General features: G+C 40.3%; 1 protein-coding gene across 1 annotated transcript; it reads right to left on the bottom strand.

Annotated features, from left to right (window-relative positions):
• Nucleotides 1–14,005: 14,005 nt before the first annotated feature.
• SMAD5 (SMAD family member 5) lies at nucleotides 14,006–51,458 on the bottom strand. The gene is made up of 7 exons (XM_054977340.1): nucleotides 51,374–51,458; nucleotides 29,150–29,644; nucleotides 27,462–27,713; nucleotides 23,233–23,352; nucleotides 21,285–21,506; nucleotides 19,920–20,176; nucleotides 14,006–19,206 (listed from the first exon to the last, which is right to left on the bottom strand). The coding sequence occupies exons 2-7, from the start codon at nucleotides 29,550–29,552 to the stop codon at nucleotides 19,063–19,065; spliced, it is 1,398 nt and encodes a 465-aa protein (XP_054833315.1). The 5' UTR covers nucleotides 29,553–29,644; nucleotides 51,374–51,458; the 3' UTR covers nucleotides 14,006–19,062.
• Between the last annotated feature and the right edge of the window lie 20,631 nt (nucleotides 51,459–72,089).

Below are 72,089 nucleotides of genomic sequence, written 5' to 3'. Positions count from 1 at the left end.
AGCCCTTCCCGGGGTTTTTTTTCTGGTGAAAGAGGTGTTGGAACTCAATGAATTGCCAGCACAGGGAGGTGGTGCCCCTGATACCACATGTGTGCGCACAAAGTGTGCACATGCTACCAGGGCCAATGACATCACTTTGGGTCAGCTGAAACAAGGGGGGAGTTTTTAAAAGTTTAAATCACCCTCCGCAAAAATGGTCACATGGGAGCGGGGCCACCAGCCATGTGACCATTTTCAAGAGGTTCCGGAACTCCGTTCCACCACATTCCAGCTGAAAAAAAGCCATGGCCCCTTCTATCTGGCAGTTGTGGAACATTAAGCACTTTTCTCACCTATAGTTCCTCCCAGATATTCTCAACCAAACCTTCCCCAAAGTATTGTCTATCTCCGTAGAGAGCCATTAAGTTATTGTTCTTTTACCCCAAGACACGTTTTGCTTTATAATTGAGCTATCCAGCCATGTGCTCTGTGTGTAAGTGTTCTGGACCCACCCACGCACCCTCAGATTATATCTGAGCCCTCCCTTCTCTTCCATGAAGCACTGGTCATTAAGCTGCTCCTCCACAGATGACATCTTCAAAACTGGTAACTCTAGCTCTCTCTGAAAATGCTTTCCCATATCCTCACTGTTTGCCAAGTTAGCCTTGTGTGTATGTTGCGTATTTGCTCCTTTTGCTCTGTTAATAAAGAAACTGTACCTGTTGAATATCTGCCTGTTTCCTTGAGAGTTCTTTAAGGGAATAATCCTGGTATATATGATGGAATTCTTCCAGTTACCCACACCCATGTCTCCTTGAATGCTAATTCCCCCAACTCATGAGATCCCCACCCCCCATCCTCCACACTACCTTTTTGTTTAGGAAAAAAAAACATGAAATTTCAAGGGGGAATAAATATATGCAACACTTACTTCCCTGTCAAATCTAAACATGTTTTACTGATTTAACAACATCTAATATATCATTTATAACTTGGTATATAAAATGGTACTATTTAGCATGTTTATGAAATTCATTAATATGTAAGTATAACTATGTTCATTTTCCATACCAAAAAAGGCAAGTATAGAAAATACTTGACAAAGAGTTGCTAATTTCTGCACTTTTTGCTACTATATATTTAATTTTTGTCTTTGGAGAAGCATGAAAAATAAAAGGTGAAGGCAGAAAATTTTTATAGCAAACACATGAAGGTATTATTCATACAGAAACTCTCATAGAGACACAATAGGTAGGACTGCCAGCATGGTTGGAAATTAAGCTAAACATTATAACATTGAAAACACTCAACTCTCTATTATCATTAAAAATATTATAAGGACATATTGTTGCCAAAGTTGTTTACATTTAAACAACATTTGTAAGATTTTTTTGTATACGACTATAGTATTAATGGTTATTTTTTTCAGTGATCCTGTTTTTTCATTAGAAAACTTGAGAATATCCTCAGACTTTTCATGCAGAGTGAAATGTAAGATAAGAGTTTTCGTACTCATATTTCATAGGAGGTTTTCTCAGTACTTACCCAAATTTTCCATCAGAAAAACTGAAAAATGTCCTTGGGGGAAAAAGGCATTTTTGTTCCCACGTTTTCCCAGGCCTTCACATCTCTAGTGACTATACGTAAGTCTAGTGATTATACATAAGACAACCTTTGATGAGCAGTTAAGGCAGACCAACAATATCCATGAAGGCAGGACGTTACCTAAATGATTCTTGTACAGTTTCTCTATAGCTACTATACACTTTTGTGATCTGGATACTAGGATGCATCATATATATATATAGACATTCAGCAGATTTCTACAACTGGTAAATGGTTCTACACAAACAACATTTAGCAAAAGTACTCAAATGCTGTGAGTCTTTATGCGCAAGACCACAGGCTACCATGAAACCACATACAGTGGAATCCCATAGACAGGGAATATGATTCAGTAATAGTATTTTGCATGCACTGCACCTCAAGGTCAAGCTCTGACATCCCCACTAGGTAAATAATCACAGGTATCTCAAAAGACATTTCTCTGAGACCCTAGGCTGCCACTACGTCAGAAGAAGCAACACTGAGCTAGATAGACTAGAGGTGTAACTCAGTGTAAGGCAGCTTCATGGCTGTTCAATCCATCATTATCTGTATTTACCTAACCACTTCAGTTATTAATTGAACTAGAGATTTCATACCGGATCAGATTTGTTGCTCACCATGGCAGTCAGTAGTACAGTTATTATGAGGTCTATAGCAGAAGCCCACGTGGTTTACTCAGACTCTAGATGATGCATCAGGAGGTTAAGCAAAATATGACCCACAGAAGCAGAGGGCAATAGATACTCAAGCTCCCTTTTCCCCAGGGGCTAGGAGAGGAGGGGAATCACCAAAAGTTCACTCCTGATTCTTACTTGATCAGAATTGCATGGATGGCCCCATGGCTTTGTTGTTTCATCTTACATTTTCTTCTTTGGATTCATTCCTATAGGGATCCTCACACCATGATGGGAAAAAACAATTTCATTCCACTCACCACTGCAAGAGAGGATGCACGTACTACTTGATGCCTATCAGCAGATTTGCATGCACTCACCACAATATTTCTTAAACCTTATATCTTAAAGGGCAATTAAGGAGTAAAACTGAGAGGTTTATCCCATGTCCTGGATCATTTTAGGAAATTTAACCAGAATCCCACTTTTCTAAAATTTGTTGTTCAATCCAGTGTACCAGTTATTAGTTCTCAAACTTTTAAATTGTGAAGGCATCTAATAGAAAATATTTTTTCACTGATAACTAGAATTGTATGAATCTTTTAACAGATGCGGGAAATGTCTGGATATGTTACAATATGAACAGTTTTATTACTTCCAAGACACAGCAAAACCTACAGTATTGTCATACATAAATGTCTAATGCACACAATATTCATTCCTGCATGTATATAAAATCACATGGGAATTCTGCTTAAACAGCTTGAGGAATTTTTAGGATTCTATTTTTGGTGATCAGCACAGAAGACACCATGTATAGCATCACAAAATTAGATGAACTTGAATTTTTATTTCCTACTTAAATTATAGCACAAAGCTATAAGTAGCATAGTGTGTGAGCATTACTCATGTCAACACTATCTGAAGAATACATGCCAAGACATTTCTTCTCCAAATAAACATGCTATTTTTGAAACAGAATACTTCATGTTTTTGCAAGCAAGCAGACTAGCCTCAGGAATCCTCCCAAAGATCACAATCAAAGCTGTCCTGAACACATTACTTGAAAGTAATGGCTGATACTTTCATAGTGGTCAGTGACTGACAACACCATGAAGCAATGCATTGTGAATGGGCTGTCACAAGTAGAGATGGGCACGAACAGCAACATGAACTAAAAAAAAGCCTCGAACAGCCCAATCAGCTGTTCGCGATCAAGCTGTTCATGAGGCCCCCATTCTAAACGAACAGATAGCCATTGCAAGCGTTCGTTGCTGTTCATCAAGCCAGACAGTCTGGTGCCTGCAATCAATTCCCTGAGCAACCGGAGGCAGGGACTGCCTGAACTCTGTCTGAACTCTTGCTGTTGCCCTGGAAACCCCAATCAAAGCCCAACTTAGCTTGATAGGCAGGTCTTCCTTTCAACTGTGGAGCTCCAAATTTGTTACAAGGAAGCAAAGACCAGGGGGAGGGGACTCCCAGCTCTGGTTTTGCAGACAGTGAAGAGGGAGAGACATTTGTGGTTGGCATTTTGAGAGAGAGACAGGGAGAGTGCATTGGAGCTTGAATTTTCTTTGTGTGTGGTGGGATAGAGATCTACCTCTTCAAATTCCAGGGCTGCTGCTAGGCTCTGGGCCAAGCTATTATTTATTACTGGTACCTTTCCTGCTGCCTGGGAGTGGTGTGGTAGGGATCTACCCCTTCAGGTTCCAGGGCTGCTACCAGGCTCTGGGGGCAAGCTATTATTTATTATTGGTACATTTCCTGCTGCCTGCTCAGGTAGGGTTTCTGGGAGTGGTGTGGTAGGGATCTTGATGGCTGGAGGAGAGCCTGCTGGCCCCCATGAACAACGAACAACGAACATGTTCATGAACAGGTAATATTTGTCAATGTTCATTGTTTGTTGTTCATGGACGGCAACGAATAACGAACTCCATGTTCATTTTTTTTTGTTCGTGCCCATGTCTAGTCACAAGTAGGATATCCAAATGCAATGCATTTTTCAAAGCCCACTCACATTCAGCTGTCAGCCATCAAGGGCTAGTTTATCCATGCCTCTACATCACATGATAACTGTACACCTGAGGATTGGCAAATTACTGGCAATGATTATGAGCTGACTTCATAAAAAGCATGATATAGGATATAACACTGCCACAGTCAGAGAGTGCATATTCATGATAGCCGATTCACACGTGCAAGTAACAATTAAGGATGCAGAGGAATTCACAGTGAATGTGTTTAGCTGGCAAACATACTGTCAGCTGCAACCTCCTGTGAGCCAAGTATTAGATCTCTATCTCACTCCTGTTCAGCTTGAGCAGTTTGCCAAACACCTTTCCAGCTGTGCCATAGCTGCAGTTTCATTCCCTACCCACATTTTGCAGTTGCACAGTAAGCAAAGTTGTCAGTTCTCGTGTGGGGATGGGGGGATTACAAGCCTGCGATGGATGTAGAAAAATTGCATGCAGGAAGTAAGTCCATAAAGCAGACTTCATGAATATCAAATGGTAAGGAGTTTCTGTTTAAAAAACAAAGCAGTGTTGCTGAATTTTCTGTTCACCCTTTAGTGAAACAACTGGTGGCAGATCAGTGTGCAATGACAACAGGTCTCTGTGGGAGAGGGAGCTAGGACTTCAGTTGGGTTATATGAGAGCACACACATGCATGAAATACTGTTGATCGCATTATATGTACTGTTCAAATAGGTAGAAAGTTAACATGACACACCAAACAAGCTTGAACTGCTTACAAACAGACAAACTGCCCAACAACAAAAGGCTCCTTGTTCACCACTGAGTAGAATGTGAGCCTAACTTGTGAATGCTCAAGTATCCCTAATCAGATGCTATACTTGATTTTACACGCGCACGTGCGAGCACCAATAATTAATTTTAACAGAGATTTAGCTTCCAACCTATATACCTTACAGCAAAAATTCAACTTCAGGATCAAATCGAAACTTCTCTTTGATAGTGTGAAGTCCACTGTATGCTCCTTATACTTTGATGCTATAGTTGGCAGAGATATACCTCTTCCAGCAGCTTCTTAAGACAAATGGTATTCGGACATGTTGGTCTTGTTTTTAAGAGAGAGAATATAAATATATCTCAATATAAAAGAGTACTCCCAGCTGGAAAAGCTTCCAATCATATAAATGCTTTAAGTTCTTAGCTTTGTTCATACCACTCCGCACTGCCAATTAGGATAAATGCTGCATTTGAAACAAAAATTAGCACAAAGCAAAGCAGTGTTGAAATGAACTGAACATGTTCAATGATTCAAGAATCCAATTAAATTGATTAGCTTAGTAGGCAAGTCTCATTGACAAGCTACATGCTTTAACTGTTTTATATGCAGGCTGTAGACTGAGCTGAATAAGCAGCACTGTAAATATTTTGTCAATTCAGTAGACTTATTGATGGGAGTTTGTTAAAGAAGGAAGTTCAGGATTTCCAGCATACCTCTCTTCCTGTGGAAACAATTCTAACTTTAAATTACTATGCTGAATCAAACTGCACAGAGTACCTGCGATTGATGGCACAGTGATTGGGTCAGATGTTTTACCTAATTTAAAATTGCTGTCAAACAAATAAAATTAGCCTAAATTACTCATCACTCTTTAAAACAATGGCTTCTCTTGGATACATCTGACGGAACTGGGAAAATTGGGAAGGGGGCACAGGTGGGCATGAATCAAACAGTAAACCCAATAACCTTTGCTTACTTTTGCCTTATGGGGCAACATTTCCATAGTCACAGTCTGTATGCATCTGCAGGCAATAAAATAGTCCTAACTCCAGCTATGCTAAAGGCAAAAGGCTTCTCTGTCTTTGATAGGTGATATTGCCAACTAGAGTAACACTATGATGTTCAACTCCCCTTCAACAACAAATACTCATTTGGTTTTCATATATATAGCAGACATGGTAGAGGTAGTATAGTGTACAATACTCTGTAATGTAGGAGGGAGCAGGAGAAAGAAATGCTCCCCTGTGTAAAAACAGAGAACTCCTGCAAATAGAAAACTATCACTGACAGGAATATAAACTAGCTGGACTATTACCTGTCTCCAATATGACAATTTCTGAAGAAGTGGGCTGTGACTCACAAAAGCTCATATCCTACCACAAATTTTGTTAATCTTATAGGTGCTACTGGACTCTCTCTCTTTTCTACATCTACAAACACGGCTACCCATCTTCATCTGTCTCCAATATGACAGTTTACTTGCAGCAAGATTATTGCATGGGCAGTGGCGTGAGGGTGGGAATTCAAAAGTGGCACACACACACACAAGTAACAAAGCCCATGGGCTCTAGAAAGGGGAGAGTGGACATGTTAGGCTGTGGCCCCTGTTGCAAAAGCTGCTTATGAGCCTATCTGTCTGATGTATTTCATGTCACAGCACAACTTGACCAGCTGGACTAGAGCAAATGGAATGAAGAGCAATCAAGCTTATTGCACTCTGCCTTCCCAAGCCTCACAACTGCATCTCTGTGGCAAAAAAGGTCCTGGGATAATGACACCCCATCATATCCCTTCCCCTTTCATCCCTGTTTGGTGCAACTCTGTCCAATGAATCCTGAGTCCCTATCACCTCTGATAGCTTTATTTCCTCCTAGAAGACTTAATTAAAACTCTGTAACACTTTACCAGTCTTTAGAGATATTGGGTGAATAATTGTTTTATTGGGCACCTGAAAAAGCAACTGCCCCTTCTAGTCCCAGGAATTGTTTTATTGGCAGGAAACTAAAACAAACAATTGCATCCCTTGTCTCCAGCCAGAATGTTGATCAAAATACATAAAAGTCCCTTTCACTCACATCATCAAAGTCTTTAGTGCCTGGGAACATTCAGCTACAAGGTCCTTTCCACCCTATAAATATGCAACCTCTGATCCAGTCAGTGTATACATACTCATCTGGATCCAAGTATGTCATCCTCAGAGCCCTCTCCAAGCCCTTCGCCAAGAAAGCTGGCCATTGGTTCTTTCTTCCATGGACCTCTGATAGGTAAATATGTTTTCTCTTAACATCTGCTATTCCCCATTCCGATCTGTAAACCTAGGCTGTTGTATGCTATTGGTTTGTCTGTCTGTGTGTGATAGCCTTCCTCCTTAATAAAAGCTACCTTTGTTTTTTGGAAAAAGCACCCACCTTCTTGGTGGCAACCCCGTGAGAAGAACTTCATAAAGTTGGCAGCAGATCCCTACATCTTGCTAAGCTTGCTCATTGCTTTTCTAATTTCCCTTTTCCCAGGAACCCTCCTCTACGTAACAGGCAGGCGTGACTGATCCCAGCCGGGTGAAGGCGGGGGCAGACATTGCTACCTGCTCTGTTCCTGATCTTGGTTGGGTGAAGGGGGAATGGGTCATTGTCACCTGATTCCAGCTGGGTGAAGGCAGGGGGCAGGCACTGCCACCTGCTCCACTCCTGATCCCAGGTGGGTTAAGGTGGAGGCAGGCATTGCCTCCTGCTCTGTGCCTGATCCCAGCCTGAACTTTCCGCCACGGCGAGCTCTCAGGATGGGCTGCCTCTTCTGGGCTTCCCTCTATGGCAGTGCCCTCTGGAGATGCACCAGGGTAGGAAGTGAGTTGTCTGGAACATGGTTAGTCTTTTATATAGTAGGATGTGTGTGTGTGTGTGCATGCGTGCAAGGGCCTTCAAGGCAGTGATAACAAATTAAAACATACATACTAAAATCACACTTAAAACCATTAAAATAAATCAAAAAGAACTCCACATCATTCAGACAATTAAAACCAGAGCTAAAACACATACAGAGACATTTAAAACTATAGTTAAAACACTGGGCAGGAAGGAGGAATCACTGAGGAAATGCCGCCTGCTGAGGGAAGAGAGCAAGAGAAGAGGACAGATGATTCTTCCTGGAGGGGGAGGGGAGAAATATCACCCACATGCTAATGTCCAGAGGCAATAATGTAATTGCAGCCTTATATTCCTGACTAAAGCCTCAACATCTTCTTGTTAAACAAGCAGTTTAAGGATTTACCTTGCATGATAAAGACATGTATCTTGTTGCAAAGATTTCCTATTATGGTTTACAGATTGCAATCTTAATAAGCCAAACAGCCATCAAAAGATGTTAAGATGAACCTATCCTTCCCATATATAACTTCCTTAAAAATGCTAAGTGTGAAAATTCAGCTGGAAATTAAGAGAGAACTTACAAAAAGAGCAGAATGATTATTGTTGCCACCTTGCTGCATGTTCTTTTGTTACAGTTGCAGGTCAGTGCAGACCAAAAACTCCTCAGACATCTCTCACTTCCCCTTCCCCAACATATTGGTAAATTAGCAAATACTTCCTCTTACTAGAAATGCTCAGAGAGCACTCAGTCAAAAAAAATTAGTTTAGATAACTGTTATTAAAAGATATGAGAGGAGGCAGAAGAGAGGTCTTATTTATAACATATATTAACTTGTTAAGTACCTGCTGGAAAAACCATAGTTTCCAACACATTAGATAATGTGCTTTTTGTGTGCTGAGAAGTGTGTCATGTGCTCTCTTAGGCACAGATGATGGAATACAACCAAGAAACCATGCTTCACCCTCAGACAGAGTAAAACTAAACATAAAATAAGAATTCTGAAAGACATATTATAAAAACTCCACAGGCAAAAACATGGTTAAAATACACAATTCAAAAAACATTTATTGTGAAACGGACTTGAATATTTACAAAGTAACCCAATGAGTGGGGAGGACAGTTTTAATGTTTAAGTTTTAATTTAATGCTTCTGAGTTTGATAAAATCTATTCCCTATAAAAGAATGGACCTTCATCCATTCAACACAACTGAAAACTGACATTCCCAGTAGTAATTCTATTACTGTCCACTTGATCAAGATATCTGGGTTTTATTGTTCAAGTACTGGTCCAATGATTGAAAGAGCTCAGTTTCATTTGAGTTTTCTGGAAACACCAAGAACTAAAAAAAGATACTTGGTTTTCTTTCCCTCAGATTCCAATGATTATCTGAGCTAGTTTTCATCAACATGTATAAACAGATGCATAAAAATAGGGTCTCCAATTGGAAGGTTTCAGATGGTGCTCTCCTGTTCTCTCCAGCAAAATGCAGGCGTAACTAGAGGTGGTTTAACTGCTATGCTACCAACTTCTGGCATTTTTGTAAATGGTTGGAACAGTCACAGTAGGTCCAAGAGAGGTGGGGGGGGGACCTCAGGATGGCAGCTGTCTGTCCACAAGCCACTGTGGCTTTGCCAGTTGTTGCAGGATGAAAGGGCATCAAAACAATGCTGCACAATGCTGCAAAGAGCAGCCACATTAGAGATACAGGACCTGAGTAGACTGATAACAAATAGTTTGAAGACAGAATGGTTCCAGAGAATTTTACAAGAAGTAGTGAAAAATAGAGCAGAGCAGAGCAGGAATGCATTTAATGTCCATACAAGTTCTCACACTGACAAGGTCAAGGGCAGGCTTTTAACATTCTAGCATTTATGAAACCTAAATTACCATGTTGTTCAGCAACATTAGCTGTTGATCTCTCTGGCAAGGGAAGCTAGAATAGTAATTTGTCATTAGGGACCCTGATATCCTTAGTCTGGAGCTTTAACAGGATAAGGGCAATCAAGCTTTAATTTTTTTTTCACTCTTTGGAAAATGTTACAGCTTATATAAAATTTGCTTAGTTAACAGCCTGACATTCAGGCCCTATGTTTTTTTTTAAAAATTGTTTACTATTGTGCACACCACATAATAGATATTTGTTTGGATTATATTTTATCTGTTGGAGCTTGACCCTTGCAGCATCTTCAGTATATTTTGGGTTGTTTTGGTTTCTTCTTTTTTTTCTTGGTTTGTTGAGAATTCTAAATGAACAGATGGGTTGTATGGTCTTAAAACATATTTTTAGGGGGGGTATGTAAAACCATGCCAAGGGAATAATGATTGTAGTGGAGAGGCCATAAGATCCAATAATTTCTGGATACACAAAACAGATTGAAACCATTTCCTGGAAAGAAATGTAATGAGATTTTAAAACTCAAATGGAAATGCTCATGCTAATGTAGAATGTAACACAGTACCAATAAACCAAATACATTTGAGTGGGGCATAATATGGATTTGTTCCAATCAACAACTAACCCCTAGTCTCTGGGCAGTGTCCCAGTTTTAAGTTCAGATTCTGCAAATGCTACAGTGAGCCAGTTGTCTAAATAGGAACAACTCTTAGTTCATCAAAAGGCTACTAAATAAGCCGTGTACTTTGTAAAAACTTGTGAAGCTATGACAAAATCAAAAGGCAAAACATATTGAAAAAACAAATTACCACAAAGAAAACGAGCCATTTCCTGTAACTTGGAGATTGAAAGTATGCCTTCTGTAGGTCAAGAACAGCAAATCATGTACATATTTCTAACAGTTGGACAACTACAGATAAACTATTTGAAATGTATTAACTTAGATGACATAAATCTAGAACAGGTCTGCTTCCACCATCTAGGAAATACCTAGAGTAAAAATGATAGTGGGGGTGAACCAAAAGAACAGCTTTTAGAAGAGCATCGTGTAAACCCTGCTGTAACTCAGTCGGAGAACCAAGAACAGCTGCATTAGGAGGTTATGTGGGGAAAGGGTTTGGAACTCTAAATGATAACCATATTGGATGGTAAGACCCAACTACTAGAAGTGACAGATTGCCAGAATCAAAGATAAGGAAGTAGCCTGCTAGAAAAAGGACAGAATAAGGATTTCTGGCTGTTGGTGTTCTTTTGGAAAATGAAGGCCTGGATGTAGGCCCCCTCTTCCTAATCTGTGATTGAGGTTAAACTAGGGTTGTCAGAGATCTTAGGGGCCCAAGCCAGGGTGCAAGGGGCTGTGGGGCACTTAGCTCTCGTGAGCACACAATACATATGCATACTCCTGCACTCCTCCTCCGCAAAGGAATCCCAGAGCATGCCGAGTGCACACACACACTGTAGCTCCTTATCCCATTTCCACATCCTCAAAAGGTAAGAACTCAACCTTGCTATTAGTCTCAATGGTCAAGGCTGTAGAGATAAGCCAATGGCATCTGTTAACTTCAGGAGAGGCTGTAGAACAAGCAGAACAATCTGCCACATGCCTGCCAGCATTTATTTGCTGCTTTGAAAGCCAAATGGCACGAAATTGCAAAACTTTGGCGAATAATCTTGTCACCTGGAATAAGGTCTAGGTAAGCAGATAAGTCTTTTCCAGAAAAAAAGCTGGTAGCTGGCCATACCAGTTGGCAATACAAAAATTCAGTGCTGACAACACACACTTTTTACTCAAAGGCATCTAAATTTGCAGCTTTCCCTTTCCACTGGGGAGGAATGTGCCCCATCTATGTTCAGCCAACATTTCATCAGCTACCAAAGATGATGGGGTGGAGTGTGTGAATAAGAAGGTGCAACCATTCTGCCAAATTTATGTTTTCTGTTTTTTGTGAAATTGTAGGGATGGATACAGGGTTTTTCCAGACGGAATCAGAAATATCCAAGTATCATTCCAACATAGGAAACACCAGAGTTACGAGCATCAGAATATAAACCTCTAAGGATCCTATCTTTAGGATATGGATTAGGAAATTATGTCTCTTTCCAAAGATTTAACCATTCCTAACAACTGTTTCTAATATAGTCTTAGATCTTTACTGGGGTATATAGTAGTGGGATCCCACATTCTTATCAAGTGGTGGTCCCAAAGGAAACTCAAAACTATGTTTGGATCAGAGGCCATCATTCGCTTCCAAGTACGAAATACTTTAACAGAATCACCTGAAGGTTCTTTAGAACAGCTCAAAGATAATAGTAAAATTTCTAGTCTTAAAGGTAGACCCAATCTAACACCCAACTTTATAATATTTACAAATAATTTCCAATACTTCATTGCTAGTGGGCATTTCCACATCATATTAGGGCTCTTACAAAACCAACACTAACCAGAGCCTGATTTATAAATTTGCACTATTTTTCTTGGGTTTAGATGTCACTGATGAATCATCACTATGATGGGGTGAAAATGATGAATGAGATATTCTTACAAACCTCCTTGGGAATCACATATCCAAGGGCATTATTTCATTTTTCTTCAAAGGATAGTTTAGGGTTAGAGTGACCTTAATCAAGATACAATACTAGCCAGATAGCATTTGCTTCCCATCATCATTTGTCAACAGTTTTTAAAAATCATGTATTTTCTTAACATTTTTCCTCTTGCAATTTGACTGGACAAATCAAATATTTGTTTTTGATGATAAAATCTTTATTACAAAAAGGCAGAAATGTAAAAAAATCTTGAACAAATACGGTCTTCAATTAAATATACAGATCAAGTTTTTGTAAAGTTTAAAGTATAGATGTATTACATTGTAGAATTTAAAGCAAAAACATTAAAAGGGGGGGTTGGGAGGGGACCCCCAATTAATTTCATGTGCTTTTTGGGTCAAGGGGGCAAGGGGAAGGGCATAGTCAACTTATAGTGATCCCATAGGGTTTTCAGGACAAGAGAATGTTCAGAAGCGGTTTGCCACTGCCTGCTGTGCACAATGACCTTGGACTTCCTTGACAGCCATCCAAGTACTAACCAGGGCTGACCCTGCTTAGCTTCTGAGATCAGGCTAGCCTGAGCCATCCATATGCTGGAGAGGGAAAATATGGGTAAGGCACTAGTAGGAAAAGTGCTGGCTAAGGAGCCCCATACCTCGGTAGTTCCAAAGAACAGGCCTACTTAGCTGTTGTTGGGTGAAAAGCAGTATCCTCCCCTTTTGGGGGGAGAGATTCTTATGCACTCTGTAAGAGGCAACTGGAATTGATGACTGGATCAGTGCTGAGGCAGATCCAAGGCCAGAACTGATGGAAGAGAAGCAAGGGATCCAGCCCAAGAAGTACACCATCACAGCAGATTCCTTTGCTACCAGGGGGTCAGAGTCAGACAATGCCTTCACCTACAATGCTGCCGTAAGTTTAGAGGCTCTATTGTTTAGAGGTTTAAAGGTGAATTATGGCCAAAGGTACCAAGCATAAATGTTGGGAGACTCACCGTTGCAAAGACATAGAGAGTGTCCATCTGTCTTGAGTCATTTTTTTACTGCAATGATACATTTTTAAATAACTTCTGCAATATTTTTAAAGTTTTTTTTTTAAAAAAACCAGTATCCTGACCTTTCTCAACAGTTATAAAGAATAAGAACAGAACAAGATATTAGGAGGAGGATCTTCTTTCAATGATGGCAAAGAGAACAGAGAAAAGGAGATCCACCTTCACAGCATATGACTGTTTTGGTGGTAAAACATAGTCACGCACACTGTTGGGAAGAAGTACCCTTCTAGTTTTCTTCTGTTAGAAAATTCTTTTCCTCAGCTGGCCTGCACAGTCCCAGTGTGGGACTACATAGAATAAAGACGAACAATGTAAGCCAGTAGGGAGAAATGTAAATAACCAAACCAAAAGAAAAAATCACAGGCATTCCATTTTCTAAAAAATGCTGTGAAATACATAAACCAAAGTAAGTTTCTGTGATTATTTTTTTAAAATATTAAACTGATGCAAAATGTGTATCTCTCTATGACCCCCATGAAAGCAGGAGTCAACAAATATGACTCCAACAATTAGAATAAGAAATTAAAATTTGATGCAATACATCCTTAATGGAAAGGAGTCCAGTAGCACCTTTAAGACTAACCAATTTTATTGTAGCATAAGCTTTCGAGAATCAAGTTCTCTTCGTCAGATGCATGATCATGCATCTGACGAAGAGAACTTGATTCTCGAAAGCTTATGCTACAATAAAATTGGTTAGTCTTAAAGGTGTTAATGGAAAGGAAATCTGTTCTTCATTACTGAAAAAAATAGTTACCTGGATGAAATATACTTGGTAAAAATACTTTTATTAGACCTAAACACCTATACTGGGATTTATACCAAACTAGAAAATTCACTCTGAAATTTTTTTTATTTAGATTGCAAAAGTATGGAAAATTACTTCAACACATTAAGACAGCTAAAATCTTATACAGTACAGAAGCTGAAATTCTGTTGCTAGATCCAGAGACCTCTTGCTGTATAAAATGAAGGTCAAAGGTTATGACAAGCAATATGCACTCACACGCCAGCTGTTGAAGAGTACATGATAAACACACTTAGGGTATACGCCACTGCTTCAATTTGTGGTACTGAACTCAACTTGACTTTTCCAAAGAGATATACAACTCTACATATAGTCTTGGTATGCCCATTCACATAGTACATTGAAAAGATTTTATTTTAAAGAATATTGCTACTTAGCAGCAGTTCAATCAGCAAAAACATTAACTTTATTATTTTTCCAAGATAGAGGAAGATCTTAACACATTTAAATGTTTTTCCAGCCTACCCATATAAACTTAATACTGTGAAATTGATCTATGGTCTAAAAAAATATTTAAAATCATGGCACAGAACTGTTATAGTTATTTTTACCAATAAGTATCTTACATATTTAATTACCTGAACAGACAAAAAGGGTAATGCTATGGAGAGTAGAACTTTTGGATGTGGGAGGTTCAAAATTCAAATTTCACACTACAGAGTGTGATCTATCTAATTGGATTTTTAAAAAAAAATGACATAGAAGCAATATAAAGTTTTAACAATGTTAAATAAAACGTATGAGACTCTTTGGTCCTTCAACTGATTTCCAATCTAATCCGATGCAATATCTTGCACAGTTTAGGTTACTCACATATGTAACATATTTAATTTAATTGTAATCTATACAGAAAGTGAATTTGTCTGGTACCTTTAAATGGCTAGAGGAATTATAGAGAACAAATTAAAGCCACTCTGCATACACACATGCTTAGGTTTGCAACAAGCGTCCTTCCCTCATTTAACCGAAGCTGATGAACAGCATAAAAAATGCACAGCACAACGTGTGAAATTATCTACTCATTTTATACAGGCTAATAATACCTATGACAATGGGAATACCATGACTGATATCAATTTGAAAAGTCTACTCTCATTTTAAATAAAATGTAGTGTAAACTTATCAGCTTATTGTTTTACTGCAAAAGAAAACTACTTTCTCACTGTTGTGAAACTAAACCAAGTAATATTAAGCACAGACTAACTAGTCTTCTGATGTATACTTGTCTATACAGTAATTAAAGCAAATCTAAATGAACAGGAAATATAAATATGCATGTATAAAAAAATTAAAGAGGAGAAAATCATAGGGCTGGTTCCCATGGAAGGATCTGGCAAAGCAGGTCTGTCTCCACCTTTCCATTTCTCCCAGCAGTCTGCTGCTTTCCCCAGAAACCCTCTCTGAGGATTATGGAACCCTTATGAATAAAATGCAGCACAGTACAGTGGGCTGTAGTGAGGAGGGGACAGTCAATCAAAATCATTCCCTCTTCTCTCAAGCGCAGAAGACTCAGGAAATGAGAATTTCACCTAATTCCCCTACTCACTGCAGCCACTGATACAATGGTACATTTTGTTCACAAGGGTCTACCAACTCTCAAGACCTTTACAACAAGCAGCAGGCTGCTGGGAGAAGGCAGGGAAAGATCTACTCCATTGTCTTCTATGATATCTTAACAATATTACGTATTCCTTGACTGTAGACATATTGCAACATGATCGAAACTGCACATTCAACTCTCCTGCCCACAATACAGTACACACCAAGATGTCTGGTAAATATTGGTACCTGCAAATATTTTTAAGCCTATACATCATAAGGAAATCAGTTACACAGGCCTTTGGTGAAGTAGAAGAACCGGTAGACTAAATTCAAATGAGTTGAAACACGTTAAGAACAATTATATCTTGGTGTTAAACACAGGTAGAGGCAAAGATATTGAGTGTAAGCACAGAACATCTAGGACCATTATGACACAGCCCACTAGATGCTTTTGTGAAGCTCTCATTCATTTCAGGGACGCTGCACAGGAACACTGTCAGCAATTCTGCCTTTAGCTTGCAATATATTCAGCAACGGCAATCTTTGGCTGTAGTTCTAAAGTATAAGAAGGGGTCTAAGAGATGAGATGACAAAACAATACTATCTCATATTTTTGCAATGTGTTTTTGAATGAAAAATGGAGAAAGTTCTTTTTCTTCAAATCAAGTAAAATTAGTAATGCGTACACATTTGTCGAAGTTAACACAATGTTTTCCCCCTTTAAGACAATTCTAAAACAATACATTTTTCATGACATGTAAACAATTTTACTCCTTGAAAACACTCTACCATGTGCTGACAGCACTACCATGTAAACACAAAGAAGAGATTTTGTAATTTACCCCCTAATTTTTGCCTAAATTTGCCAACTACAAAATAAACTTTTTGTACTATATGTCACACAGTGTATAAGTAGGGGCATTTCAAATGACCAGCATCATGGCTTCAGTCAATTCTTTATCTACCATCACTACTAAGCAGCTGTTACTTCCTTCACTGTTTAGCCAGAGGCTACAAATAGCTAGCTTTCAGCATAGTTAAAGATGCTATTCCATGTGGTTTTTAAATGGCTGAAACCTTAAATTAGGAACGAGTTCAATATTACGTTGTCTATTTCTTTCTATTAGCATCCCTGTGGCACACCAATGAGTTTTAACTTTCTATAGCAAAAATGCATACAAGAGGACACTTGGCATAGATCAGTCATGCTTTATCTTCTGAGAGAGCCTGAGTACATTGTTTTTTAAAAACTGGTTGTATCCAATTATTTTCATGCAGACTGGAACTTCCCTGCTTCCTACAGCAATGTCCCACAATACTCCCCAGGAGTTCAGCAGACATCTCCCTCTCCCTGCCAGGAACTGTACTGAGCACAATATTTTGGTGTGCTGTAGGAAGGGGGAAATCAACACACTTCCTGGCAGCAGACACATGCTGGATACAACAAAATATCTTGCTGCATCAGAGCAAGGCCAATATCCTTCAATACCCTCTGCAAGGTTCATTGCACTAATACTCCAGTGTACCATAATCTACCTTCTGTCCTTCTTAAACCCATTCTCCCTGCTTTTGCTATGAAATTATATGAACGATTTTTACAAATACTCTCACCATCAGCTTCAGCCATAATTTAACTATATATCATATTATGCTATGTTGGTTCTGTATCAAACAAACAATAGTTGCTTTTTTGCATAATTATTTTTGCTAGTCAGCAAGAAGGAGGGTGCCAAAACTTCAATCCTGACCACTAGAAATCTTGCTGAACCTATTTTACAAGCCATGGCTTCACAGCCATGAGGATTATAAATTTGCTGTAACCTCCACCCCATTTCCGATTAAATAAAATGTTCTTAGAGTTCTGGAGGCTTCACTCAGATTTAATATTGCAATTTTCTGGATATGTATGGAATCCACAGAGGACTATAAAAAAGGAAAGTTGTCATTTATAACTGCCAACACTAGAAAAATATCACTAAGAGCTATCCTTGGTATGCTTTTTCCTTACCAAAAGTAGCTTTAGCTAATTTACTGTTAAAATCACTTTTAAAGCAATTGTAACAAGATGGCAGTAGTGCTCAAGTCTTCTGGAGGAAAAGAAGGGTAACCACCCTGATGTATGAGGGAGATTAGGCGATTTAAGGCTAAATGTTGGTAAAGCTATTGTTTGCCTAGAGCAGCTGACAGACATGCACAACACATTTAGAGTAACTGCATTTTCATCTGATTAATTGCACTGGCACATGCCTGAAACCCAGACATACATACATCTTTCATGCAAAGAGCTCAGAAATATTTCTCAATTGGCCCCGAGGGTATCGTCATCTAAATATGGGAACAATTCACCATTTTCTTCTGTTAATCCTATCAATGGGCCCAGACTCACTTAACTGCATACCAAGACTGTAATCATATAGGTGGTAATCAGATAGCTCATTTTTTGTTACTATTATCCAGTGACTAGTCTGCCCTGGTAATTAAGAAGGCAATCACTTTGTACCCTTTATTAATCCACCCAAACTTCACTGAACTGATATGAAATTCTTAATATTTCTGTTACTGAAATATAAAAAGAGATTACAACTAATACTGCAAAATAATAGCAGTGAAGTTAGAAAGCCTCCAAGATAACCACCCATGGAGAGGCAAAATACAACGGATAGAAAAAATAATGCATCCATCTCTCTGCAATGTTATATACAGAAGATGTTGTTTTACATATGGATTGCTTTACAAGCTACACCTTGAAATCTACCACACATAGCATGAATGGTAAATCAAGAGAAAATAATGCTTAGTCTACAAAAAGTTATGCAGCTCAACAGCCCTTTAAAATAATGGCCAAAGGTAAATGTTAAATTGAACCGGTAAAGCTGCTACTGTTTGACAGACTTCCAGTAATGCAAATATTTTAACATGACAACCTGTAACAAGCATTTTCTCAACATGTATATAGCATAGTCACAATATTATTCAAACAAAAGGCAGTCTAAGGTGTAACAAAGCTGGCTTTGTTTAGAACTTCTATGACCCACAAAGTCATGCTACATTAAAAACTGACTTGTTAGTTGCAGCTGCACATATACCATCCCGCCCACCCCTCCAAGATATATGTAGTGTTTACTCCCTAACGCCAGTTCCCTAAACTTGTTCTTACAGGACGTCTCCAGTGAAGGCAAAGATTTTGTTAAATATGCACCACATTGTTTTTTAAAAAGTTATTGTACTGCAAACCCAAATGTTTCCTTAGTATCAAAAATGATCATCAGTACAGAATTGGCCACAGGTGGGAGAAGCTAACATATGGCACCCATTTTCACACTATCCATTATGGAAGTTTCTGTAGAATAAGAAAATGGTCACCAAGGTTATTGTTGAAGAGTACTATGGGTGCTTGGGTACTATGAAACAGAAGATATTGGATTTAGAGGCGAGCCCATTTGTGTAAGTACTTTATCCAGCCACTGCAAAGGCCCATGAAGATGAATTTCTATCCAGCATGGAGTGCTTGTAACATCTTGCCGGTGATATTCTGCTCCCCATCCCTACAAAACAGTAATATATATTTGTTAGCCTCAAAATTAAAAGTGAAACCAACAACTGATGCTATATCATTAGTACAATGAATTCAAAACTTTAAAAAATATCAGTGAAATGTCTAAGGGTGAGCATCAGAGTGCAGGAAGGGATGGCAAAATATGGCATGGTCCTCACTGCTCCCACAGAAAGTATGTCCTTTACAATGTTGTCACTACAGGAAACACACTATCCACTAAAGAATCTACACAGTGTTAAGATTCATGGGCTACCTGAATCTTAACACTGCATTGCTACATATTTACAAAGTGTGTGTTTGGGGGGAGGCGGGAATTATAGCTCACTGAGCCGTCTGAAGGCATGCAGCCAATCCTCATCCTGCTTGGGAAGAGCCATAAAGACAATATAGAGGGGAAATCCCTCTTTCTAGCAAGCACCTGTCTCAAAGTGGTCTATCCTGAAAAGATTAAATATGTTGCAAAAACTACATCTCACATGCATTCTCTAAGAGAAAGTGAACGGCATGACTAGATTTGCAACATTAATGTACAGAAAAAAATCAAGATGTTGGAGTTACAAATTCAAATATTGTTACTACGTATTAAAATTATCAGGGAAAATATCTGTCAAAAAGCCATTTCTGTCAGTTATCAGAGTTGAATCCATTTTGCTTAAATCATAACTAAATCATACACTAAAATAACAAATAAAGTACACTTACTTTTACAAAACTCATCCGAATTGTGCACATTTTGGTAAGTTCATACACAGCCTCAAACCCATGATTCACCGACTGAGCTAAAAGTTGAGCAAATTCCTGATTGTTAAAAATTTTTAGGCTACACCCGCTGGGAATCTTGCACACAGTTGTAGGGTGAAATGCATGGTGGTAGTTGCAATTTCTGCTCTGTACAAATATACTGCTGTCACTCAGGCACTCAGCATAGACTTCCCCACCAACATAGTAGAGATGGACACCTGAAACACCAAATTGAAAAAAAAGCCTTAAAAATGTAACACTCCCTAGATTTCAGCTTGCTTTTTATTTCAAAGGACTATCAAAGTAGCAGTTTCTAGAGACTGGGGAGGGGAATTGTGGGAAGATGTCTGCCAGTTGCTTAACATCTAGCTGACCTTCTGTTTCCCTTCAGTTGCAGGGATGTGAAACCTGGGTGCTGCCAGAGGTGTGAGCGTTTTGAAGAGTCAAAGACCTCTTGGCCCCTAGGCTACAGCTCACAATGTGAGGCCTTGAATGTCCAGCCCAGGATGATGTTTAATGTATTTTTTTTTGTTCTTAAACTGTATTCTGTTTACTGAAACTGTACTGGGTATTTTCTATGATCCGCTTTAGATCCCCAAGATAAGAAATGCCTTAAGTCAGAGTATACTTTCATTTCCAATATCCAGTACCTTACCAGCCACTAGATGTCCTCTTCCCACAAACTACACAAAGAGATTTTTCAACATATAAACACCAAACGGTATTAAAAGATTACCCATTTTATTAAAGCTAGTATCCTGTTACTGCAAGCTTTTAATCCAGAAATCACAAGGAATATGACAATGTAGATTAAAGCATCTGTTTATATGGTAATCTGATTACTCAATTAAATGCATTATGCCAAAGCATATCATACCGTTTCCCCCCTTTATCAGCATTGGTTCATTTTGGACTATTAAAATAATTTCTCGACTCTCACATCCCTAGTCCCTCCCTTTTCCTTTAACAGGCCTACTTAACAGTTGGAAAATCTTCAATGTTTTATTTTGTTGTTAAGACAACTAGCTATGCAAGTATCAGGAAGCCAAACATTCACAAAGACACTCAAATGTGTGTATGAAAAAATCAAGTTTTTAAAGTCACTAAGAAATACACCCAAGATTGTTAAATATGAAATGAAATGATATGAAAATAGAATGTCTTATGGTACAATTATTTGCATTATATATCTGCTATATATTTTCTAGCTGAACCACAGTAGTTTACAAAAAATATATAGTGTATTACAACAATTGTATCTATTACTTCATTAAGTCCTAGTCTATATAGGAAGACTGCTTACAATCCTGGAAAGCATGTTATTACCTTTTCCAATATGTCTCCGGGTATTCTCAATTGTTGAGTTACGATTAACATTAGAGAGTAAACCTAAGCAGAATCTATTCTTGTTGTTGGAAGGATCTGTAAATCCATCTACTAAGATACTAGTAGAAGAAGCATGAAAAGCTTCCCCAACTCGATTGTTTAATTCGTAATACACAATTGAACACCAGTGCTTGGGTTCTTCATAGGCAACAGGGTGAACATCTATGAAATGAATGAACAAACAAAATAAATTTATATTTAGTATCTCAAAGAGGCACACTAACATAGCTAGCATTAATGCATCATTCTTGTATGTTCTTTGATATCTTCATGTGCATTTAGTAAACTTTGAAACAATCCTGAGGAGTATCATCGATTCCTGGTTATAGTTGGACACTTAGGGCTCAGATAAACTAGTGTGCCTAGTGAATCTCCAATTCAGATGATATCTAAAATCAGAAACTTCCAGAAACTAAAATCAGAAATGGTCTGTAACCATTATGCTATCTGACTCAAAACTCCATGAAAGTGTTTAACTCCAATCCATACGCTTACTTCTTTAGATCACATTCAAAAATATGGTCATGTATCCAAATTTAGGCTGAAGAAATGGAAAAGCTGTTTAAGTTGGAGGAAAGTTGCACATTTTGCTTTGTGAAGGGGTATGACTCATACCATTGAAGGAACTTTCAAGACAGCATATATTAAAAACATTTACATTTATCAACAAAAAGTTTTATATTAAAATTCTAAGTTATTCATCCGTTTAGCTGGCAGGTTCACTGAACACCAATTAAAACATAAGTATTTATTTATGTCATTTATATCAGTGGCAAGGACAAGCGAGTATCCTGGAATGTTGATAATCAAATCTATATCCTAAAGGCAGCTTTTCCTTTCAAAATCATTTTAAAAGTAGGTATCATCAATTGGGTAGATAAAATATGTTTTATAAACTTCTCCAAATTCTTATCTGCTGCATAACTTTGAATTTTCTCCACTGTTCAACTGCCCAAGAATATTACAACCATGTATAAAAAGTTCATTCCAGTGTTTAAAACTCAACTTAATGCCATTTAAATCTCCAAATGTGTCTCTAACAGTTATCCAAATCTACATCCTACCCTGTTCTGTAGGTTCAAGGTAGCATATAACAAGTAGCTTTCTGCCAGTGTACCATCCAGTTGCCTCCCAGACTCCCGTCTGCTCTGAGATTTTCCTTCCTTTCATTATTTGCAAATATTCCCAAAACTTGGAACTCTCTCCTTCTCAAACTCCAGTTCTAAGCATATTACACCAGTGTGGTTGAAACTTGCATGAGAAGCCTTATCAGTTTACCAAACAAACCTTTGGTTACTGTTTGTGCGCACCATCTCCTCACACCCAGCATAAAATCTAAGACAGCAACTCCTTTTAATTAATGTAAGGAATAAGAGAGGACGGTTTCTTCCCTAACACTTAGGCTTCTATAGTAGGAATCTGAATCTGACTGAAAAGAGGATCTCATTTATATGGACAGATCTGTCTTCTCAATAGAGCTGCGAGGTCTCCCACTGCAGATGGAGATTTTCCACTGGCAGCCTGCAACTCCCTGCTGTTGCTTGTTAAGAGTGTCACCAGAAAAAATAAAGGAAAATTAAGGAAAAAGCAATGTAGTTGTGCCGGGCCAAAGGTTCAGGATTCCACTGAAAGTGTATAATTAAACCAACTATACCCCACAAACTCTCCTGCCAGTTGCCAGTGATCAACTGACAACCCTACTTCCCAATTACATGTGGACACAGCTTGAAAACATATGTTGCCCATCAATAGCTGCTAGTACCAACGAGCTTCAAAAAGATGAAAAGGATAAAGCCAGTAGACTTAATGACAGAACTCTACGACAGCAAGTAGAAATTCTCCCTTGGCATCAAATTATTAACAGATCTACTAAAAACATTTAGTTTACCTCTGCTGGAAATATTTGGCATTATCTGAGGAATCATATTACTGCTTGTGTCCATAGACTGTGAATTATCTTGACCTATTTGATCTTCAGGAGGCATATATGCAGGTGGTGGTGTGTCTGCTAATATAAAAAAGAATAAAAATCAGTACACTTTATAAAGCCTAGTAAAAGTCCCTGTTCTATACTTTCCCATTTATCAGTAGTTCCTTTTTCTGTCTCCATTTTTCTGTTCCTCCAGGAAGTAATAATATTCTGTTTAATGTATTTTATGTCACTTTTCAGCAACTGAGATTGGTTTATGAAAATGCATGTCACGAAAAAAGAGATCCCAAAACAGAAAACTCATTCTTTATCTGCGCCTTGCAGATTTCCACCCAACTTTACTTTTTTTTTTTTTAGTGCATGCGAGATTGTGTTATACCATGTCCTGTCTTCCAGTTTCTGTAGAAACTGGGCATGCGTAGTATGTTCTCTAATTTCCCGCTCAAAGGCTCTGTCAGTTTCACTTCCCCTTTTAAGAGGCAAAGAAGAAATAAACAAACCTTCTGAGCAGAGATCTCCCTGGCTCTGCAGAAAAGTGAAATTAACAAAGCCTTCTGATCACTTTTAAAACTCAGCTTCCCAGCTAAAACAGCAACTCTCTTCACATGCTCCTCATGTAATTCATCTCTTGTAGCTTGGCTCACAGTTGGACGGTCTTGTGTGGATTATTAGAGCCATCTAGCTCATATCAATAGATACAGAGAGTGCAGAGATACACAGAGTGTCTGAGAATAACAGGAATGTCTAACTTCATAGAAGTGAAGATACGAGTCAAGGATGGATGTATTGGTTGAGTCAAAAGATACTCAGCGTTTGAGAACTTGTAATCACTAATTTAACACAGACTTTGTTAAGATAAAATATAGAAAGAATGAACTAACAATTTTTATTTCCTTTGAGAAGATGATTCAAATATAGAGAACCTTGTTTGGTGTTTAAAGTTATAAGATAATTAGTTAACAAAGAATGTGACTCCTTATCAGGCAGGATAAGAAGATTATCCTGTTAGATGATTCGGAAACCTCATAAATATAAGATACTTTTTTGGACTTGTAATAGCTCTCCATTAATGATCTATGTAGATATAATAGATGTTATGACTTCTGTTGACTGAGATATTGTTAAAACATAATTATTCAACATTCTTAATAAAGACTTAGAATGGAAGTAGAGATTCTGTAATTGTATATACTTGGTATTATGCCAGATAACAAACCTAAAATGTTACTTGAACTGTACCTCTTGCCAGGAGTTACAGTATTTTTTTTAAATTAAATATGTACTTTATTTAAAAATGTATCAATATAACCAGAATACAGATATATACAAAAGATATTAAAATTTATAAAATACATTATCAAACTAAGTTCACTCATCCTGTCACCACAGACATAAAACTCTTCACCATCAAATAAATATAATTTCTATTTCCAATTATATAGTATAATTGCTAGTTCTATTCTTTATATTGCTCTTGATCAGAAAGGTTCATACTGTAAGTATTTCTATTTTTCTGAGAAGCGGTTCACTAAAGTATAGATCTCCTTTATTTTCAACAACAAATTTTGCAGCTTAGGAGTATTTTTTTTTATTCCATTGCCTGGAAAAAAACAGCCTGGCAGTAGTAAGCACATGTAAGGCAACCAACTGCTGATCTCTAGATAAATCAGGAAAATAATTCAGCAAGAGTATCTCTGGTCTATGGGGAATTTGTTCTTCCAATCCTATTGATACAATTTTTACCATTTGCTACCAAAAATTGGATGCACATATGAAAGAACTCTGCCTTATCTTCTTTACAAAACCAGCATATGCAGGTACTGGTCTTACACATTTTTGCCAGTCTTGAATGATTTGATACAGGAAAGCTACCTAGATACTTAGGGCTTCTTAAGTGCATGCCTATATCTGAATTAGGCCTGACCAGAGTCATTCAGAACACTGTACACCATCTCAGATCCATTCATAACTCTTTTTGACTATAAAATCAATCAGACTGTTACAGCTTTAATAAAGTCTTTTTCAGCTGTAGTGCCAGCTGCCTGGAATAGCCTTCTAAAGTCAGTTAAGAGGGCTCCTACACTGTTCTAGTTTCAGAGGCATAGTAAAGGCTTTTACTTAAATGAGAGGGGCTGAGGGCTTTGAAAAACTGAATGATAGATGCATTATTTCTGTAAGTTTTTCTGATTATATTTTAACTGTTATATACAGCACTTGGATAGCACTGATTTGTATGCTGCAATGGACGACAAGAAAGGTAGGGTATAAATTATTTAAATAAAGCAAACCAAATTTTCACAGTACAGCCAGGCACTGAGGGAAATATCTAAATCACTAGATTGTTAACCAAGACAGATGCAACAAAAATATTACCTTATTAAACCACAGGCCACCTATTATTCTTATAAATCAAACTTTTCTGTTAATTCAAACTGCTAGAGATGTAATGAAAATGAGATTCCTCTCGCTCACATGTTGCTGTTTTCTAGGGTCTTAAGAAACTTTTGATCAGAAAAGGTAAACCAAATGACGGACCTCTTGTTCACAAACTTAATAACCGAATGTATGCAGAAAAGCGTGGGTGGTGACTGACTCTCAGAAAGGCAGGATATGCTGTGCTGCTCATATTGCCAAACATCTATTAGTAAAGTGTGTAAGGCCAAAGATCTTACAGAAATCCAAACCCAGGATGTAGAAGCAGTTGACTTAGTTCTAATATATCTAACAAGGAATGAATTGCTTACAAAAGATGTCAAGGGTCACAAACATTTATTTAAAACCTGCATCTATTTTTAGAATGTTTTAACTAAGTATCTTGCTTCTAGCAAACCTCCTCTCTGTTCTTTCTGATTCTTTTCCCCCTGAATGTCTCTCACTTCTTTTACAAAGTGTATCTGATGTCAATTGCATTGTTGTAAGAATAAGACAGCTGAAAACAGAGGACCTGTAATATAGATCTCTCAAAAGATTGCATTGATGTATCTATTTGATGGAATTTCATGGTTATTTATATAATGGGGTGAGGTGAAGCACATTTCAACTGAAGAATTATAATTCCTGTTTTCTATGCATTTATTGATGTCTTAATTTCCAAATTCAATTAACTGCTACTCTTCCATGCCACAAACCTTGCTACATTTTTATAGCTAGATTAACATCCACTTGAGTCCAGCATCATTTGGATCCTGTCTTCACACACTATAGTTACAGTATTACTAAGTGCTTTTCAATGCTCCTGATTTTGCTCTTAAGCCCCCCTGAGTCATGTTAAGCAAACCACTAGAACTCCATCTTCTGAATTTCATGGAGAGGTAGGTACGTTGCACGGCACTGGCCCCTTTAGTTTACAGATTTTTCACTTTCAGCTATGTGTCCCTAAATGAAGTCTGTTCTTCCCAGCTATCATGCAGATGGCTCCAACTACTATTTTAAACTCCAGTTCTTCTGATTCATAACAGTTACCCACCCTACAGACTTTCACTTTTTGGTTGTAAATTACACATACTTCTACTTAATATTCAGTGTTTTCCTCTCATTCTTCCTCAACCCTGCCATTTCTCTCAGCACACTGGAGATACTGGAAAGTATTTGTAGACAGGATGAAAATACTCTTTGCCCACAGATGGACTCTTGCTACAATTATCAGTTTTCTTCCACCAAAGATTTATTCTCCTCTTATTCTCTGTGTACTCCGCTGACTTTAATACCCATGACACCATGGCTCCAATTATTTTCCCCTAGATTTTAAATGCTCATCTTCTTCTTAAACAAAACCCACTTCTTTTCCACTGAGTTTCTCTGCTCTATGTTGACCATGCCATTTAATTACCGTTTTTATAATGGGTCTTCCTGTTAAATTCTGCCCCAGCATCAGGTTTTCAAGAATCTAATTTTACCTTATTCTTGTGCCCTTCTAATCCAAGATACGTAAAATTAAATAGTCTGTTTTCACCCATAACCTTATTACGAATATTCTGTCCCACCCTACCCATCCACAACAGGTTTGAGTATAGGAAAATAGGTGTACATTAAAAGCTGTGCACTGTTGTCTCTAGACTAATCTCAAAGCTTCAAGTAATATCTATTATGCTTGTTATAGATACACATAGTATGATATACACATTATACTCCTGGCTTCATTATAGAAATTTTGTTTTCAACCGACATCACACACAGGTAGTTCTTACCTGGTAGCTGAAATGGGCTAGATGGCCCAGAACTAGCTGGAGAATTTGGATAAGTACTACTGGCAGGAGAAGGTGGATAAGGACTGTTTGGAGAAATGGGAAATGGAGTGCTGTTGGGCTGCTGGAACGAATCTGGAAATGTGGCATTCTGTGGCATGTGCGGCTCATTGTGGCTTAGATTTCTGAACTGAACCAGAAGGCTATGTTGTGGGTTGAATTCACTATGTCTTGGCACTAAGACTGGAGGTAGAACTGAAAAAGAAGATAATATAACCAAACAACTGTTTTACCATAAGCTACAGTTATTATCTTTATAAACAAGAAGGCAAAAAGAAATGTGCTTTCCAAAAGCTTACTTGTCGTAGTGCTACACTGTATTTCATAGTTTTGAAAAACCAGCTATACATGCCACAGAAGTCTAGCAGGGGAACAAGGTGCATCCAGACAGATGAATAGAGCTTATGAAGCATGATCAACTAATCACTTAAGGCCAAATTAAAACAAACTGCGCAGAATGCTGTAGAATACTACACTGAAATATTCCCCTCTACTATATTATAAATATCTATAAGGAATCAATGAGAAAGACCAAAATAGCACTTTAGCATTTTTAGGAATAAAACCAATTAGTCAGTGAAATGTTTACTACAACCATCTATGCTAGTAGCAATATCAGAAATCCTGTTTCAAGCAGCAAAATACGTAACAGAAGAAAGCAATGCACACAGCAGACATTCAGCAGCAACCTTTCTTAAGACACAACAGATTTCACAAACATTGTAACCAATTTAGATCCGATCCCCTACTTTCAACTTTCACCAGGCCATTTCCTGTGCAAGTCATAAAATCAGTCTACAAGTGGGACAGCTGCAAGGACCTGTGCGGGGTACCTCATTTTCCTCAGCTTCACTATTTTCCTTCCCTGGAAGTTACCATAGCCCCTCTCCCTTTCCTGCATCCTTTCGTTCTTCCTACCCAACAGCTAACTTACCTTTATCTCCCCCACTACCACCACCAGCCTACTCTGGGAAAAACCAGGGCTCAGTTGTGTGGTACAGGCTGCTAGGCCAGGCCCAGCTGTGTGGTAGGGTGTCCACAAGGTTATTTTATGTGTAACTGGCCCAAGGTCACCCAGTGAGATTCTACTACAGAGTAGTGATTTGAATCTGGGTCTCTCAGATCTTAGTTTCTAACCACTACACCACAGTGGCTTTTGTAGAGTGGTTGCTGTTGAGCAATAGCAAGCAGGCAAGCCTGGGTAACTCATGCAAGTCACATGGTAGCAAGCAGCTGGTAGTTGCTGGTGGACCTGACCCCAGTAATTCCTCCCTTAAAAGCCAAAACAGCCCTTGAATAGGCCCCGCACCAACCCCCATCCCCTTTACTGACAGAAACTATGATAGAAGGCTGGCAATATGGTTGTGGCTGCCTAGCAACAGCCATGGAGGGCATCCATTTCTTAAAGCTACAGGTACTCTTTTTATCATTGGGAAGCTAACTCCCACTTTTTTTTAAAGATTTCAGATTTTTCTGCAAATTTGGGATATTTTTCAGGTTTGTATGGTTTGTCTGTTCATAGCTCCAATCTCTGGATTCAAGTACCCATAATTTGACTATACTGAGAATTAGATATTATTTTGGAGAAGTTGAGTGGATGAAAATAATATCTTAATTCCATTCATACGCACCTGGGCTCTCCACCCTTTTGTAATGATAAGGATTGATACAGACTTCCTTCTGCTTGGATCCAAAAGGAAATTCACAAACGTCCAATGGCTTCAGCTCATGATGACTCTGCAGATCAGGCCAACGCCACACACGGCAATAAATAACATGAGGGAGACCTTTGCGGTGAGAAACTTGAAGTCGTCCATCTAATGAGCGAGGAATAGTAACACATTTACTGGGCTGTCCAGGACTGCTCAGTGCTTTCTCTAGCTCTTCCATTGCTCCTTTTTTCTTTTTCAGTTTTTTAACCAAAGCATCAACAGCTTTTTCTGCCCATTTTTCTTCTTCATCTCCTTGCTTCCAGCCCAACAGACGCTTTACAGCTGGGCTAGTAAAAGAGAACAGGCTGGCCATTGACGTCATTTGACAAGTCTTCAAGCAATTTTTAGAAATAAATTGATGATTGTCAGTCAACTTTTTTTTAAATCCAATGTAAAGATTCTTCTTAGTTAGGCCTGTTAAAAATAATTACAATTCATTAGTTGCTGTCACCTCACTTCAATAAGGGATACATACAGGATAAGCAGATATTTTAAAATCTATTACTATCCTCATTAACTTTGATTCCATTTTTTAAAAACATAATTGTTTTTACAACACATCCTAAGACTTGTTTCTACTTGCTCTGCACTCTGTTGTAGAGGTGGTCTTCTACTGCATAACATGTTCCCCTGATATTAGCAGAAGCACTTAAAACTGGAGAAATGCTCCCCAAAACAGAAAGGGAAGAAGCAAGTCTCAGAATCAAGCCATAATGCTTACTCATAAAAGGAAATGACATTACCAGGAACCTGATATATTGGTAAAGAATGGAGAATCTGGTGACTTGATGGAGGTGCTATGGCTCAGTGATAGAGCATCTGCTTTGCATACAAAAAATCTCAGATTCAGTCCCCAGCATCTTCAGAATAAATCAGCTGGTAGGTGATGTGAAAGACCTCAGCCTAAGGCCCTGGAGAGCTACAGCCAGTCTGAATGGACAATATTGACCTTGATGGACCAACAGTTCATCAGTATAAGGCAGCTTCATGTGTTTAATGACTGCACAGCCCTTCAAGCATAATTTCTTGCATTTTACATCCTGGATTAAGTGATATCAGACTTCGATTAAGTATGGAATATTTTTAAAACTGTAACTTTTTTAAAACTCTCAAACCAAGAGAGTTTTATAGTACATAGTTACTTCATTTTTGTAGTTTACATATTTTGTAGCCAAATGGCTGTTTTAAAGTCTTTTGTAAGACACACTGAGAACATTCTGAAAAATGGGATATACGTTTTTAAAATAAGTGTATCTGTAAGTGGAACAGAAGGATTTAAAACAACACCTGCAACAGGTAACTGTGCATGCACCAAGTTTTTAATAAAAACTAGGCAAAGTACATTGGAGCTGTATTATATATTAAGGAGGTGGCAGTAGTAAACAGCCACCAGTTTTACATCTGGTGTGCTATAATTCTGGCTGCATGACAGGACTGCCAGGCCTCTCACTATGGCAGGAGCCCCTCTTTGCCTGCTCCCATTCCAAACAGCAGCAGGAGGGGGGGGTGGAATCAGTTTTCAGAAGGCGAATTTTTTCCCCAGCATTTCCAGTGACTCCTATGGCTACCCTGTCACTTCCAGGTTTTCCCTAGAAGTGATGTGGCAATGCCGGTGATATCATATGTCCCCCTGCCCAAGTCCCCACAACTAACCCTCCTGCTGGTTGCTAGGCTTGATCTAGCAACCTTACTGCATAAGCAGCTCTGGTTTGTGTAAACTAGTTCATTGCATGAAACCTAGTAGACCACAATAAGTAAATTCCAGTTAGTATGTTGATTTCATGCTTCTAAGCCAATCTTCCTTGCACTGACTGGCTGCTGGTTAAGCCTCATTACATAGGTACTCTCTTTGGTATTCATCAGCTGCAAAATCTCTCCTGGTTCTTGGCTAAAGATTACCAGTCATCCTGCTCTCATTTCTATCCAGCCACTGCATTCTTTCAATGATATCATGAAGCAAAATAGATTATATGGCGCTTCACCCACACCTTTACATATTTTGTCACATTTCCTAACCTTGTTTTCTCTTAAAGGGGAATTAAAAGCTTCAAGTCATTACTCACCCACCCTCTTCTAAGATATTAAGGGGGAGCTCTTTTTACATGTTGAAAGGTATGGCACCGAGCAGGCTGCAAACGGTTTTTGACTAACAATATTTTGTATGGAGTATTTATATTGTATATATTGGGAAACTGAATAAAAATGTTAAGAGGTCTTCTGCCCCAATACCTTTCGTTTCTTCCTTAGAAAAGGTTGGATATGCAGTTCTGCATCACTATACTGGTGGCAGGCAGAGAGATGGCCAAGGCAGTGAAGGAGTGTGTCGAAAACAGTATTTGTAGCTCAATAGAGCTGAAACTAGGACCCTCGTTTGTCCTATTCTGTGTTGGATGTTTTTCTGATTTATGCACAGTATTTGATACCTTCAGTGGTGATCTTGATGCTATGCTGGGGTTTGCCCAAGTCTAATGGATGTTCGTTTCTCCCAACATTTTCCTCAAAGCGAGAACATGCCGGCTCCGACTCCCATGTGGTTCGGCTTGCCAATTCGGGAAAAATATACGAATCAGACCTGATTTGCAAAGATTCGGGATTTTCTAATCAGCCCCAGAGCGCCGCGTCTATTTCGGAAACTCCAAATCAAAGGTTCCCAAAGCAATTTATATCGCTTCGGGAAGCTTTGGGTCAAGGAGCTTAAATGCCCTTTTCCGTGCCGCTGCACAGTATCACAGAAAGGGGCTTTTAACCCCCAAAACAGCTGCTTGGCAGGGAGTTCCGCTCCAGGCAGCAGAGTCAAGCTGGCAGGATTAAAATGCCCCTTTCTGTGCCGCTGCCCCAAATCACCTGGAGAGTTCCCAGCCAGACAGCTGAATCAGGAATTCCAAATTTTTTTTTGTTGCATATCCCTACTTACCATCACAGCAATCAGGATCACCCAGAGTAAAAAATGCAGAATGGATTATTAAGGCTCAGCTCATGCGCTGTGAGAAGATCCCACAAGTTTTCACAACAGATTCTAGCTTTAGTGGCTAGGAAGATACTGCCTTAATCTCTCACAACAAGATAGTTTTAGCTAGAATTTGTATATGCTACAACTGAGGGAGGAGAGATTCCCAGGCAGTATTGCTGACAATTGGTTGGTTTAGTAGTTTAACAATTGTGCAAAACAAAAGACATGCAATGAGGTATTTTCAGACGATCTGTCTTTCCAATAGGAGGGATACTGTGTGGACAATTAATGCTAGTGAGAAATCTGACAGAGGTGGAAGTGCATAATGCATCCAACAAAAATGGGCCAAAAAATTAGCTGAAAAGATCAGGAGAAAGGTGAGAGTGTGAAAAGGGCCCACGCAGATTTTTCTGCTGCTCTATGCTGTCTCTCTATATAGTAAAGAATGGCTAGGATTAGCAATGCTGCTGAACAAACTGGGATTTTTTGTATTTGAACTACACAAGAATACTAGACAGTATTAATCATATAATACTGTCATAATCATAAACCAAATATAAACTATGGTTTAAAATCCCAGTTTAGTACCCACCAAGAAACCACAGTTAGTTTGGCAGCCTGCAAGCAGACGCCACACTGAAGTCTAATCATGGTTTATCAACTGTAGTTTATTATGATGTCTCAAAATGTTTTTCAGACCTTGTAAAATAGATTCTGACTCCAATAATAAGTAACATATTGCTCCTTTTATACTTAATAGATGATCAAATTTTTTTAAAAAAATAAAAAGGAGTAATGATGACAAGCGGAACTGGTGTGCTGTGGAAACATGTTGATAAGACCTCATAAAAATCCCTGAAGAATACTCAACAAATACAGACAGACAATAGGCAGCTGGCAAAAAGCAGGCACTAAACAAAGAAAAAGGATGTCAATAACAAAGTCACTTCCGCTCCTGCTGCAGAATATTGTCTTTTTAAGATAAATTCTGGAAAGTCATAACAGCTGGCTGAGACTGGAACACAATTTCAGTCCATCAAACTTGTGTAACAACAACAATAAATAAATAAATAACGATTCTTTGGTTGCTTCTGAAAAAAAATTGTTGCCTATAGGTGATCCACTATTAACTATGAGCGTGCACAGATACAACAGCTACGTGCTTTCCCATCTGAAAAAAACAGCTAAATACCTGCTGCATTTGCACTTACATCCTCAACTGAAGGCAATTTGTGCAGCAAGACAAACAGCACATTTTATTTTTTTTTTATTTTTTTTTTTTAATAAATTTTTTATTTTTCATAGCTACAAAACACTACACAAAACTATCACAAGGAAAGGGGAGAGGGAAGGGACAAAGGGGGGGTGGAAAAAGAAAAGGGGGGGAATGAACTACAAACACTAAACACTACACTTCAATGTTTCCCTTCATACTGTCAATACAAAAATAGCTCCATAAAATAATGATGGAGTGGTTAATCATACAGAGAATAAACATTTCAAATTCTGGTTAAACTTTCCTCCCCCTTCTAGGTCCCGGACGCAATTCTCTCTGTGCAACTGCTGTTGCGATGCTCTCCTCCTCCCCCCCCCTCCGGCTCCTCCTTTTCTTCGTTCTTGATGCAGCAGAGTTCTGGGTTTTTATTCTCAAAATCCTTTAGTTGATCTTCTGATAATATCTTATAGGCCTGATCTTTATATCTGAACCATATTCCTTCCGGGAATAACCATTTGTACTTTATTCCATGGTCCCTCAGAAGTGCTACAAACTTTTTATATTTAAAACGCCGTTTCCGGACTAGAAATGGAACGTCCTTCAAAATCTTGACTTTCAAACCCATAAAGTCCAAATCCGCATTGTATGAGTTATATAGGATGGTGTCCCGAATCTTTTTAGATGAAAAGTCAATAATGATCTCACGAGGCAACTGTCGCTTTGTTGCATATTTTGAAGAAGCCCGACGGACCTCCAAAATGGCGCTTTTAACCTCTTCTTTAGTCGTCCTCGCGGGTGTCGCCAGTAATTCCGAGACCAAATCCCACAGATCCTCATTTTCCTCCTCTTTCACGTTTTGGAGACGCAAAATTGTCTGCGTTCGTTCCACCTGTAGCCCGATCAGCTGGTTCTCCACCAACTTCAGGTCCTTTTTTGTAGCCTTCACAAGTGACGCACTTTCCAGAGCAGACTTTTCTGCCCCCCCCGCTGCTGCCTTAATGGTTTTCACCTCGCTTTCAATTGAGCCCACCCTTTGATCAGTTTCGTTCAGCTTGTCAACAAAGGGTTTTATAGCTTCCACCACCGCCCTGCGTACCAACTCTTCGAGCGACTCCCCCTTCTGCAAGGTAGCCGAGATTGACTTACCGAGAGCGGGACTTTGCCTCTTTGCTGCCATTTGGGGGGGGGGGCGCCAACAAAATTCTGGAACTCAACGAAGGGGAAGAGCGAGTCTTCTTCAGATCAACCTCTCCTTCACAAACGCTTGTAGAACAGAAGGGATTCGCTTGTTTACAGGCTTCCGCCTGTTTCTTTTACTTGCCGTTTCTCGTTGCCCGGCGGCACTCGAGGCGCCGCGCACATCTGCCGGCCTCCATAGGGACAAACGGGCAATTCCCCCCCGCATTGATTTCGGGGAGTTCTTCCCGCCGCGTCGCGGACCCCGGCTCCCTCCCTGGGAGTCCTGGGGGCTAATCCTTGCGGGTCAGCCGCCCGGTCAGGGTGCCCGGTCGTTTCCTCCCAGACCAGCCGAGAGGAGCGTCCGGCATGGCTGAGAAAACGAAACCGAATCGACAAACAGCACATTTTGAGGAAAGACGAAGTACTGCTTTGTCCCAAGCACAGGCACCATCGCTGCTGGGGTGTCTGGATACACAGACTCCATTCTCAGACCTACGCTATCAATGCTCCCAGTTACGTGTGCAACACCAGAGGCTTTCTGAGAAAAATATAATCTGTTGACAATCTTCCAGGGAACACTATTTTAGTCACCATGGATGCTGAATCTCTATGCACCAATATCTCCACAAAGATGGACTATAAGCTATGACGTAAGCCCCACTCACTCCCCCACTGTGAGGCAGATTTCCCCTCCAAAACTGCCACGATTGCTTGATGTGGCTGAGCAGCCTCTGGAAGAGGGTCTCTGGGCGTTATTTAAAGGTCTTTTTGTACCACCCTTAAAGATATATTTTTTTGGCTTATATCTCAGCCCAAATATTTGGTAGGGGAGAAGCAAGAACCCACGTCTTGTTGATCAAGAACCCACATCTTCTTTAAATGAAGTGGCACTAGAGGCTGAGTAAAGTTCAAAAGGAAACAGCAGGTTTATTAAACAGGCAGGGTTGGTATATAAGTAGGCAGAGAAAGTAAAACTGAGGTAAATTTTGATTGTAGAACAGAATATATCACAAACATTAGTCACAATAATCTTCTTAAATCTTAGTTTCAGTTGTCACAGATCTTAAAAATGAGAGGTTGGTAGTTTCAGACTTAGGTTACTTTAACAAGATTTCTTCATAGATTTCACTTTACAGCTTAGGTGTTCTGACTTCAATACAGCACTATTTTCCCTTTACACCTACGGTCTTCCTCAGAGCCAAAACCCCATTTGCAGACACTGGACAGGAACTATTCTTCTACAAAAGATATAACCTTGATCACTGGGCTGAAGAGGAGGCTCCTTTCACTATCTACTTCCTCTGCCAACAACACCCCCAATTCTAACTTGTCTGTGTAAATAAGTGCTGGCTTTCACACTTAAGTATTTTAACTAAAGTCTTGTTTAAACCTAAAAATGTCCCAATTAGGGCAAACTCTTCCTTTTTCCTCACACAGAGGATTACTAGACTGACCTTCCTTGTCAGACTCCAAGCTTCAACTAACTCTTAATTCTGTTAGCATCAACTGTTACCTTCTCACTGGCCAATCACAGAGAGGGGGGAGCAATCTGTCAATAATTCTCCCTTCAGGAAGTATTCAACTATTTCCCTTCCACTCTCTGAGTGCTGCACTTAGTAAACTGTTCAATTAAAAGCCCATTCTATCACACAAGCATTTTGGAATACCATCTCTGAAAACATCACAGCTGGCCTCGCTAAGAAGTCCTGCCAGTTTTTCCTCAGACACATTTACTACAGATTTAGTGATGATTTATTCCTACAGATCAATGTCACAGCTACAGGCACCTACATGACACCACAATATATTTCATGGCAGACCGGGAGCAGTGCTTCCTCAGCGCCCACCCATTAATACCATTACTGTACTTGAGATTTATTGATAACATTTTTATGATGTGGAATATGGGAAAGAAGCCTTGGAGGAATTTCACTAGGCCTTCAGCAACTTCCATCCCACTATCAACCTGACCATGCATCCATCATAGAATCATAGGGTTGGAAGGGACCACTAGGGTCATCTAATCCAACCCCACACAAGAAATACATTTTCTACATACCACTGTATATGTACATGATGGAAGCATAAAAATCACTTATACTGGGAACCTACTGATTGGCAAACGTATCTACACACCTCCAGTCACCATCCAAAACACACCAAACAATCCATCATCTATAGCCAAGCTCTATGCTACAGCTGCATCTGTTCCAATCTCTGTGACAGAGATTCTCACTTCACTGTGAAAGTTACTTTGTCAGACCATAGGGAGAAAGTGTGTGCATGCCTAGACAAGTAGCAAAGAAAAGTGCATCAAGACGCAGCATTATAAACACACCGTTGTCTTTCTCTAACCAGGAAAATATATCAAAGTGCCATAAGACAGTATGGGGTGTGTGTGTGTTTGAACAGCAGCTGGTTCGGCTCATGTCCCGTTTGTTGATCATGAATAGGAAACCCATTTCCCAACGTCTGGTTTGACTGTTCATTGACTTATTCATAGCTGTCTGAAAATTCACTTTACTATATTTCTTCCAAATAATAAAGTACAGTGCAATCAACTACTTTTGCAGTTGCAGCTGTCATTTCCCCTGTCATGCAACTAGGAAGTTTTGAGTTTTTGAAACCAATAATTTATACTATGAACTAACATTCTAGCAATAATCTCTGATAATTATTGCAATAATCTCTGAAGTCCCAGCTTTCATACATATAAAAATGTATGAAACCCTTTGCCTTATCTGAAGAGAAAGCAGGAAGCCTAGGCCTAATTCTTACAAATGGCAGATGAGATAGTAAACTTGACTGCATGAATACTGACTGCTAGATGGGCTCATGTAATCGAACATTCTTTCATATAAAGAGAAATCCCTGCATGTAGAAAATTGGGATTTTTATCTATTTAGGTACGGGAGTGCCTTCATAGCGCAGTCCTAAGCAGCCTTCTAACAGACTTCTAAGTCTAACGACACTAGTGAGATTAGAAGAACGTAACTCTTATGATTGCACTGTAGAGCAGGCTAGCAGATTCAACTCACCATCCCTTTAAGTTCAGTGCTATGAAACTCATCGGTTACAATAGACCAGATAACTTATAGCTGATTCTTATTTAATATTTTCATGCATTTCTAACTACGTCCTTAAAAACGCAAACATTTTGTCCAGATATGAGTTCCCTGATGTCCTGAGTTCTTCTGCTGGCAGAGCCGGAACTGGCACTCTGGCTGGGTGTGCACCAGAAGGGCACAGCTAAAACCACAATCTAGTCTGCAGTGAGGAGGAGGAAGGGCCCTGTGACCTCACTGATCAGCAAGGCCAGCAAGGGGGTAGACAGACCCTTAAAAGCACAGCAAACAAGAAGGGAGAATAGTTATCTCCTCATCTGAGGACAGTAGGGATGCCTCCATCAGCCTTTGGTAGCCTGGAGCCTAGTGGAGAAGGATAAAAGAGGGCAGGAAGAAGAGGTGGGACACTTCTAGGCAGTGACAAAGGTAACTGTGCAGAGGAGGAGGAATCAGGTGAAGAGATACTAAATTTCCAGAATTTTTGAAGTCATGGAGGGAAAGAAGATTTTATTCTATTTTTTTGGGTGAAGAAGGACATTTTGGTAAACACTGAAATATTTGCAATACTTGCTTTCCTATCTAACCTGAACTTCTTTTACTAGCTTACAAAATGAAATACATCATTTATAATTTAGTTAGCATATAAAATTGTACAATTTGGCTTATTTCTGGAATTATAAATGTCTTTGTTTTCTATAAGAAAAATTGCCAAATATATACTTGAAAAAGAGTTGCAAACTGCTACATCCTATGCTACCACAGCATATATATCTTTAACTTTTGCCATCTGAGAGGTAGGGGAAATATAAAAGTTGAAGGTAAAAACAAATTCTGTACTAAACAAAAGAATTTGGACAGAAACTCTCTCATACAGTCACAATGGGCAAGACTACTAGCATGTTTAAGTATTACATTTATACTATTAATACTTAACTCTTTAATAATATATTATTATATACATTACAGTAAGTTGTTGCCAAAATATTTACACTTAAACAACATTTTTGATACATTTTTTCTATATGTCTACAGTATAATGGTGTTATTTTCAGTGCTCCTCAAAATTTCACAATTTTTTTCATTGGAAAAACTGAGAATGTCCTCAGACTTTGTCATGCTGAAAACAATGAACTCTTTTAAAATATGTTAAACACATTATAGCTTATTAATTATTATCAAAATTATTTACATGTACACAAAAAAAATCTTGAAAATAATGTATATGTTTATAGCATAAGAGGCTTCCCCCCTAGTGCTCCCCCAAATATTCCCATTTTTACATTTGGAGAACTGACAAAGGCCTTATACTTTCATGCTTCATGTCCAGTATGAGTGAAATGCTTTCTAATACAACAAGGGTTTGCCTCACAGGAAAAAAAAAATACTTCACAGATATTTTTTCACCACCAAATTTCCCAATTTTCCCACTGGAAAAACTGAAATGCCATTTTACTCATTTTAAATTGAAAATATTTCATAGGAGGTTTTCTAAATAGTGCTCTCTCAAAGGTCCTAATTTCCAATCAGAAAAATAGAAAAAATCCATTAACACCTCCCCCCCCCATATTCCCAGTCTTTTTTCTGGGTTTTCACCTGTCTATCAAAGACAACCCCTCTCTGTCCTGAGACCCAGCAAGCACCACTATATGGGAAAAGAAGGTGTGCCCAGAGGAAGACCCCCTCCCCGCCAAAGGCATGTGACACAGGCAAAGTCTTACATTTTTTCCAGTATCAAGATAAACAGTCATTTCAATAGACCTTCAGATCCACATAAGGCAGCTTTGATTATGATGATGATAACTGCACTTAAATAATACTCTTCTAGACAGAGTACTGCCCCACCCAGAACAGTGAACAAGTTAGTGTTATTATCCCCACAATAAAGCTGGGGAGCTGGGCCTGAAAGGAGTGGCTTACTCAAGGCTGAACTCATGTCTATTCATGTCGTTCAGACTACTGAACTCGTGGCAGTTGTGGGATTCGAACCAGCAGAATGCTGATTCGGAGCTGAACCACTTAACCAGTGTGCTACAGCAGCTGTTTGGAGAGATCCAATGCTGGTGGAGAGAGACAGAGTGAAGAGAGCACTTGCAGTGCAGCTCAGATATCACACTGAAGCATAAGAAAGGTGATAGTTTCATTAGTATGCAAGCTCAACACCTAAAACAGTTTATCAACTTACACTAAGGGTCAATAATAGCCTCCATGTGGTCACTTCAAAAATGTGAGGCCATCACTGGCTGATAGTTAAGGCACTCTTTATGATAAGCGAGATGTCATGCTCATGACTGCAACTGATCCCCAAACAACAACAGGTGTGGAGTGGCACACCTATCACCATCGAGATCAAAGCTGCAAGGTTAGCACCTATGTGGAAGTACCCATTCACTGAACTAGAGTGTCCATATAAATATAGCCTGGCTATGAGCCTAGCAGGAAGCTCACACACTTCAGAGGCAAGCATGTGGAGGCTACTGTCACTGAGTAAACTCTACAATGTCAACCTGGAATACACAATCAGTGAGCCTTCTATTCAGCCATTGATTCCTCTAGGCAGCATCCTAGCTCCTCTCTTACCATTCCACCCCCCGCCCATTTTTGTAAGCAAAGATGTTTACATTATATTACAAACATTCTAGTGTCACTCCTCTTCAGTGTTAAAAATCAGCAGTATGGTCAAGTGGCTGAAGAAAGTCCACTATTATTTTTCTTTCCCTGCCTCAAATACACAAACCCATACAATGATTTTAAACTAAGTTATCCAGAATGATAACCCAACCTACATTTCTTATTCTACAGTATCAGAATAGCCACTACATCCCAAGTAAACATCCACCTCAGCCAGCCAAGAAACATTCATTAAATACAACAAAATCAATGTGCCTTTTTAACAGGTTAAGTACACCTTAAAGCAGGAAGGAATTATGGGTGCACCCTGGAAATGTTTCTTCCTCAGAAGTTTCAGTCCACAGAGAGCTCTCCTGCCCAAACACAGAATTCACTCAAGAGCTTTATTAAGAATCTGAGGTAAATTAATCAGCAGCTTCCGTTACGGTATACTGGCTGATGCCAAGAACCGAAGTATGATTCACTGTGGGCAGCAATGGATTAAGCATCAATTCTTCTAGAAAAGCACTGCCCTCTCTGAGAGATAAGTAGAGATTCACAAGTTCAGACCGATCTCCACATCAAATGGACAAATTAATATCCCTACAACAGCAGCCTAGCTGTTATTATGGTGCTCACTGAACAGAGAAAACTGGAGAGTTGAACTTTGCACAATGTTCTTATGCGTCGGGGAAGGCACCAACAGCTTCCGATGCCAATCGTCCTCTTTTCTGTCTGCAACCCTGTTTTTCATGGGGGTAAGGCATTTTGAATATTTCCACCCACACCTCCTCTTCCTCAACATTCCCAGCTCACAGACAAAATAATGCAGGCCACAAAAATAGCATAAAATATACAGAGAGCAGCCTAAAGTAATAATCATAAACAACTCCTCATGATAAAACAGCTTTTAAAAAGATAGAATCTTTGTTACAAGTTTGGCTACATGAAATAGTTTGGTCCAGTGCCTTAAAAAGAGTAAGATAGGAGCAAGGAGAGCCTCAAGGGGAAGGACAATAAAGACTAGACACCATCACTGAATCTGCAAAGAAAATTTTATGCACACTGCTAATGCAGATCCACAATTGCATTGAAGAGTTCATCTGGATCAACTAAACAGGTCAAAAAAGGGGGGGGGGGTTCAACAAAATTAAATTAAGAACCAAGAAGGTTAAAGAAATCCCAATTACAGGGCCAAATATTAAAATTACTAAATGCATAACACACACACAAATATAAATATCTAAATAAATAAATATAAAACAAAATACATGTATTTATTACAGACCCAGATGTAGCCTCAATACAGATCAAAATCTTACAAAAAACTCAAACCAGAACCTTATGCAACTGCGAGTGGGTAAACTCTCCTTTCTAATCATCTTCCAGCTCTTCTCATATTTAATTCTCTTACTTTTTGGTGCTGGAAATGTTTCAAGAAAAATATGCTTCTAATGCAGACAAGCACAGCCAGAGTGCAAGCTCCAGCTACCATGTGTTATCCTTTTAATTTGTCAGTACTGTCAGAACATCATGGGAGATGTTCAGCCAATCACATCATTCCATCTTCACCTCTCCATCCTCTCATGGCCTTTAGCATACCCTGAAGCTGGCTACTGAAGCAGAACAGGGTGGGGTGAAGAGCAAGGGAAAGGAAGGAAAGTGAAAGGTGACAAAGCAGAGCTGATATGGAGCAAGTGTGAACAGGAAAAAGGAGGAGAAACTGAATAACAGAACTTGAAAAGGGATAAGGAAGAAGTGTAGAAAGAGTTAGGAAGTGGGATAAAAAAAACAGAAGCCAGGAAGCATATCAGCAAGCACCCAAATAGCAATCACATCCTAAATCATCATCAGCATCAGTTAAAGGAAAAAGTAAACTAGTCTTCCCCCAGATGTTCTCTTCTCCATCCACTCAACAGATCCCCCAAGGCGGCACCATCACAACATTAAAAAAAAACTGCTTTACTCTAATCTGTGAACAGGACTGACAACTTTTGATTTAAAAAATCCTAGCAACGTTGACCTGATGCCTCTGAAAAGTATATAGAGTTATTTGCATCCAAAGGAACAAAGTAAAAAAAAAAAGGATAAACTATCTGTGAACTTGAACAAACCTTTGCTCTGTGAAGAGAATGTTCCCTTGTCAATCTGACTGCTCACACAATAGAATTTGTGTCTTGCCTTCAGCCTGGTTTCCAATGGTGACAGGACCAAGCTTCATAGACACTGCTTCACAGAACTCTGTTTGAGATGCCAGAGCAGCTATCCAGTGAGTCACATAACTGAAGGAAGATTTGGGGTCTGCTTCAGAATGTCTGTGTTAGTGCAGAACAATGGCTAAGACCCAAAACATATTTGCAGTCTCACCAAATGCCATCCTGCAGAATGGTGCCAGTCATCTCTACTTACTTTCAAAATAGGGTGGAACTCCATTCACAGTCTACACTTACACTACTGTACAAACCCACCTACCATCCTCATCAATCAAGTACTGTAGATGTGCGCACTTGTTTTACCTCAGAGACAGCACCACTAGAATTCTGGATCTGCTGTCTCCAATGATAGAAATGGCAGAGAGTGCAAAGTTCTGCCCAGTCCTGTTAAATTTTGGAGGCTGACATGAACATTTGTGTGCAGGGAAGGATAAAGGGGAATCTTCACTCCAGACCAGGGTAAGAATCAGTCCCCTCCCTCCCTTCCAACACAGAGAAGGAACAAGGTACAGGCAACTTCAGTCATCCTGCTCTGGATGCAGCAGAATGAGATAACCAATAGTACAAATCTAATCAAGAACAAATGCATGGTTGACTGCACACACTCATGGTAAATGGCATAAAAACATGTGAAAGTTCTCTTAATTTCCTGTGGCAGTCAGTACTACCCTCAAAATAGACAGAAATTAGTATGTGTAGGAAAGATCTATCAATTGACCCACACCAAATCTTTTCCATGCACTGAATACATCTGCAAGTCCTGTCAAGTCAGCACTTTAAAAACAAGTCTAGGAAGCTAAATCACTCTTTTCAAGTGTCTGCAGAGAGTTCTGAAGAACACAGAACAGTCAGCTGCAGCCTGAAGCCTATGAACAAGCAGACAGACACATTCAAACAGTTTTAATTTTTTAAAGAGAAAACACATACAAAGGAATTTTAATTATTTCAGCATGCATGTCCGAGAAGACCAAACAACACTAGGCAATAGGCATGCCCATGTGAATGCCACAATTTAAGAATAGCAAAATTGTCTAAATTTGTTAATTGGCAAAAACCACTGATCCAGAACACAGAGACACTGCACCTCAGATCTAGAGACTGTTGTCCACTTACAAAGCAAAATCCTGTGTAAAGGATTATAGTCTGGCCAGCTCAAGCTTGCTGGTCAGTCAGGAAGAATACAGACTTGGCAGACAAAACCCTGAACCTTGTCAAAATTATTCACTGGCCAAGCAGTGAAATTGCCAACAGAATTTACTTACATTTTCACAAGGCTATCACTAACAATGGTTTTATAAAACAATATACTGAATATAAAACATTTCTAAGAGCATTATAGATGCAACATATAATGTTGCATCTATAATGTTGCATCTATAATGTTGCATCTATAATCTCAGTATGAAGATGCATATACCATTTCTCAATGTTGAAGACAACAAACAACAAAAAATCATGGTTCTGATCCAACAAAGGATTTCCACCCATGGTGTCTGACTTTCTCACCTCACCTCACCCTGCAGCCCAAAACGCAATCTAAGATGCTGTTCCTGGAGAAAAGACTACTAGGAACCGTGTTTCAGGGGGCAAGTTGGGCTGCAACATGAAGTATAAGGTGAGAACATCATGCTTGGCAGGTAAATATCTTTCTGCCTGCAGACATGCTACACTGGATCCAAGCCCAAGCGTGAAGCACAAGTTAAGTTCTGTGCTGCAAGATTATCAGGAAATAAAAGACTTCCCTAAGAGAAGGGTGGGAGTGAAGGCAGCATGGTATAGCCCAAATTCGTCAGATCTCAGAAGCTGAAATCAGTTGTAACTATGGCTGTGCTATTCGGGTTTCTCTTCGGGTAAAGATACCTGAAGCGGATCCGATTCGGCAAGCTTTGGTATTCCCAAAGCGGGGCAAGCAAGCTGCCCCCACTTTGGAATACCAAAGCAAAGCTTTCCGAAGCATTTGGAAATGCTTCAGGGCTTCTTTAAAGGGCCCCGCCGCTGCTTGCAAGCAGTGGCGGGGGGCTTTAAACATCAAAAAAAACCCACCTACCTTGCAGTGGCTCCGGGCTGGCTCCACTGCCGCCGCCACCCCAGCCTCCTCTGGCCCTTCCTGCCCCTCAAATGGCTGCGGCGTGGCGGCAGCGCAGCGACCATTTGAGGGGCAGGAAGGGCTGGAGGAGGCGGAGAAAGCCCTTCCTGCCCCTCAAATGGCCAGCGCGCTGTGCCCATTTGAGGGGCAGGAAGGGCCGGAGGAGGCAGCTCCGGCCTTCCTCACCACCCCACAGGCTCGGGTGGCGGCGGCAGAGGAGACAACTGGCTCCAGGCTGCACTGCCTTGTACTGCCGCCGCCACCGCCTCCACAGCGGCAGCGGCAGCAGCAGCTCGCCACCCAGCTGATGACCCTCCCACTGCCAGGTAAGTGGGTGGGGGTTGGAGGGATCTCCCCAGGGTTGGGTGGGGGGTGGAGGGATCTTCCCAGGGGGTGGGGGTAGAGGGGTTGCCCCAGGGAGGGTGGTGGTGGTGGTAGGACGTTCCCCCCCCTTCACTTCAGTATGCTCCGAATCTTCACGGAGCATACTGAAGCGATTCCCGAACCCCGAATCCAAAGCGGCTTGCTGCATCGGATTTGGGGGTATTCCGAATCCGTTTCTGAATACCGAATCTCTCCACCCGTGCACAGCCCTAGTAACTTGATGGCACTTTACACATGCAAGAGAAGGGTAAGACATTTGCTGTAAAAACAGCATACACATTTGTTTTAAAAGGATTTTCTTTTAATTATTTCTTTATTCATTTTACCTTTGTCCCTGAAGCAGTCATTTTTCTCAAGTAGCAAAAATATTACTTAACAAATACTACTTAACTACACGTGAATGAAAATCAGCTGTATACAATTAAAGTTAACAGTAAAACAATACCTCTGACTTTGTTTCAACCAAAGATTATCAGTACTACCACCCAATGCTTGCTCTTTCACTAAAAAATAAATTGTAGAAAGAGTGCAAAACACACCTCAATTTTGCAATCATAATTTCCATGACAAAAGCTTTCATAGGTCATTCTACCAATGCTCTTGATGAACCATCGTAAATAAGCAAAAGTTTAAGTGCAGTAATAATTTAATGTTTCGAGTAAGTGACCTCTGAATATTTCACAAGTTGTGAATTACATCTCTAGGAGGCATTTTCCTCTAATGTGAGTGTGTGCATGCAGATTAAGTCCCAAAGTTACACTTCCACTACTATGCTGTTTGGCTAAGCCAGTGGTTCTCAAGCTGTGGGTTGAGACACAAAGGTGGATCATGGCTCTCTCACATGAGGGCTGTAAGAGTGAAAAGGAACAAAGTGAGGCAAAAAGAAACCCTGAGATGCTCTTGGCAAATTGGGTTCGCTGATCGTTATATGCAAAATGGCCACAAAACAGTTTCTTGCTTACTAACACAATACATGAATATGAAACAGCACAATATGAACTTGTTCAGTATTCGCTGATGCAAGACAGAGCTTTATGCTGAGAGATGGGGAAAGTAGCATGTTATTTTGCAAATGGGCCTCCAATAGTACAGTAAGTTTAGAAACAAGCCTAATTTCTAAAAGTCTGAGGACCAACTGATCTCACAGTGCAATCCTAAGCACTGTTACACATTTCTAAGTCCTATGAAACCAAGGTAGCTGGGAAAGGTATAACTGTACTTAAGATGGCACTGTAAACCATGAAATACAGGAACTGCCATATAGTTCCAAGTTATCACAACATTCAGCACAGCTAGAAAGAATACTACATCTAAACTAGGTATGAGCACAACATAAAATTCATAGGTTTTTTTAAAGAGCAAGATTTTGAAATCACGACAGAAATGTATCTATCTATAAAATACAAACTGATGCATGGAGGAAAGTATGAAAAGCCTGCTAGAAACATTTAATATATTTGCAGAGTTCCAAAACATCCTATATGATGCTCTCTACATGCACACAAGCTATTAATACTCCCCTTCCATCAGCAATAATGCCCCCCACCCACATCTACCACAAAGTACCTTACAAAATACAGGGATCCTCCAGAACTCTTCCATATAAAACATGAAAAGCTAAATCTCTCTCTAAATCTTTTTTTTCCTAATGCACAAAGAAAACACAGTGCACACTGGTTTCTTAGGACTCCCAACATTGGTCTTGCATGCATTTGGATTCTGGTCCAAGGCCAATGCCATTATTTGTTGTGAGCCAGAAAGGCAGATTCTATTTTCCATATGTTTGTAACATGGATGTTACACCAATGCCAATGGTACAAGCACATTCGAAATATTTATTTGTTGAATACAAAATGATTTTCATGTGAGAGCTTCACCTCTACTCTTAGAAGCCAGACCAAAATGTAGCACCCAGATGTGTTTTTGAGCCTTCAGAATTATGCATTTTAATAACCATATTTTCTTGTTATTGCTAGAGATGTAACATTTCTGGAAATTTTTGGGGGGTGGGAAAGGATTCCCTACAAGCAAAACTGCAACTATATCACATAATTGAGGGTAAGAGCTGCAATCTAAGCATGTATATACTAATTTCTGTCATCTGAGAAGCAGGAAAAAATAAAAGTTGAAGGTAGAAAACAAATTTTTTATCAAACAAAAACCAAAATGTTTCTACAGAAACATTCTCATACCAATGTAATAAAGTATATAACTTGATATCCAATTTATTTTAATGTTACAGTTCAGCACTGAAAATGCTGAACTCTATTATAAACAAGTACATTATAGCATATTGTTGACAAAAATATTCAAAATTAACTAAAAACTGTATCCTTGAAAATATGTTGTATATGTCAACAGCAAACTTAGGAATTATCTTTATGTAATGCAGTAGATCTGCTTACACAGAAATTTTCATACTATACATTTTGAGTGAGCAAAGCTTGGTTTACCAAGAATTTCACTCATCCCAAAAGAAAAAAAGTCATAGTTTTTTTCAGTACTACTCAGAACTTCATTTCATCAGAAAACTGAATAAAAGTTCTTGGAAAAAAGTGAGACACAATGTTTATTTTTTTCAAGCGTTTATGGTGTTTTTCAGAGGCCTTCACATGTCTAAGTTATTGCTATCACAAAACCTAACCCTAATAACAAATGTGTTGTAGTATATAAAGACAGAACAACAAAAAGCTAACCTCTAACCTTAATATTGGAGCCAGTACAGAAAGCAACTGGTTAAGAATTCATCTACCACCAGTCAATGGTGTACTGTTAAGATAGTAATGACACATGTGCATTTTTATGTCATACAACAAAACATTCTGATGTGAAATGATAAAGAGTTTTGTACTTCTATTGAAGATTGCTGAAAGACACTACAATAAAATAATTAGTGAAAATACTAGGCACCAGATGAAATTTCCAAACATCACTGTGACCTGGCACTTTGGATTTGTTAAGCCCTGCTGTTGCACCAATATAGATAAAAGCACATGACAATAATCAATACTGAGCAATACTAGGCCAAGCACTTGTATTCTATTTTTTTTTTTGTAAAAATTTTTATTGGATTAGAAATATATCATATCATATCATTTACACTCACATTCCTTTAAATTTCCAATTCTAACCCCCTCCCATTCCCCCCCTTTTGTTGACTTCCAACAGTTTTCCAACCCGTCATCTATTTTCCCTTTACTCATATGAATTTTACTATATTTATTATAATATACTTTCAAATTCTTCTAAGCATGGCCAAGCACTTGTATTCTAGATGAATTTTCAGGCTTTGCATGAACCGTCTCTGTGTTTTTTCCTATGTGTTAGGTAATTCTAACAGGTGTGCTTTAATCTTTTGACAGTTAATTAAAATAGTGGACTCTATCGAGATTAATGTTCCTCTATCAGAGATTCAACCAATGGTGATCTCTCAACTTTTTCTGACACTTCTCAGAGATTTATAGTTTTGTTTTGTAAGTTTGAGTATAACGTAATTTTTTACTAATTGGAAGGTTGTACAATAGAAACTATGAATATTCAGTGAAGCATCAGACCAATCATTGTTTGTTTGTGCTATCATGTGAACAGACTTTAAATATTTGCATATGATGATGTATAAAATCGCAAACTCAGATAGAATGGCAGAGCTCCAATGGAAGAAATCTCTTGAGAGAATTTAGGTGAGAACTTATGCTAAACTTGGAATTTATTAAGAAATGTTAGCAAACTCCTTTCTTATTGCCTTTCTGTGTTCTGTTTTTATAGGATTTATATTAATAGCGATTTATATTTTGATTACTTGCTTCATTAAAAAACTAGGGTGCATTTTCAATAAAGTGAAATAAACTCTAGATAGGTGTCTGTGTGTTTGATGAAGAGTTGCAAAGCAATATAAATAAATGTACTGATAAACAGGTGGTTCAAAGAACTTATCTGTTTGACAGGTCTGAGAACTAATTGCTGAAAGCTTTCCAGGAGAAAGATACATCTTTCTTTTGGCTATTAGAAGCTTAGTTTCAGACATGGGGAAAAGCTCATTACACTGCTCTTCTGGATATAGGTAGAAAACCTCATGGGATTCTACAGGCTGACTGACTGCAAAGTACTCCTCTTGCATAATGCACAGCAGTAGGGATTTCTGACATTTCCACAGAAGCAGGAAAGCTGACGGAACTGACAATTCAATAGGCTAGAGACAGAATAAACCCCAATGTGTGCATATATCAGGGGTCTCCAACATGGCACCCGAGGATACCACGGTGTCCACAAAAATCTTTCCTGGTGGCAAAAATGTCTTTTTAGAAAGTGAGGGGTCCAAGTGGGGCTCCTGCCCAGCAGAGCTTCTGACTAGCTACTGGAGATCTGATTGGCTGTGCTGATTAAAATAATCTTGTTTCAGCAGCAACTGCCACCACAGTGTCACCTCTTTCTCCCTCCCATCTTCTTCCTGAGCTTGCTTTCCTCCCACCACACTCATCCCATTATGTCCCCTGCAGGGCCCTGTGCTCTGCGGATAAGCTGCTTCTGGTGGTCTCCAGCCCAAGGGACATTCGGCTGGCTTCGACTAAGACCAGGTTCTTTTCTACCCTGGCCCTGACCGGGTGGAATGCTCTCCCAGTGGAGATCTTGGCCCTGCTGGACCTTTTACAGTTCCTCAAGGCCTATAAGATGGAGACATTCCGCCAAGCCTTTGATTAGGGGCCAGCATTTTGTTTCCCTTCTGACTGCCTTTTGCAGCCGCCCTGGATTTACATCATGGCAGTGCCTGTGGTTTATGGTGTCTTTGCAGTAGCCATGTTATGTGGGTTTTTCCAAAAAAGCATAAAAGTTGATAAATGTAGAAATGGTCAGTTTTGATATTCTTTCATCTTATAATATTCTTTTTTAAAAAAACTTTTATTAAGCTATTTTTTAAAAGATAGCCAGTGTTGTGTAGTGGTTAGAGTATTAGACTACGATCTGGGATGCTCTTGTTCCACTCTCACATGGAAGCTTGCTGGATCTTGGACCAGTCATATACTTTCAGCCCAACCTGCTTCACAGGGTTAATAACAACAACATTCAATTTATATATCGCCCTTCAGGACAACACCCACTCAGAGCGGTTTACAAAGTATGTTATTATTATCCCTACAATAAACATCCTGTGAGGTGGGTGTGGCTGAGAGAGCTCCTAGAAGCTGTGACTGACCCAAGGTCACCCAGTTTGCTTCAAGTGGAGGAGTAGGGAATCAAACCCGGTTCTCCAGATTAGAGTCCCGCGCTCTTAACCACGACACCAAACTGGCTCCCAGCTGTGTCGTTGTTGTGAGGATAAAATGGAGGAGACCGCTGCTTTGGGTCCAGATTGGGGAGAAAGGTGGGATATAATTGAAGTAAAAAAAAAAAATTACAGGTCCTCCACAGCATAGCAGCATTGGGAATTTCCAAACAGCAGCACATAAATATCACTGTCTACTTTTACACTGTCAGAAAATGTACTGTAAACTTCAAAACCCTTCCAATAAACTGATCTGCTTATCTCTGTGTGTGAAAGTATCACCAAACCTTACAAAACACACTAAGTCACCAGAGCACAATTTGCTGACTATATTCTAAACCTGATAAATGTTTATGCTTCTATGTTACTCTGGACACACTCAACTATTATGTTGGCTATGAATGTTTTATAACTGAAGACAACTCTCTGGAAGCATCCTGATGTCATGCTAGAGTTCAGCCACTTTGGACAGACTCCATTCTCTCACGATTACCTATAAATGTCAATAATCAACAGAGCAGAACACGCAAATAGCCATAATTAAAAGTTGGAAGGAACTCTTGCGAGCGCTAAAGCTAAACTCGAGGTGAGCTCGACATTCGAGGCATCTCCCGAGGCCTCCAAATTGGCGGGGATATCGCAGAGGGGGGCACCCCTGTCGCACTGCACCTGCGCTGCTAGTTCCCAGCGGGGCTCCAAGGCGCGCTGCAGCCCACGGGGCAAGAGGAGAGGTGGGGAACTCCCTCCCTCGTGCCTCCCGACTGAATTCAAGGTGGGCTTCTGCAGCCATCGGGGTGACAAGAGAAAAAGTGGAGCTGCCCAGCACCTGCAGCGCCACCGCCCCGCTCGGTGCCGGTTTTGCAGCCCTCCTTGCGCCCTGTGAGGGCGGCAAATGCGACGGGCAGCCCGGGAAGCAAAACGCCTTGAACTGCGGCTGCCTACTCCCCCACCTCCCCTTGCCAAATTCCTCCGCAACAAAGCCCTGCTTCATGTCCCACTCCTCCACCCACAGCACAGCTCTCGCGCCCCCAAACTCTCCAAAATCAAGCCTCCCATCCCACCCCTACCCTTTTCTCAGCCGCCGCTCTCCATCCATTAGCCCGGTCCCGGTCCCAGTCCCAGCCCCGGCCCGTCAGTCCGCCCCCCTTCCTCCATCTCCGATCTTTCAGCGGCTCCTCCTTACCCAGCCCCAGCGGGACACGACAGGGCGCTCCCGCCGCGCGCCCCGTCGAACCAGGCCCCTCTTCAACCACCTCCTCTCTCCTCGGCTTCGGGCCGGGACGCAGAAAGGCCCCGGATGTGAGTAGAACGTATCAGAAGAGCAACGGGCAAATCCTCAGCAACGCCCGGACTGCGCCTGCGCTAACTCTCACAACTTTGACTCAAATCGGTCCCGCCTTTCCTAATCCTCCAACTTGCTGAAGTTCACTAAGCAAATTGTCTCTGACTTGGGAGAGAGCGTTTAGATACGCATGCGTCAAGTTTAGGAAGCAGGTATAGCTGTCTTCTCCCCTCGCGTATGTCTGTAATATGAATTACGTTTTTTGTCACAGAGAAAGGAGGGACGTACTTCAGTTGGTGAAGTTTCGTTTTGTTCTTTTTTTCCTCACCAAAATGTGTCTCTTTTTTCTATAATTAAAGTGCTCCAGGCAACGTACAACAAAAACAGCAAACCGAAAACACGAGTTTGTTTTAAATTTTTCTGTATCGTAGATAAAAGGATTTAAGGATTGAAGTTTTCCCTCTCCCTGTGTATTGACTGAAGTTTTCCCTCTCCCTGTGTATTGACCGAGATCCATATAAATTACCTATAAAATCCACTGCTTTCCTGGGAAAGTTAAGTGCATGCTTTGATCTTACTGCTATTGTTCTAACTTTTGTTCTGAACTGCCTCTTGAGTTAGCAAATAAACCAAACGATAATTAAAAATTGAACCACACCCATTGAAATCAATGGGACTTCAAACACTTAATTTGAGATGGACTATGCTATTATATTTTATTCTAAAATGCATATTTTAAAAGTCAGAAATCGTTTTTTAAAGCTTCGTTAAAATAAAACGTACAAAGAGTATTCCCCCCCCCTTTCTGTTCCTGTGCTCTCTGGTGTGGCATACTTTAGAAGAGTTGCCGATGTATTTGGGCCACGGCCAGACACCAGAAAAAGAGGTGATAGACTGGAACACACCACTTCAGACTCCAGGTGATGAATTCCAGCCTCAAACATTCCTTTAAAATACTCATTGCAAATTGAAAATTAACCCAAAACTTCTGCTTCTTTCCCCTGCAACAGATTAGCATGTCTAGCCCTTTGGGAAAAAAATTACAACTAGTCATTTGCCTGTTGATATTATCCTTGGAAGAAGGAAAGTGAACTTACCAGTTCCGGTATCAGGCTGCTGAGCATTAGAGAAAACTATATATAATTGTTTAAGAATGTTTTTAATTTTTGAAAAATCAGAACTTATGTCAAGGATAAGTGCAAGCATACATACCCAGAGGTAATCTCGGATGGAAGATTGTCCTTTCTTTTCCAACCCACTTCTTGCCGGAAGAGGCATGGAATTGTAAGGGGGAAAGAGTTACTTTGAGGACATTTTATTTGGATGAATGATCTGAAACTCTTTATCTCTGTCCTGTATTTCATTCTTTATTCTCTTTGTTAAGTTGACAGGGTGGGAAGAAAGGGTGTAGCTATGGGATAAGATGTACAGTGCAATCTTAAAAGCACTTTCAGGGCAGTACACCCCACTGAGTAGATTTCAATAAGATTCTTAGTAGATCTGCTTAGGATCACTCTTCTAAACTACATTTGTAGTAACCCCCCACACATACGCACAGAATGATGTGACTCTTGTTTATTTTTAAGGCATATAACAAGTTCTTTAGTTCTTTTATAATCCCTAGAGCATTCAGAGGAGAACATTTCATTCTTGCAAAAGAAATGGCTGAATTTGATTTTATCAAGAAGCTTGATGCTATCTCACTGGTTCTTGGTTAAGACAATGCAACCCTTATCACACTGCATGTGTTAATTAGTTTAGCACATCTTTGAAGACTGTGTCTTCACCTCTTGCTGCTGTTGTGAATTGTCAGTGCGCTCATCTTGTATATTACTGAATGGGCTGGATGGAACCAGATATTCTGCTGGTAAAAAAGAGGAGGGGGTTCCTTTTGACCACTCAACAAACTGTGCTGGGAATCATGAGACCTGTGTGGATAAAAACCATGTGTAATGGGAATGTAGTATTTCATATCTGCAGAAACTAAAATGAGACATTATAGATTGTCTCTATCAATTATTTTTTCATTTCATTTATGTCCCACATTTCTCCCCAAGTGGCACCTTAGAGATCAACAAGACCAATAACTGAAAATCTTGTTAGTCTCTAATGTGTCACTGGACTCGAATCCTACTGTTCTACAGGAGACCCACACAGCTACGCACCTAAAAAAATTGTATCCAAGTGGGACCCAAAGTAGTCCTTTCCTCCATTTTCCCCTCACAACAACCCAGTGAGATACAGTAAGAGAATGTTACTGGCCAAAGATCACCCAGCAACTTTTCATGGCAGAGTAGGGATTTGAACCTGGGTCTCCCAGATCCTAGCCTGACCCTCTGCACACTATATACCCTATCACTATTAATTGAAATCAATACATACTACTGAACAAGGATTCTTTTAATCTGTTTTCTAAAACTTAAACAGGATGGAGGTCAAATATACATCCAGGGGTAAGGAATTCTAGTGTTTTGGTGCTTTATCATATGTGACTACTTGCCCAGACTTTGATAGCAGCATAACACAGTAGGGCCACTGACTGAAATAATTTAGGATTTTAATGATTAAGAAGTTAGAATTGGGCTCAGAGACAAACTGAAAGCCAACAAAGATGGATCAAAAGGCATCAAGAGATGGTTTTAAAATAAGAGGTTGTCCCCTTTTCAGGTGCATCAAGAGATGGTTTTAAAATAAGAGGTTGTCCCCTTTTCAGGTGCTACAGGAGCTACCCCCCTACAATCAGGCAGGCCTACAAGACCAGTCCATCCAGCTCCGGCCATTTTCAGCAATGAGGAACTGGATGCCAACAGACATAGAGGAAAATGTCCTCTCCTTTTAATAGAGCCTTAATGAGTGGAATTGAGCAGATGAAGATTTTCACAGCATGGAAGCAAACGAAATCACCTGTTAAATAACATTCCATTATGCCGTCATTAAAAGGACAGGATATATTTTTCCTCCAGGAAGTTGGCAACCCAACCCTAAGGAATTTCTTACTGGTTGCACAGGTGAAGAAGAAGGCCTATCTTTAAACAAGAGCAGAGTATTTAAGCAAAGGGAACTAAAACCTCACACTACCACTGCCATGCCTTGTCTAGTTGCACTTTGGTGTTTTCAGCATTATTTTCCCATCCCAGATCTTAACTGGGATGGGGAAAATGTTTGAAAAACCAGCTCACAGCAACATAAAGTGGGTAAAGGACTAGGGTCTGTTCCATTCCCTTATGCTCCAGTTTTGTATCCAAATATATACACCCACCACTGCTTTGCATGTGAATGGGCATATCAGGTTCCTTCCTCCCCACACACATTGTATTTAAATACAGTAAAGACATCTGACACATATCGCATCCTGATTCAGTGGCTCTCTGATACAGAGAGCTTTTCTGCATCTTATATGTGTTGTCTTTACTGTTAGGGGAAGACTTAAATGTGTGCCTTCACTTCCCCTCCACACATGAAACATATATAGGTCAAGTCTGCCTGTCACTGCAAACCCTGACCCCATGCCTCCCCTATCCCCCTGCTGAAGCATGCAAGCAAAGCCTTTCCTGTTCCCAACAGAGTAGGTGGGCAGCCTGCTTGTCATATGTGTGCGGAGTGATAATCCTTAAGCTTCTTTCCCTTCCCTTTCCTTCAGGAAGCTCAGAGTCACATACAATGGCTCTTCCTTGCAGATTTTATCCTCACAACGCCCTGTGCGCTAGGTTAGGCTGAGAGGAAATATCCAGTGAAGATTCATAGCAGAGTGGAAGTTTGAACCCAGGTCTCCTAGATCCCTGTCCAACAATTTAATCACTGCACCACACTGGTTCTCCTCTGAGCCCATATACTTCTCAGTAGCAAAGTAGATCTGAAGTGGCAGGCATACTGAAATCAATGATACCTTTCTGAATGGCTGTGGAACTGCCTGAATCCTCCAAACAAGGCATATGTCATGCACCTGAATGGTCCTTCAAGTGATTTTAATACAGGCCATGGCAGTTTGCCCTCCTTGCATACTTTCCAGCCGCTGCAACAGATGGGTTTTTGTACTCATACAAGAAATGTATATCTTACAAAGCTTACTACTGGGAATCTTTACTAGTAAGAATTTGGGATATGCAGTACTGCTAAGCCCCATTCAAAAATATAAGATGATGTTCTAAAGACACTAAGGAATGTCTTCAATAATCTCTTGTTTCATACTTGGTTGACGGCTGGCAGGATGACAGCATATCCACCATCCTTTGCACCGAGGTGGTCCATGCTACACATAATAAATAATCTGTACTATTCATTCAAAAGCATAAATGCAAAAGTCACTTGAAAGGAAAACGGGTAATCTGAAAAAACTCAGGAGTTGGGTATGTTTGATAAGGCATGGGCAAGGAAACAATCACAGAGAGTGCAATCCTATGAACACTTTCCTGGGAGTCAGCCCCATTGAATAGGCCTAAGTAGGATTGCTCTTAGGACTGCATGAGGCTCTTGTTTCATGCACAGGAACAGCACGTGCTATGGGTTATAAACCAGGTCAGTTTCCTAAGATGCACAGTTAATGAATCTACATACCCTGAATCAGCCACATAAAACCTAGTTTACCAGACTTGCTGGTCTGAATCAATAATTATTTATTTTTTCTCATACCATCTGGATCTGACTTTGGGCCCAGTTGACAAGGCTTTGGCTGCATACTCCCACATAGGTCTTGGCTTGCCTCAACTCCATACCCATGGACAGAAAGGGGGGGGGCACTGTAATTTTATTATTGTTGAACCAAAAAGTCATATCAACACAATTTAAACATTTCAATATGCAGCCCAGTAATTTACATAAACAACTTGCAATGAATCACCCTGGCAAGATGCCACATCGGCCCTAACAAAATACAATCTAATCTTGGTTTCCAAAGAAAATAAATGTATGATTGATTATCTTATCCATTCAGCTTGGCGAGAACATTCTGTATCCTTGTGCTTAGCACCCTTCAAAACAGATGACAGCAGATTTTGTATCACCTCTGTTAGCTGTGGGGTGGGCTTGAAACTGCAAAGGGCCATCCCCTCGTCTCTGCAGCTGCAAACTTATACTAGTGTCCACATATGACTCTGACTGGCATAATTTGGAAACAAAGGATCGCGAAAGGTTTATTTAATTTAAAAGAACAGTAAAATAATCTCCCAAACAATAACTCTATTTTATAAATCTAAACCAGGGGGAAAGTCCTGCTAGTAAATCCTACTATGCTTCCATATCTTGGATTCTGCATTTAATCTGAGACTTGGCACTTAAGAACCTAAACTAGATTAAACAGAAAAACCACCATCCTGATTACATCAATTAGCAGCATGCTGCAGCCAAGTCTTTATATAAGGTTTCATAAAACAGACTATTCCCTAAAAATTTAGGAGATCTGTTGTCTTCCATGAACTGTAGTTAGATCCAAAAATATATCATTTAAGACAAAACAGCACTCCCCAGTCTCCATTCTGAGGAAAAACTAGTAAAATACTGCAGGGATTAATTTTGAGTATTATTGTAGCACTGTGTTGGCAATCATTTGTTTAACTTAATTGGTAATGGTTGTTGTGGGTTTTCCGGGCTGTATTGCCGTGGTCTTGGTGAGAGATCTCTGTCTTTTGGTGCTACACCTCTGAAGATGCCAGCCACAGCTGCTGGCGAAACGTCAGGAACTACAATGCCAAGACCACGGCAATACAGCCCAGAAAACCCACAACAACCATCGTTCTCCGGCCGTGAAAGCCTTCGACAATACATTAATTGGTAATGTTCAGGGATGATACACTGCTATTTCCTCAGTAGGGTTTAATAATCTGCAATCTGTCTGAGATCAGTGTTTCATCTATGACTGTTTGTAATAGATCCCCCCCCCCCCCCATTTTGAGATTTCCAGAGTCCGAGAGCTAGAACTTTTTAGCTGGAATTAGCTACAACTAAGGACAGTTAGTAGCACCCAAGTTAGTGCTACTGGTGCTGGTGAGCACACTAGAACTAAATGGGAGACTTTAGACATAGACAATTTAATGTGGTTATTCTACTGCTTGAACAGAAATGGAAGCAAAAGGAATTAAAAACTATTTCTGAAAGATAGTGAATTTCAGTGGCTCTGTTTTGGGGACAGCATGCCATTATGGCAATCTTGAGCATGAGGGTAGGGTGATCCAGTATGTCCCTGTTTCTGATCAAATGGAACTTCTCTGAAATGCAGATATGGAGGAAGTGTGGCATATGAATGAGAAAATGGTCAGATGGGCCATTCGAGCTTGTCAGGGTTAGAATGTATGTATGTAGCCAAAGAGACTCCATATTAATTCTTTCAGTATTCTAAGTGCTTTGTTCACAGGTGCCAAGATGTTCCCAGCAGCTATCTCACAGAAGAGGATTGTTTTGGCTATCGCTTTTCCAGCCTTGGGAAACTTTCACTTTCTCAGCTTCAAAGGGATTGTTTTGAGAACTATGGGGGGAGGTTGGGTCTGCTGGGATCTGATACTTTGTACCTCATGCTTTGCCTGTCATCCGTAACAATACACGTGTACCAGCCTGGATATTGTATCTAGGCCAGTGGACTATAATGAATACTTTCTTCAGTAAACTTTTTGAAAACAACGGACTCTTGTCTGATTGCAGAAGGTAGCCTGGAGTATAGACATTATCTAGCCACAGATCTGACAGAGCTCATATTCTGTCACATCCTCAACTTAAGAGAGTCCTCTGGTCCTTTTTTCTTTGAGTCAATGTCATTTATTTATTTATTTCACATTTCTATTCTTCCCTCCCTGCAAGCGGACTCAGGGCAGATAACAACTCATTAAAATACAATAAAATTCCATTTCCATAAAACATTTAAAAACATCATTAAAATAAAAAAAACATATTTCTAATTAAGCAGTCAGCCTTACAAACTAAAACAGGATGGTTGTTGTGGGTTTTCCGGGCTGTATTGCCGTGGTCTTGGCATTGTAGTTCCTGACGTTTCACCAGCAGCTGTGGCTGGCATCTTCAGAGGTGTAGCACCAAAAGACGGAGATCTCACAGTGTCACAGTGTGGAAAAGATGTTGGCAGGTCATTTGTATCTACTCAGGAGGGGTGGGGTTGAGCTGAGTCATCCTGTAAGAGTTTCCCAGGGTGTGGAATGCTAATGGTGGGAGGCTTCACTGTATCCTGAGGAGGTTCTTTTGCATATGGATTGGTGCTTGATGTGCTAATCTTCTCTGCAGGGCTATTGTCGAGTATAGAGTATTTTGATGTATTGTCGAAGGCTTTCACGGCCGGAGAACGATGGTTGTTGTGGGTTTTCCGGGCTGTATTGCCGTGGTCTTGGCATTGCAGTTCCTGACGTTTCGCCAGCAGCTGTGGCTGGCATCTTCAGAGGTGTAGCACCAAAAGACAGAGATCTCTCAGGACACTGAGAGATCTCTGTCTTTTGGTGCTACACCTCTGAAGATGCCAGCCACAGCTGCTGGCGAAACGTCAGGAACTGCAATGCCAAGACCACGGCAATACAGCCCGGAAAACCCACAACAACCATAGAGTATTTTGTTAGCCTGGTGTTTTTCAGAACTGGAAACCATGCTCTGTTCATTCTTAAGGTTTCTTCTTTCCTGTTGAAGTTTTGCTTATGCTTGTGAATTTCAATGGCTTCCCTGTGCAGTCTGACAAAGTAGTTGGAAGTGTTGTCCAGTATTTTGGTGTCCTGGAATAAGATACTGTGCCCTGTTTGAGTTAGGCTATGTTCAGCCACTGCTGATTTTTCAGGTTGTCCAAGTCTGCAGTGTCTTTCATGTTCTTTTATTCTTGTCTGGATGTTACACTTTGTGGTCCCAATGTAAACTTGTCCACAACTGCAGGGTATACGGTATACTCCTGCAGAGGTGAGGGGGTCTCTACTGTCTTTTGCTGATCGTAGCATCTGTTGTATTTTTCGGGTGGGTCTGAATACTGCTTGAAGGTTATGCTTTTTCATAAGCTTTCCCATCTGATCAGTAATTCCTTTGAGTATAGAGTTAAAACACTCTATACTCGACAATAGCCCTGCAGAGAAGATTAGCACATCAAGCACCAATCCATATGCAAAAGAACCTCCTCAGGATACAGTGAAGCCTCCCACCATTAGCATTCCACACCCTGGGAAACTCTTACAGAATGACTCAGCTCAACCTCACCCCTCCTGAGTAGATACAAATGACCTGCCAACATCTTTTCCACACTGTGACACTGAGAGATCTCTGTCTTTTGGTGCTACACCTCTGAAGATGCCAGCCACAGCTGCTGGCGAAACGTCAGGAACTACAATGCCAAGACCACGGCAATACAGCCCGGAAAACCCCCAACAACCATCGTTCTCCGGCCGTGAAAGCCTTCAACAATACATAAAACAGGATGGTGGACCGACTTCGCAGGGAGGGTTAGATTTTATACACCCCTTGTTGTTTCAGGCCAGTGGAGGCCCAGACCTCAACCATGTGCCTGGCTGATCAGCTCTGTCTTACAGGCCCAGTGAAAAGATAATAGGTCTTGTCAGGCCCTGGTCTCAGTAGACAGAGCATTCCACCAGGTGGGAGCCAGGACCGAGAAGGCCCTGGCTCTGGTCAAGGCTAAGTGAGCCTCCTTGGGGCCAGGGACCACCAACAGCTGTTTAGCCCCTGATTGGAGTGTCCTCCAGGGAATATATGGGGAGAGATGGTCCCGCAGATAGCCTGGTCCCAGTCCACATAGGTCAGTACCAAAACCTTGAATCTGATCTGGTACTCCACAGGCAACCAATGTAGCTTGCGTAATATTGGTGTTATATGTGCCCCATTTGGCACTCTCATAATAACATGTGCCACTGCATTTTGTACCAGCTGTAATCTCTGATTCAGGCTCAAGGGCAGCCCCGCGTAGAGCAAGTTGCAGTAATCTAGTCTAGAGATAACCGTTGTCTGAATCACTGTAGTTAAGTCATGGGTTGACAGGTGCGGGACAAGTTGCCTGGTCTGGCACAGATGGAAAAAAGAGGACCTGACAACTGCTGCAACCTGTGCCTCCAGTGAAATCAACTTGGCTTACAAAATACATGCACCCAATACACAAAGGAATACGTTCATTCAGTTAGGCTTTTTAAAGAACTCTGCATGTCTGGGACCAGAATACATGCTCTGTATTCATGTATTTTCTTAAAATATATTAAAGCTGTGTTATTTCATTCTTGCTGCTTATTATCATAAAAAGAATATGAAAAACATGAATGATAAGTTTCCCATACATATAATCATCTTTTGTACTGCTACCAATACACTAATTGTTGCCTGAAGAATTATCCTTCATGATTTTTAGTCAAGATTCAAGACCTGCAACTATTCCCCCTATCCATGACAGCTGATTTATAAATCTGATATCCCAGTGTTCTATGTTACAGAATATTGTGGCCTCCTAGTAAGCTAATTAATTAAGTCGATGCCAGAGACTTAAATAAATCAAACCGTTCAAAATACCTATTCAATAAATGTACTATATTTAACATGCATCATAACTGTTTCTACAATACATGTGCCAAGCAAATATTGTGCTTAGCAAATTTGTGCCAAACAGTGGAGCATGATATTCAAATTGTTTCCAATTGCGGGGGGGGGGGTGACAACCTTATTTTTCCTTTCAGTTTAATAGTTAAGTATTTTATAAGTTGCCAAATCACTTCAATGTATATATCACAGAAATATTTACAACAACCCTGTTATATAGGTTAGTATTACTAGCTAGGGTTGCCAGCCTCCAGGCAATGGCTGGAGATCTCCCGGAATTACAAATGGTCTCCAGGCCACAGAGATCAGTTGACCTGGAGAAAATGGTTACTTTTGGGGGTGGACTGTATGGAATTATGCCATGCCAAGGTCCTTTCCCTCCCCAATCCCCAGTTTCTCCAGGTTTCACCCCCCCCCCGATCTCCAGGAATTTCCCAACTTGGAGCTGGCAACCCTATTACTAGCTCAGGTAAGTGCAGGGGGAGGGTTTGAAAAATATTGGCTTGCCTAAGGAGATCTTGTGAGTTTAGGGTTAAGGTGGTATTTTAACCAGAAACTCCCAGGTTAACTGCTCATATTCTGACAGTGCAATCCTAAGCAGAGTTACTCCAGTCTAAGCCCATTGATTTTAATGGGTTTAGATTGGGTTAACTCTGCTAAGGATTGTACTATGAGCCCCTGAAATGCAATATAATTTGAAAAAAATATATCAAAAATTCTTTAACAGTGTGCACACATTGGTTTTTTCTACATTGCAATGAGGAGATATTCTATTATATAATGCAAAAACGGGGATACCATTTTTTCCAGCAGTTGTTGGGAACTGCCCTGCCTGTGTTAGTATAATCCATGGCACATGAAGTACTATCCTGACCACTTATGGAATGAAGGACTCTATTTATCTTGATGAAATTAACAATATCTTCAGTGTTCCAATATGCAATCAAATCACTGGCTATCTCAGTTGGTGTCAAGTAGGTGATATACTGTTCTTGGCAGCCTTGCAGCTCTGCAGACCAATTACTACTACTTCTGAACACAAATTTTAGCCTGTATTGTCCTCTTGGATTGCCAGTGTTGATAGCAAGTGTTCAGCTGGCTTCATCTTGTCTCTTGGGTCTTATATATTCATTAGTACACACTCACATGACTGTTTTCAGAACATTTGATATCGAATTTATATGGGCAGTAGAAACAAGCTCCCTCGTTTATAGGCCTAGCTACTGCCAAACCAAAAGTGATTGAAAATTTAATCATGTAACTCAATAGTAAAAGCAACTTCATTAAACACATTTTTTACTGAAACTGACAGAACAGGACAGATTCTCACACTATGGTATCAGGGCAGTAAGATTTCTTGAAAGCAATTAAGTTCAGCCAATTCCCACCTACTTGTAGTTTTATGCTTGGAGTACATGGAGGAGGAACATGATAAGCTTGATTGAAGTATCAGTAATTCTGATGGTATCCTGTTATGCAAACAGAGAGGTGGCTTTAGTGCAGCCTAGGAACAATGCACACTAATGGGCAGTTTGGCTTCTCCTTGTCTAAAGCTACACCTGGAATGTATACTGAGTTACCCTCACTTGTGGGATACTGAGGAGCTGAAGCAGGTTTGCCCAGCCTAGGGGCTGCTTCAGATGTGATGACAGCGTTTCCATACAGGACAAAAGCACTCAGTCCCCACGTGGAGCATGTATTCATTCTGTACATGTACGATACATGCTCTGGAAAGTTGCATTCAGTTGTGCACCTATGGAATCATGACTTTTTTTCTTTTATGTATAGAATTCCTATCTATATTGGACATTCAGCAAACTCTGGCCTTTTGGAGTCAGTGGTAACAGAGCTGAAAAAGAGGTCTTCAGTTTAGCCGAGTTGCTTGATCCTAGGCTGACAGATATAGTGTTGGTTTCTTGTTTCTGGGTACCAATGATCTTTGGTCAAAAAAACAGATTATTACAAAGTCACCATAAATCCCCTGTGCTTTTTCCTCAAAAGGAAACATGCCCTTAAAGTTTCCCTTAAACATGTCCTTGAAGTTTCCACTGCCAGCAAAAGCGGAGTGTGAATTGAAACAATATTGTGTAAAGCAAAAATGAAATGTAAAAAACTAACAGAAAGGATAATCATAAGAGGCTATAAAAGATATCGATGCTGTACAGTGAAGACATATAGCTGAGCTGTATCATTTTCTCATAGCCATTGATTTGAGTCTGCTCTGATTTTTAAAAAAAACCCACAAAAGTCTTCTTGTTTCTAAGCCTTCTTTACCTTCATTAAGGTAACAAATGCTAGCAAATAAGTAGCAAATATGCATTCTAGGGAAGAAAAAGAACCTTGACAAAGGAAAGCGCTTCACAAGGTATGAAAACCACAAGATGGTCTGACACAAAAACGCACTGAAGACAGCTGCACCATTTTCACTGGGGGGAAATATAGCCTTCAAAACCATGTGCTTACCGCTCAGATACCTGATTAATTCCAAAGAAGTTATAAACTATAATTATTCTAACACTTCTCTACATGCTGTGTCAGCATTTTCAGGGTGGAATGTGGGTGGGGTTTGAATGTTTGTACTAGTACACAAACATATGGTGTTGGATGTGATTTGTTGCCGTGTGTATGTTAGTGAGTGAGCACTCATACCATGGGCTGAACAACATATTTGATTTCCCCTACAGAGCACCTAGGTTTAAAAGATTTAGTGATGTGTTAAATGCCACAGAATGTTGTGCTTCAAAATTCTTCTCTCCTTTGTTTGCTCAAATGTAGGTCTTAGCTAATATTAAGAGGCAGAGCCTTTAAAAATGATTCTGTATAAAAACTCTTTGATTTTTGCAAAATGATTTCTGTAATTTTCTTTTAAACTAGTTATTATTGTCTTTCTAATCTCATGCATATTGTAGTTTCAGCATTTCTTTTCTAATTTAATGTCTCTTCCACCTAGCACACTGCTGTTCTACAGCCAGCATGATGCTGTGGTTAGATTGTTGGAGGACCTGAGAGACCTAGATTTAAATTACTACTCTGCCATGGTAACTGGTTAGGTTACCATGGCCCAGTCACTCAATCGCTTAGCCTAACTTATCTCATAGGGTTGCTAGTGTGAGGATAACATTGAAAAGGGGAAGACAATGTTGTAAGCTGTTTTGAGTCTTCACTGGGGAGACAAGCAGGGTACCTTACATACTAATAGCTAAGCAACCCACCCCCCTTTCTGGATACTTAAATCTGCCAATCTGCCCCACTTGCGTACACACCACATACTTCTGCAAGCTTGGGGAACCGCCAAGGGTTGCATAAAAATCTGAAAAGAAACATTACACTGGGGGCATCCCCCCCAAAAACCAAGAACACCTGGTCTGCACATGTGCAACTTCCCTTCTGTCTTCCAAAATCAGGAGATGCGCAGCCTGGGATTAGCAGCTGTGGAGCCCAGGAGCGTTGCATGGCCAGGTGGTGGAGGATGGAAGCAGCAATTCTGACCTTCGCTATGTATGGAGTATGGATCCACCTGACTCAGCTACCATGTGGGTGGGCAACTACTGCCCCCATGGCCAAGCTGGTGGGGGGCACCCACAGCAAAGCTAAAGGTGGCCTAGAGGGCCTTGGAAAACAGGTGCCTCCCTCCTCTCTCCAGCACTGCTTGTTTTAGAGCTGCTGAGGCAGCTTCTCACCCACAGAGATGCCAGGTCCAGGTTGCGAAATTCCTGGAGATTTGGGGATTGGAGCCTGGGGAAGGTGGGGTTTGGGGAGGGCAGGGGCATCAATGGGGTATAATGCCCTAGAGTTCATCCTCCAAAGCAGCCAATTTCTCCAGGGGAACTGATCTCTGTTGCCTGGAGATCAGTTGTAATTCCAGGAGATTTCCAGTCACCACTTGGAGGCTGGCAGCCCTAACGAGGCTGAGGCAATGATTCACCATACGGTTAGGCTGCAGATGCCTCCCTAACTCACCAGGATAACTGATGCTGCCCCTGCAGCTGAACACCTGGTGCCAGAAAGCTTCAGGGGAGGCTGCAGTAAGCCAACAGGGCAAGCTGAGTGGAGGGTTTAAAAACTTTCCTGCCACTGCCACCATTGAGGCCCCATCCATGCTAGCCCCTGTGTCACCACCAGCCCTCAGATCTCATTCCCACAATTCCCCCTCCCCCGTAAATATATACATAAATACAAAATCCCACTGCTGTTACTTTGACATAGATGACATGGCCAGGGAAAACTGAGACATATGTACATCTTGTGTGCTTCATCACCAGCATGCATGCACCTTAATGGCATGGTATAGTATGCCTACATCAAATCCTCACATCCATACTAACTTTACATTTCCTTGCTACTGGTTGACCTGGTTATTAGAACATTGGGCAGGCTAATCCAAAGCAACCCTACAGAGCATATGACAACCCTGCTGAGCAAACCAAATTGAAACGGTGGGCACTAGACTAGGAGAAAGCATTTTAAATGTTACTAATAAAACCAATGGCCCTAATAAGCATTACTTTAAATAAATGGTTCTAAGGTGTTTTAAGACATCAGGCAGTAAAAGCACATTGACCAAAGTGTTTAAAGTCTTAAATGGCTTTGAATAGGCTGTAGGTACCTTTGAAGCCTGCAGATACGAAGTTATATAAAGAATGAAAAAACTATAATGGGTTTGGCCTAAATGGACTGAAGCCAAATGATGTCAATGTACCTTAACATTTGTGGATATTTGCTCAATGGGAGATAGTTGTTCAACAATGGTCCAATGATAGCTCTGCTGGAGCGCCCATCAGAGCATGGAGGAAGTGATCCTACCCAACTGGAAGAGGCAGATGTATGTCTGACAAGCAGGAGTGAGAGCAAGAGAAGCAGGTTATGACTGCAGCTGATTTAGGCCCTGAATTGGCCCCATTTAGGGCCCCAATCGGCCCAGTGCAAAGCACATGAGTGCTCCCGGATTTGCATGGTGACATAGCTCCTGGAAGTGCAGCGCACTGGGAGTGGGCGCATGTGAAAACAACAAAAAAAGATAAGTCCTGGGTCCCCCTCCCCTGCTGGGAGAGTAAGGAGACCTGGCAACTCTATTCACATTTATATATTTAAGGAATTTTATTGGTTTTTAAAGATACATGTGTTTTATATTATTGTATAAATTGTAATCTGCCCAGAGCCTGCTGATGCTGGGAGGGCTGAATATAAATTGAATAAAATAAAAAAATAATAAATAAGTGATCAAAGGAAGCAAAGAGAACAAATAAGTATAATAACTATGATAAAGAAAACAAAATTATTAAGCCTGAGCTTAGGACATCATGATTTGGTTATCTTGATTAGACATGGGCACGATCTGAATTACGATTTCAAAAAAACCCCGATTTTGGTGTTTGCGCCATCGTGACTCAGCTAATTGGTTCCGTCCACGGCAACCAATCCAGCATTCGGGGGTTTGCTTGTTCCGGACTTGATTGGATATATCGGTTTCTGTTCAGAATTGCAGACACTCTGGCACCAGTAATTTATTCCCGGGGCAACGGAGCCAGGGGAATGAGCTGTGTTTGCCCTCCTTCTGTCGCCCTAGAAACACGAATGGAAGCCCAGCTTTCCTTGATTAGCAGGCTTCCTTCCAACCATGGAGCAGCAACCCAGGGGAGGGAGGGGGAAGGGGGTGTTCTGAAGCCATGGGCACAAAGGAAAGGCAAAAGGCAGCGTGGGAGGCTAGGAGGCCGCCCGCGCCGTTCGTCTTTCCCCAGGATAAGGGGCGCGTGGGCAAGCCGGCCGCCCCTTGTCCTGGGGAAAGGCAAAAGGCAGCACGGGAGGCTGGGAGGCCGCCCGTGCCGTTCGTCTTTCCCCTGGACAAGGGGCGCGCGGGCAAGCCGGCCGCCCCTTGTCTTGCGGGGCAGGTGAACGGAGCCGAGCCACTCACGCTGCCACCAGCTCTACAGCGCACCGGGACAGCCAGCTTGCTGCGTGGGGGGGGGGATGCGCGCACAAGAGCCTGACTACTGGAGAGCCTGGGAGCGCACAAGAGCCTGGGCACTGGCAACCGTAGATCCGGCCCTGGGAATGTCCCCTCTCTGAGGGGAGGCGGCTCATTGCCGGGTTAAAAACTCCCCCCCTCTACTCTAAGTGTGTGTGTGTGAATGTCCCCTCCCTCCCTGAAGAGAGGTGGCTCATCACCCTCTCCCCCTGCCCGCCAGGCCTGGCAGCCACTGCCACCAACCACTATTCCTATATCGCTGGAAACAGCGGGGCACCCTCCCGCTTTGGCCTTCCCGATTCTGGATCGGAAATGGGACTTGATCGGTTAGAATCGGTGGCCTGGGTTCGGCAGCGGCCCGGATCCACGAACGGCTTAATCGGTATTTTTGGGGGGATCATGCCCATCTCTAATCTTGATCCACACTGTGTTCTCATGCAGAACGAATTATTGCAGAGCAATACAATGTGATATGTTGGGTTACCTTAAAAATTGTTCAGACATTTCAGTTGCCATTATTTTAATCTGGAGTAGTGGGGGTAGTATGAACTGGGGAAAGGGTAAGCAGGAATGAATGAAGTTCCCAACTTTCTTTTCTGGTCTTAACTGTCTCTTCAGAAGTAGTTTTTCCAGTTTAAAACGGGTTGTTAGGTAATATTACATATATGTATCATCTAGTTTGGCATTAAGAACTATCCACCTTGGCTCCCAGTGCCTATTTTAAAAAACAGCTGTGTGTTAATAGTGAAGATGGAAGCCAAAACATTTAACACAATAATTTCATCCTGATTTTGTTTTCTTATTCCCTTATTTTGCTACAAATCCACAGCCTAATTGGATGTGGCAAGATTTTTAATTGTTTTGCTCATGGTTTTTACTTTATATAGCTCCCCAAATCAACCCAATGTGTGTTGCCTTGGTGGCCATCAGTAAAATAATAACAAACAACAGGAAAAATACAATTGGTAGAATCTACATACAACACAGAACAGCCCCACCTAAATTCCTAGGTGTAAACGTCACACCCTTGCAAGAATAAAAGCTGCCCTTTAGCAAGCCTGCACATATTATAATCCACCACACTGAACACAGCTTGCATATGGCGGCAACCCAGAAGTTCCATGTATTTGTTGCCAGCCAAGGGTTGCAAAAACAGGGAGGTTGCCAGCCATCAGACCAACCACAGTATGTGATGGGTGGGCTGCTTTTAGCTTGTTAGTTGATGAGCAATTTAGATCCAGCAGCAGCAGAGAGTATTGCATTGCATATACATTCCTTTAATGCATATTCAGGAAGAGTCATCCATGTCTTTTTCATACCCCCTCCACCCAAATAGCTGGTCAGATGAGGCTTTTCTGGTGCATATCTAGTCCTCATTAGACCTGTTTTTAAAGGTTTTTCTTTGAGCTGATTTACAAAGTCAACATGTCTTGCAGGTACATTGTGAATGGAGGAGGGAAGAAATCCATGTATGGCTCCTCGGAGGAAAGGAGGAATGTGTTGTAATAAATATTATTCTGCATATGAGGAGAGTCCCCTGAGTATGTAGAGATCTTTTCTTTGTCTATAAGCGGCCTCCTTTTGCTACTTCCTTTATCATAACATGGGACAGCCACTTTACTACTAGACATAGTGACATGCTGGGAATCGATGAGGAATTGCAGGTTGTGGAAAGAACTAGACAATCTGCATCCCCAAGTTGTCCCTTCATGATTCTCTAAGCTTTCAGGGCTTGAGCAAACTTCTCCCTATCCCCCTTTTCTTTTACCCAGCAATCAGTTGCTTTCAACATTCCATCCCTTCTGGTGAATATTTAGGTTTCATCACATCATTTTAAAAGTTGGTAGGGATTAATTGAACCTGAGACCTTCTGCATGCCAAGCAGGTGCTCCACCATTGAGCCACAGCTCTTGCCCTATTACTTTTTCCTGGCTAAATTTTGGCATAATATTAATGCTTTTTCTCAGTTTAAGATGGCAAAAGGACAGAAGCAGACAAAAGCTGCAATGAAGGGGGTATCTGATGATGCTATCACTCTCCTGCTAAGAGCACAGAGACCTTCTGACTCCAGATAGGAATTGCAACTAAAAAATGAAAGGACATTCAACTTTTGGACAATGCTCCTTTTAAGAGAAAAAACAAGCTCAGTGCTGGGAAAGTTCAAAAGGTAAGAAACATTTCTCACTAGGAACATGTTTGTAAAATGCAATCAAAAAGAAAGTTTCTAATTACACTTGGCATTCCAGATAGTACATCTTGCTAAACAAATGATATAATCTGTGGCATTGGTAGAAAAATATTGACTAAACAAGAACATTAATCCTTCCGATTTGTTTTTAAAAAGAGAATTAAAAAACATTTAATATGACTGGGCACTAAAGATTTTCAGCACATCATATAAGTTATGGTATGTATTTACACTGATGGTTACTAAAAACAAAATATAACCACTTGTTTTTTGTGTATTTAAACATACAATTTGAAGGCAAAGTTATGTACACAATGATCACGTTAGGCAGAACCTCATAATTTTCAGGCTGGTGAAAGACCAAATAGAAATAGATAGGGAAGATAAGAGATGGGTTAGTAGAAGTACATGGGACTGGGGTAATATGGGTCCATGATGGTGACTTCCAGGTTTTGGCATATGAATCAGATTTGGGAGAGGTGGTCTAGAATGGGAGTTGTGTTCTGAAACAGACACATGGCTAACATTGTTAAATCAGACCCATCTGAAAATATGACACTCCCCCCATGTCATTCATTACTGGATAAAGGCCTTTCCTTAACACAGAAAACTGAATTAGTATAGAGTCCAGTAGCACCTTTAAGACTAACCAACTTTAACGTAGCATAAGCTTTCAAGAATCACAGTTATCTTCGTCAGATGTGACTAAGAGATGCTCACGCATCTGATGAAGAGAACTGTGATTCTCGAAAGCTTATGCTACAGTAATGTTGGTTAGTCTTAAAGGTGCTACTGGACTCTTCAATTTGGCTACTACAGACTAACACAGCTAACTCCACTGGATCTATGAATTAGTATTATTAATCTGAACAATAACTCCAGTTATATTTTTCTGGCTTTAACGTCACTAAAATGTTTCCAAAGGGGTTAGGAGCAGTTAACCTCAACATATAAAAGTGGTTGTTATGATGATACATTTTAAAAATGTGAAACACACAGTATAAACTGAAATATTCAATACATTCTCAGCTGCTGTAGCTGATTTTTTCTTGCCTGCCTGGAGAAATTCATGCTTAGTAGTGTTCCACAGAATATTGGACTAATCTTTTAATGAATATTAATTAGAAGACTAGTAGTATTTAGTGTCACAGATACAACATCCTTGGCATTGAGTCACATTGATGTGCACCAGGCCGGAGGGGGGAGGAAGCAGATTCAAAACTTCAGCACACTACCGACTACCTTTAGAAACTGCCTGTTCAGTTGTAATCCAGCCTTTTACCAAACTGCTCAACTAAGCTTGAGTTGATGTCTGCCTCATAGACTGTTTGTGCATTACCTTCTATGGGAATTCCTCTGCTCCAAATGTCTTTTATAGGTAGGGCTTTTCTCTTTCTTCTATTATATATCATCTTAGTGTCAGTCATGATATTTCACTAAGAACTTAACATAGATGCACATCAAAGTAATATTTTTCCAACTTGTGCAGAGCCATTACAATGTATCAAAGTAGTACAACCACTAGGAAAATAATTCTGTAGAAGTGCCTTTCAGTCAAGCGCAAGTAAAGCAAAAGAACATTTGAATTTTATTAGGCAACGACAACAATGTATGCTATTTATATAGAGTTGCCAGCCCAGTGTTGGCAACCAGCAGGAGACTGGGGGGCAGAGATCTTGTAAAATGGTATTGCCAACTCCACAATGTCACTTCCAGCTGAGTAACTGGAAGTAACATTACTAGATCATGCCGCAATGTCACTTCTAGGCTCCTAGCCAGAATTAATATTGCACAATACCATTCTCCTCTCCCATTTCTCCATTGTGCACCAGCAGGGGGATAGGGAGTGCCAGTGGAGCTTCCCCCCAGGCACTGGCAACCCTATATTCATAATATTGAGGAAACAATTTCTAAAACTATATACTTTCTTAACCATAATTTCACTAAAAGTTGTGGGAACAGTGTGTGTTCGGTGGGGACAGGTGGTATCTCAATCACTTTATGGTCATTTCCAATGTAATGTTGCCCCCTTTTTTCCCCCTCCTCTTTTGCAAATATTATTATTTTAAAATCTTCAACAGTGCATTTCAATTTCTCCAGTTTACTTTTTCAAACTGATATTTAGCTGATATGTCAACCCTAAGATGATCACGTAGTTGAAGAATAATTCATAAAAATAAATGGGAACTGTTGTAGCACCTGACTGACTTTCATCTTGTGTGTGTTTTTCCCCCCAGAATCCACATGGTTTACTGATTTAAATGAACAAAGCAGTGAATACATACCTCTGAGCAGTTTAGGTTTAACTAATCTGAATTAAGTGATCCTGAGCATATAACACTTGTTTTAAAAAAATATAAGGTGTCGTTCAAGATCAGGAATAATTCCTGCCTAGTCAGCCTTTTTTGAAAGACTCTCAGCAACCAATTGGTGATTCACTGGAGAACTTTATTAAAACGGAGTTAATTGGATTTTCTCACTGTGTATGATCTAAGTTGTAGATACCAGCTTGCATGCATGCTACTGAAATAAACATAAGTTTACTGAAACAACCTTAGTGTAAAGACTTGACACTTTACCACATCAGTAATGTCAGTCATTTAGTAAAAGTTTACTTCCAATGAATATAATTGCTAATTTATTATATATAGTACATCTCACAGACACATGCCCCTTTCATAGAGGAAATAAACACTCCCTATCATGTATGTGATCTATAGCTTGATGAGAAGTCTAGGCAAGAAACCTGGAACATTATAACCTATTAATTTGGCGTGCTTCTAACTAGAGATGGGAACGAACAGAAAAAAACCCCACAAACATGATGTTCGTTGTTTGTTGCCATCCACGAACAGGGACTCACGAACAACCACGAACATGGCCCTATTCACGAACATGTTTGTGGTTGGCTGTTTGTAGGGGCCAGCAGGCTCTCCTCCAGCCATCATCCAAGTCAAGAT

The sequence above is a fragment of the Eublepharis macularius genome, chromosome 4 (genome assembly GCF_028583425.1).
Source record: "Eublepharis macularius isolate TG4126 chromosome 4, MPM_Emac_v1.0, whole genome shotgun sequence".
Taxonomy (NCBI): Eukaryota; Metazoa; Chordata; class Lepidosauria; order Squamata; family Eublepharidae; genus Eublepharis; species Eublepharis macularius.
Note: the sequence above shows the minus strand (reverse complement) of the source record. Positions and strands in the feature narration are given on the sequence as shown.

Coding starts and splice junctions, on each gene's coding strand:
- SMAD5 (XM_054977340.1), bottom strand. CDS start 29,552: ATGACGTCAATGGCCAGCCTGTTCTCTTTTACTAGCCCAGCTGTAAAG. Junction 27,714..29,149: donor CAAAAGGGTGGAGAGCCCAG/GTGCGTATGAAT, acceptor CTTCTTTTTCAG/TTCTACCTCCAGTCTTAGTG. Junction 23,353..27,461: donor TAGCCCATTTCAGCTACCAG/GTAAGAACTACC, acceptor TTTTTATATTAG/CAGACACACCACCACCTGCA.